The 72089-nt window shown below is 43.2% G+C and overlaps 4 protein-coding genes across 5 annotated transcripts in view; 2 read left to right on the plus strand and 2 right to left on the minus strand.

Annotated features, from left to right (window-relative positions):
- LOC135549473 (transmembrane protein 64-like) overlaps positions 1-3314 on the plus strand; it is a 44038-nt gene extending 40724 nt beyond the window's left edge. The window contains exon 3 of the mRNA XM_064979469.1: positions 1884-3314. Coding sequence (XP_064835541.1) covers positions 1884-2072 — 189 coding nt within the window. The 3' untranslated portion in view covers positions 2073-3314. The remainder of the gene's footprint in view (positions 1-1883) is intronic.
- Positions 3315-10489: 7175 nt separating this feature from the next.
- On the minus strand, positions 10490-16828 carry tdp2b (tyrosyl-DNA phosphodiesterase 2b). 2 transcript variants are annotated; one of them, XM_064979467.1, is made up of 7 exons: positions 16598-16828; positions 15914-16044; positions 15341-15553; positions 13814-13905; positions 12075-12193; positions 11799-11969; positions 10490-11381 (listed from the first exon to the last, which is right to left on the minus strand). In XM_064979467.1, the coding sequence occupies exons 1-7, from the start codon at positions 16730-16732 to the stop codon at positions 11100-11102; spliced, it is 1143 nt and encodes a 380-aa protein (XP_064835539.1). In that variant the 5' UTR covers positions 16733-16828; the 3' UTR covers positions 10490-11099. The 2 variants fall into 2 exon arrangements, with proteins under 2 accessions (XP_064835539.1, XP_064835540.1); XM_064979468.1 differs by lacking the exon at positions 16598-16828 and adding an exon at positions 16470-16589.
- An 8843-nt stretch (positions 16829-25671) lies between these two features.
- On the minus strand, positions 25672-34988 carry LOC135549475 (uncharacterized protein C6orf62 homolog). Its single transcript, XM_064979471.1, has 5 exons — positions 32890-34988; positions 32354-32530; positions 30897-31022; positions 30409-30543; positions 25672-26850 (listed from the first exon to the last, which is right to left on the minus strand). Exons 1-5 carry the CDS (start codon positions 33016-33018, stop codon positions 26725-26727), a joined length of 693 nt encoding a protein of 230 aa, XP_064835543.1. The 5' UTR covers positions 33019-34988; the 3' UTR covers positions 25672-26724.
- Positions 34989-38434: 3446 nt separating this feature from the next.
- On the plus strand, positions 38435-43385 carry LOC135549476 (oocyte zinc finger protein XlCOF6-like). The gene is made up of 2 exons (XM_064979473.1): positions 38435-38774; positions 39461-43385. Exons 1-2 carry the CDS (start codon positions 38597-38599, stop codon positions 41053-41055), a joined length of 1773 nt encoding a protein of 590 aa, XP_064835545.1. The 5' UTR covers positions 38435-38596; the 3' UTR covers positions 41056-43385.
- The last annotated feature ends 28704 nt before the right edge of the window (positions 43386-72089 follow it).

The following is a 72089-nucleotide window of genomic DNA, read 5'->3' on the forward strand; positions in this document are numbered from 1 at the left end:
ACTAGACCCATAGGCAGCTACTAGACCCATAGGCAGCTACTAGACCCATAGGCAGCTACTAGACCCATAGGCAGCTACTAGACCCATAGGCAGCTACTAGACCCATAGGCAGCTACTAGACCCATAGGCAGCAACTAGACCCATAGGCAGCAACTAGACCCATAGGCAGCTACTAGACCCATAGGCAGCTACTGTAACAGAAACGGAACATGTTGGATGGATGAAGAAATTAAACCTTTCATTGATCCTCATCAGTATAGGATCTTCTGACAGGTAGCTTGCCTCGTCCTCTCTGATCCTCATCAGTATAGGATCTTCTGACAGGTAGCTTGCCTCGTCCTCTCTGATCCTCATCAGTATAGGATCTTCTGACAGTTAGCTTGCCTCGTCCTCTCAGATCCTCATCAGTATAGGATCTTCTGACAGTTAGCTTGCCTCGTCCTCTCAGATCCTCATCAGTATAGGATCTTCTGACAGGTAGCTTGCCTCGTCCTCTCTGATCCTCATCAGTATAGGATCTTCTGACAGGTAGCTTGCCTCGTCCTCTCTGATCCTCATCAGTATAGGATCTTCTGACAGGTAGCTTGCCTCATCCTCTCAGATCCTCAGTAGGGATCTTCTGACAGTTAGCTTGCCTCGTCCTCTCTCAGATCCTCATCAGAATAGGATCTTCTGACAGGTAGCTTGCCTCGTCCTCTCTCAGATCCTCATCAGAATAGGATCTTCTGACGGGTAGCTTGCCTCGTCCTCTCTCAGATCCTCATCAGTATAGGATCTTCTGACGGGTAGCTTGCCTCGTCCTCTCTCAGATCCTCATCAGTATAGGATCTTCTGACGGGTAGCTTGCCTCGTCCTCTCTCAGATCCTCATCAGTATAGGATCTTCTGACGGGTAGCTTGCCTCGTCCTCTCTCAGATCCTCATCAGTATAGGATCTTCTGACAGTTAGCTTGCCTCGTCCTCTCTCAGATCCTCATCAGTATAGGATCTTCTGACATGTAGCTTGCCTCGTCCTCTCTCAGATCCTCATCAGTATAGGATCTTCTGACAGTTAGCTTGCCTCGTCCTCTCTCAGATCCTCATCAGTATAGGATCTTCTGACGGGTAGCTTGCCTCGTCCTCTCTCAGATCCTCATCAGTATAGGATCTTCTGACAGTTAGCTTGCCTCGTCCTCTCTCAGATCCTCATCAGTATAGGATCTTCTGACGGGTAGCTTGCCTCGTCCTCTCTCAGATCCTCATCAGTATAGGATCTTCTGACGGGTAGCTTGCCTCGTCCTCTCTCAGATCCTCATCAGTATAGGATCTTCTGACAGTTAGCTTGCCTCGTCCTCTCTCAGATCCTCATCAGTATAGGATCTTCTGACAGGTAGCTTGCCTCGTCCTCTCTCAGATCCTCATCAGTATAGGATCTTCTGACAGGTAGCTTGCCTCGTCCTCTCTCAGATCCTCATTAGTATAGGATCTTCTGACAGGTAGCTTGCCTCGTCCTCTCTCAGATCCTCATCAGTATAGGATCTTCTGACAGGTAGCTTGCCTCGTCCTCTCTCAGATCCTCATCAGTATAGGATCTTCTGACAGGTAGCTTGCCTCGCCCTCTCAGATCATCATCAGTATAGGATCTTCTGACAGGTAGCTTGCCTCGTCCTCTCTCAGATCCTCATCAGTATAGGATCTTCTGACAGGTAGCTTGCCTCGTCCTCTCTCAGATCCTCATCAGTATAGGATCTTCTGACAGTTAGCTTGCCTCGTCCTCTCAGATCATTGTATAGGCCTCATGTTCTCCAGTAATTACATGGTTCTCAATAGTTTTGTCCTCTGGTTCGCTCTCTCCCTCTCATCATCAGTGGTTCTAAAACACGGTTCTGTTTCCCTCTCTCTCAGATCATCATCAGTATAGGTCTGATGTTCTACGTGGTCCATCGGGCCCAGGTGGAGCTGAATGCGGCCATCGCTGCCTGTCAGATGGAGCTGAAGACATCACACATGAACGGCACTTCCACCAATCACAGCGGCTTCACGTACTGCAGCAAGAGGGCGTCGGCCGGGGGTGGGATCATCAACGTGGTCTGATATGTCTCAAAACCCTGATTGGACACGGGCGACTGGGATCGAACTGAACACTGATTGGCCAGTGTAGCATTTGTGATTTCTGATAGGAGTGCCTTCCACGGTGAGGAGTCTGGAGTGAGGAGGACCTGTCAAATAGGGATGCTGCTTGTGTGGATCGATGGGGCTTGTAGGTGCAGCTGAGTGGTGCCAGGTGTTTAGTAGTCAGGTACAGTGGTGTTCTCATCACGGACTTACGCTTCGAACACATCCGACAGCTTCATTGCATTTTGGTACACCAGAATTACATTAATTTCCAATGAAACGGCAATGTGCAGCATTGCGTTGCAGAGGCAAATGCAGTTCGTTCTGTGTGGTGCAGATGTTGGATTCATCGAACGTGCGTGTCAAACTGTGTGAGTAGACGGCTTGACAGAAATGGGTGCAGAAGGTGAATGTTAAACTGTTACACACACATCCAGATGATGCTGTCGGTGTGTTGGAAGAGTTAACCAGAGTTCTCTATACAACACAGCTCACCATTCAGATCTCCGAGACCAATGGCTCCTCTTCTACAGTGTGGGACCAGGGGCCAATGGCTTCTCTTCTACAGTGTGGGACCAGGGGCCAATGGCTTCTCTTCTACAGTGTGGGACCAGGGGCCAATGGCTTCTCTTCTACAGTGTGGGACCAGGGGCCAATGGCTTCTCTTCTACAGTGTGAGACCAGGGCCCAATGGCTTCTCTTCTACAGTGTGAGACCAGGGCCCAATGGCTTCTCTTCTACAGTGTGGGACCAGGGGCCATTGGCTTCTTCTACAGTGTGGGACCAGGGGCCAATGGCTTCTCTTCTACAGTGTGGGACCAGGGGCCAATGGCTTCTCTTCTACAGTGTGGGACCAGGGGCCAATGGCTTCTCTTCTACAGTGTGAGACCAGGGGCCAATGGCTTCTACAGTGTGAGACCAGGGGCCAATGGCTTCTTCTACAGTGTGGGACCAGGGGCCAATGGCTTCTCTTCTACAGTGTGGGACCAGGGGCCAATGGCTTCTCTTCTACAGTGTGGGACCAGGGGCCAATGGCTCCTCTTCTACAGTGTGGGACCAGGGGCCAATGGCTTCTCTTCTACAGTGTGAGACCAGGGCCCAATGGCTTCTCTTCTACAGTGTGGGACCAGGGGCCAATGGCTTCTCTTCTACAGTGTGGAACCAGGGGCCAATGCGTTGAACTCATTTATAAATGATGAAATAAATAAATGGTACAGCACACTGAGTTTTTTAAAATCATTTTTTCCTTGTTCTTCTCTTTCACTTATATATATATATCTCCCTTTATTTAACCAGGTAGGCCAGTTAACAAGTTCTCATTTACAACTGCGACATGGCCAAGATAAAGCAAAGCAGTGCATCAAACAACATGGAGATACACATGGACTAAACAAGCGTACAGTCAATAACACAATAGAAAAAAAGAGTGTATATACAGTGTGTGTAAATGGTGTGAGGAGGTAAGGCAATAAATAGGCGATAGGAGCGAAGTAATTACAATGTAGCAGATTAACACTGGAGTGATAGATGTGCAGACGATGATGTGCAAAAGTAGAGATACTGGTGTGCAAAAAAGTAAATTTGAAAACAATATGGGGATGAGGTAGGTAGATTGGATGGGCTATTTACAGATGGGCTATGTACAGCTGCAGCGATCGGTTAGCTGCTCAGACAGCAGATGTTTAAAGTCAGTGAGGGAAATGTAAGTCTCCAGCTATTTTATTTTTTTTGCCATTCGCTCCAGTCACTGGCAGCAGAGAACTGGAAGGAAAGGAGGCCAAATAGGTGTTGGCTTTGGGGATGACTAGTGAGATATACAGTGGGGCAAAAAAGTATTTAGTCAGCCACCAATTGTGCAAGTTCTCCCACTTAAAAAGATGAGAGAGGCCTGTAATTTTCATCATAGGTACACTTCAACTATGACAGACAAAATGAGATTTTTTTTGCAAATTATGGTGGAAAATTTGTATAGTAGAGTATCAGTGGAATATCAAATCAAATGTATTTATAAAGCCCTTCGTACATCAGCTGATATCTCAAAGTGCTGTACAGAAACCCAGCCTGAAACCCCAAACAGCGAGCAATGCAGGTGTAGAAGCACGGTGCTCATAGTATGAATGTGAAAACTAGGAGTTTGTTGTTGTTCTGTTTCCATGTTCCATCCATCTCTTAATATCACAGGTTTTGTTGGTTAATTTGTTTTTATTATCATTTGCATTTTATGTCGATTTTGCGAAATATTGTAGGGACTTTTTGGGATAAGTTTCAGTCTGTAGTTGAATTGTCTTTATCTTAAATTATAAGGTACAATTAGAGACTGTCAGTTCTGACTCGTGTTCATCAGGCACCTCCCTCCCACTAAATTGAACTTGTTCAATAAAAAACATTGGTTTTGAATAGGACCCAGGTCGGGGTTTGGCATGGGGATCCTGTCCTGACTGACCAATAGGAACAGTTCTGCTTTAACCTGGCTGACCAATAGGAACAGTTCTGCTTTAACCTGGCTGACCAATAGGAACAGTTCTGCTTTAGCCTGGCTGACCAATAGGAACAGTTCTGCTTTAACCTGGCTGACCAATAGCAACACTTCTGCTTTAACCTGGCTGACCAATAGGAACAGTTCTGCTTTAACCTGGCTGACCAATAGGAACAGTTCTGCTTTAACCTGGCTGACCAATAGGAACAGTTCTGCTTTAGCCTGGCTGACCAATAGGAACAGTTCTGCTTTAACCTGGCTGACCAATAGCAACACTTCTGCTTTAGCCTGGCTGACCAATAGGAACAGTTCTGCTTTAACCTGGCTGACCAATAGGAACAGTTCTGCTTTAGCCTGGCTGACCAATAGGAACAGTTCTGCTTTAACCTGGCTGACCAATAGGAACAGTTCTGCTTTAGCCTGGCTGACCAATAGGAACAGTTCTGCTTTAACCTGGCTGACCAATAGCAACACTTCTGCTTTGGCCTGGCTGTCCAATAGGAACAGTTCTGTTTTAACCTGGCTGTCCAATAGCAACACTCCTGCTCTGGCCTGGCTGTCCAATAGGAACAGTTCTGTTTTAACCTGGCTGTCCAATAGCAACACTTCTGCTTTGGCCTGGCTGTCCAATAGGAACAGTTCTGTTTTAACCTGGCAGTCCAATAGCAACACTCCTGCTCTGGCCTGGCTGTCCAATAGCAACACTCCTGCTCTGGCCTGGCAGTCCAATAGCAACACTCCTGCTCTGGCCTGGCAGTCCAATAGCAACACTCCTGCTCTGGCCTGGCTGACCAATAGCAACACTCCTGCTCTGGCCTGGCAGTCCAATAGCAACACTCCTGCTCTGGCCTGGCTGTCCAATAGCAACACTCCTGCTCTGGCCTGGCTGTCCAATAGCAACACTCCTGCTCTGGCCTGGCTGTCCAATAGCAACACTCCTGCTCTGGCCTGGCTGTCCAATAGCAACACTCCTGCTCTGGCCTGGCTGCCCAATAGCAACACTCCTGCTCTGGCCTGGCAGTCTGCCCCAGGATCATTTTAGCAGCTCTGCAGTTCTGACCGGAACAGATGGAAAGGAGAGACATTCTCAGCAGGGAATGTTGTTCTGTTCTGCCAAGGAGCCCTGAGTACATTATGGTCTGATTTAGCCATTCATTTTACTGTGGATATAGATACTTTTGTACCTGTTTCCTCCAGCATCTTCACAAGGTCCTTTGCTGCTGTTCTGGGATTGATTTGCACTTTTCTCACCAAAGTACGTTAATCTCTAGGAGACAGAACACGTCTCCTTCCTGAGCGGTATGAAGGCTGTGTGGTCCCATGGTGGTTATACTTGCATACTATTGTTTGTACAGATGAACATGGTACCTTCAGGTGTTTGGGAATTTCTCCCAAGGATGAACCAGACTTGTGGAGGTCCACAATTATTTTTCTGAGATCTTGGCTGATTTCTTTTGATTTTCCCATGATGTCAAGCAAAGAGGCACTGAGTTTGAAGGTAGGCCTTGAAATACATCCACAGGTACACCTCTAATTGACTCAAATGATGTCAATTAGCCTATCAGAAGCTTCTAAAGCCATGACATCATTTTCTGGCATTTTCAAAGCTGTTTAAAGGCAGTCAACTTAGTGTATGTAAACTTCTGACCCACTGGAATTGTGATACAGTGAATTATAAGTGAAATAATCTGTCTGTAAACAATTGTTGGAAAAATCCACTCCAATTTGCGTATCGCCCCAACAGATCTGCACTGCACTCCACACTGTCCTCTCCCACCTGGACAAAAGGAACACCTATGTGAGAATGCTATTCATTGACTACAGCTCAGTGTTCAACACCATAGTGCCCTCCAAGCTCATCAATAAGCTAAGGACCCTGGGACTAAACACCTCCCTCTGCAACTGGATCCTGGACTTCCTGACGGGCTACAAATAATCAAATGCCTATCCAGACTATATCCAGACTATTTGTATTGCCCCCTCATTTACACCACTGCTACGCTCTTATCTATGCAAAATCATTTTAAGTCTACCTACATGTACATATTACCTCAACTAACCGGTACCCCCGCACAGCACATTGACTCTGTACCGGTACCCCCCCCCCCTGTAAATAGTCTCGCTGCTCTTTATTTACTTGTTACTTCATTTTTCTTATCCATATTTTTTAAGCTGCATTTTGGGTTAAGGGCTCGTAAGTAAACATTTCACTGTAAGGTCTATTACACCAGTTGTATTCAGCACATGTGACTAATAAAATTTGCATACAGGGATATAACCATAGATACCACATCTACACACAGGGATGTAACCATAGATACCACATCTACACACAGGGATTACATTTACATTTAAGTCATTTAGCAGACGCTCTTATCCAGAGCGACTTACAAATTGGTGAATTCACCTTCTGACATCCAGTGGAACAGCCACTTTACAATAGTGCATCTAAATAATTTAAGGGGGGGGGGGTGAGAAGGATTACTTTATCCTATCCTAGGTATTCCTTGAAGAGGTGGGGTTTCAGGTGTCTCCGGAAGGTGGTGATTGACTCCGCTGTCCTGGCGTCGTGAGGGAGTTTGTTCCACCATTGGGGGGCCAGAGCAGCGAACAGTTTTGACTGGGCTGAGCGGGAACTGTACTTCCTCAGTGGTAGGGAGGCGAGCAGGCCAGAGGTGGATGAACGCAGTGCCCTTGTTTGGGTGTAGGGCCTGATCAGAGCCTGGAGGTACTGCGGTGCCGTTCCCCTCACAGCTCCGTAGGCAAGCACCATGGTCTTGTAGCGGATGCGAGCTTCAACTGGAAGCCAGTGGAGAGAGCGGAGGAGCGGGGTGACGTGAGAGAACTTGGGAAGGTTGAACACCAGACGGGCTGCGGCGTTCTGGATGAGTTGTAGGGGTTTAATGGCACAGGCAGGGAGCCCAGCCAACAGCGAGTTGCAGTAATCCAGACGGGAGATGACAAGTGCCTGGATTAGGACCTGCGCCGCTTCCTGTGTGAGGCAGGGTCGTACTCTGCGGATGTTGTAGAGCATGAACCTACAGGAACGGGCCACCGCCATGATGTTGGTTGAGAACGACAGGGTGTTGTCCAGGATCACGCCAAGGTTCTTAGCGCTCTGGGAGGAGGACACAATGGAGTTGTCAACCGTGATGGCGAGATCATGGAACCATAGATACCACATCTATACACAGGGATATAACCATAGATACCACATCTACACACACACACCAGGCACTCTCTTCCATCCACCTATTCCATCTTTTCTCATTATTCTTTTCTGGTTTAGGAAGCAGTTCAGGTTGTCTGTCTCAAAAAGCTGTTGAATACATCCTCAAGCTTTGTCAAGTTGGATGGGGAGTGTCGCTGCACAACTATTTTCAGGTCTGTCCAGAGTTGTTAGATCGGGTTCAAGTCCAGGCTCAGGCTCGGCCACTCAAGTACATTGAGACTTGTCCCGAAGCCAATCCTGTGTTGTCCTGGTTGTGTGCTTCGGGTCGTTGTCCTGTTGGATGGTGAACGTTTGTCCCAGTCTGAGGTCCTGGAGCAGGTTTCATCAAGGATCTCTCTGTACTTTGCTTTGTTCATTTTCCCCTCGATCCTGACTAGTCTCTCAGTCCCTGCCTCTGAAAAACATCCCCACAGCATGATGCTACCACCACCATGCTTCACCGTAGGGATGGTGCCAGGTTTCCTCCTGACGTGATACTTGGCATTCAGGCCAAATAGTTCAATATTGGTTTCATCAGACCAGAGAATGTTGTTTCTCAGAATGTCTTCACTATTTCTGATCCCAGATCTGTGTGTGTACCAGAATGAGTTCTTCACTGTTTCTGATCCCAGATCTGTGTGTATACTAGAATGAGTTCTTCACTGTTTCTGATCCCAGATCTGTGTGTGTATACCAGAGAGGTCTTCACTATTTCTGATCCCAGATCTGTGTGTGTATACCAGAGAGGTCTTCACTATTTCTGATCCCAGATCTGTGTGTATACCAGAATGAGGTCTTCACTATTTCTGATCCCAGATCTGTGTGTGTATACCAGAGAGGTCTTCACTATTTCTGATCCCAGATCTGTGTGTATACTAGAATGAGTTCTTCACTATTTCTGATCCCAGATCTGTGTGTGTATACCAGAGAGGTCTTCACTATTTCTGATCCCAGATCTGTGTGTGTATACCAGAGAGGTCTTCACTATTTCTGATCCCAGATCTGTGTGTATACTAGAATGAGTTCTTCACTATTTCTGATCCCAGATCTGTATGTGTACCAGAATGAGTTCTTCACTATTTCTGATCCCAGATCTGTGTGTATACTAGAATGAGTTCTTCACTATTTCTGATCCCAGATCTCTGTGTGTATACCAGAGAGGTCTTCACTGTTTCTGGAGAGAGAACAAGGCCTCCTCCATCCTGAATTTAGCAAAAATGTGATGACATGACTGTATTGATATTGATTGAACTGAACGATATTAACGGGCAGAATCATACATACCCTGTCTGGGGCAGTAACGTCATAGCCTGGATCCCAGATCTGTTTGTGCTATTGCCTACTTCATGCCGTCCTTCACGTCAAGACGAGGAGTGACAAGGTGGCACCAACAGACTGGTACTCAGGCTACATTGGAGTTGGCTAGACCGCACAAGCAGATCTGGGATCCAGGCTAACAACCTGCCTCCTGCTGTTTGAGACCTGTAGGGACACGTCATCAACAGACAGACCAACATATCTATCTACTGTCACCTCCCAGTACCTGTAGAAACACATCTACTGTCACCTCCCAGTACCTGTAGAAACACATCTACTGTCACCTCCCAGTACCTGTAGAAACACATCTACTGTCACCTCCCAGTACCTGTAGAAACACATCTACTGTCACCTCCCAGTACCTGTAGAAACATCAGCTCATGATGACCAGAGAAGATCCAACGTGAGTGTGTCCCTAGATAAATGTACTCTATAGTCCCTGTTCAAAGTTAGTGCACAATATAGGGAATATGGTGCTACTTGGGACGCAGCCTCTGGGTGCAGGAACATCCAGGAAAACAGCTGCCAGCTTGCCAAACATCTGAACTATACAATTAGAATAGCTGTGTCCATTCTACTAATTATATCTATGGTCTGAGAACTGGCAGCACATTGGAAAAGTTAAAAGGTTACATTTAAAAATATATATAATTGGAGAGGTCAGCAGGACACATAAAAAAGCAACCTCGTCCCCACCGCCATTGAAGAGTGGGACAACATGCCACAACCTGATCAACTCTATGTGAAGGAGAGATGTCACAACAGATACTGGCTGGTTTTCTGATCCACGCCCCTACCTTTTATTTAAAGGTATGTGTGACCAACAGATGCATATGTGAAAGCTATAGATTAAGGCCAAATGAATTGTTTTCAATTGACTAATTTCCTTGAGTTAACTAACTCAGTAAAATATTTGCATTAAATATAAAATTGAACAGTTTGCTCCGTCCAGTGACAAATTGTCATGTTACTGTAGCGTAGCAAAATGCTTACGAGGGTCATTTGTTTTGAATCTAAATAGCAATTCATCTCATTCTGTTTCCATGCTTGACATTTCAGTAAAGGACCAAAAATGAAATCTGATCTAATCTGAGAAATCGACCAGGGGGAGAGAGAGCATGCTGTGTAGGCTGAGGATTGTTGGCAAAGACACCAACTTGAAGAAAAAGCTTTTTAGCAGAGCCTCGTGACATGTCCTCTTTCTTCCTTTAAAAAAAAAAATTGGCCAATCAAATTCTGACAGAAGGCAGTGAGAGAGGGAACAGATGTCTCCTAAAACTAACCTTTGTCATGGAAATTGATTAGCATTTTGACTTGATAATTTGCGCAACGTCACCCCCTAGGTGTTTAAACGATGTCATTAGAAGCCTCTCTGATGAAGAAAAACAAGTCTTTTATTCCAGAATGTATTTATTTCAATGTCCAGGACTAAAAACAGACTTGAGGGAAATCATCATCACCATCACATGTAAGACTTCTGAACTTAAAACCAAACACATATTGAAATTTAAAAAATGACAGCCAAAGCCTATTAGCATTTTAACACTGGGATAAGATACCAAAATGACACCCCTATTCCCTATATAGTGCACTCCCTTTCACCAGTTTTATGGGCTCTGGTCTAAAGTAGTGCACTAAAATAGGGAGCCATTTAGGACATTCAACATTTCCATTCTGAGGGTGTGTTAGGCGTGAGGTGACCAAGGCCAGATTGAAGCCTTCCTGTCCTCAGCTCACTACAATAAAGGTGAGCCAGCCGTCTCTGATCCTACCGTCAGTGGTCATACAGAGACTGCTTGCTACCGATCCAATATCAGAGCAACTATAACCTTTTTAACTGTCCGTTAGGAAAGTTAAAACCTCTTCAGACTCTAGCCTCTGCTGGGACCACTACACGCAAACATGTTCCCCGTCTCAGTTAGGGTACAGCCCATATTGGTTCCTGGTTAAAAGCAGTGCACTACCGGGATCAATTTGGGACACGATCCTTAAGTCTCAGAAGCTAAAGGATAAAGCTGCAGTAGATTCCCCAGTGATCACTGGTGTAGCGACCACAGTCCAGCTTCTCTAAACCCACCAGGGCCATGTGGTCTGGGGTCATCCGGGACCCGGGGCCCTCCTTGGCCGGTCGGAGGTAGACGCGGTCAAAACGACACCTGCTGACATACGGAAGACTCTTGTTGCTGTTGGCCTTGGTGTCCCAGGTGTACCTGCAGTGCTCCTGCTTCCCCAGCTGCTCCCACACATCACACACCCCACCGGGCAGACCTCCAACCTTGGTCACCTGAGACAGAAATCAAGTTATCAAGGGTTGACAGATCTGAGATACTCTCAATGACCGGCTATGAAAAGCCAACTGACATTTACTCCTGAGGTGCTGACTTGCTGCCCCCTCTACAACTACTGTGATTATTTGAACATCTTGGCAATGTTCTGTTATAATCTCTACCCGGCACAGACAGAAGAGGACTGGCCAACCCTCAGAGCCTGGTTCCTCTCTAGGTTTCTTCCTAGGTTTGGGCCTTTCTAGGGAGTTTTTCCTAGCCACCGTGCTTCTACACCTGCATTGCTTGCTGTTTGGGGTTTTAGGCTGGGTTTCTGTACAGCACTTTGAGATATCAGCTGATATAAAAAGGGCTTTATAAATACATTTGACATTGATGAGAAAGAATGGTTTCAGGATAACACAGAGAGACCTAACCTCGGCGTCCCTCAGGTTAGTGTCCCCTCCAAATAGGACAGTCACGTTAGTGGGAGCCTCCCTCATCCTCTTCAGCACCACGTTCAGCTGTTTCATCCTCTCCTCTGCCTGTCCCTTACAGCTCTCAAAGTGGGACGTCATCACACACAGCTCCTGGTCCCCGAACGTCACCTGAGGCCGAATGGACACGCACAGCGACAGCGCTACGATAAGCTGTGTATTAACAAAGACAATGACCCGTTGAGACTCCTGGGTTTTAAATCAGTGTGGACCTACTTGAGCAACGAGCAGATTCCTCATCATCTGAGTGGTCGGGTAGCTGATGACGTCACTATTCAGGAGTTTGACTCTGGACTTCTTCAGCATCAAACCAGTGAAGTACCCCTCCTCGCCTCCTGACATTGAGGAAGGAAAATGTGTTTGTCATGGCATAATTTATATATATCTCACACAGAGATTATACAAAACATTAGCTACACCTTCCTAATATTGAGTTGAACCCCCCTTTTGCCCTCAGAACAGGGATGGACTCTACAAGGTGTCCAAAGCGTTCCACAGGGATGCTGGCTCATGTTCATTCCAATGTCCCACCATAATTTGCTAATTAAAATCATTACAAATCCTACAATGTGATTTTCTGGATTTTTTCTCTCTCATTTTGTCTGTCATAGTTGAAGTGTACCTATGATGAAAATTACAGGCCTCTCATCTTTTTAAGTGGGAGAACTTGCACAATTGGTGGCTGACTAAATACTTTTTTGCCCCACTGTATATGCCATTCAGCAGATACTTATTCAAAGCAACATTACATTCCTCAGCGGGAATTGAACCCATTACCTTGGCATAAAAAGACACTGGTTCTGTTTCAACATCCTAACTGGCCCGGCAAGCAGCCAAGTGGTTAGTGTTGGGCCAACAACTGAAAGGTTGCTGGATCGAATCCCCGAGCTGACAAGGTAAAAATCTGTCGTTCTGCCCCCGAGCGAGGCGGTTAGCCCACTGTTCCCCCGAGCGAGGCGGTTAGCCCACTGTTCCCCCGAGCGAGGCGGTTAGCCCACTGTTCCCCCGAGCGAGGCGGTTAGCCCACTGTTCCCCCGAGCGAGGCGGTTAGCCCACTGTTCCCCAGAGCGAGGCGGTTAGCCCACTGTTCCCCAGAGCGAGGCGGTTAGCCCACTGTTTCCCCGAGCGAGGCGGTTAGCCCACTGTTCCCCCGAGCGAGGCGGTTAGCCCACTGTTCCCCCGAGCGAGGCGGTTAGCCCACTGTTCCCCCGAGCGAGGCGGTTAGCCCACTGTTCCCCGAGCGAGGCGGTTAGCCCACTGTTCCCCCGAGCGAGGCGGTTAGCCCACTGTTCCCCCGAGCGAGGCGGTTAGCCCACTGTTCCCCCGAGCGAGGCGGTTAGCCCACTGTTCCCCCGAGCGAGGCGGTTAGCCCACTGTTCCCCCGAGCGAGGCGGTTAGCCCACTGTTCCCCCGAGCGAGGCGGTTAGCCCACTGTTCCCCCGAGCGAGGCGGTTAGCCCACTGTTCCCCCGAGCGAGGCGGTTAGCCCACTGTTCCCCCGAGCGAGGCGGTTAGCCCACTGTTCCCCCGAGCGAGGCGGTTAGCCCACTGTTCCCCCGAGCGAGGCGGTTAGCCCACTGTTCCCCCGAGCGAGGCGGTTAGCCCACTGTTCCCCCGAGCGAGGCGGTTAGCCCACTGTTCCCCCGAGCGAGGCGGTTAGCCCACTGTTCCCCCGAGCGAGGCGGTTAGCCCACTGTTCCCCCGAGCGAGGCGGTTAGCCCACTGTTCCCCCGAGCGAGGCGGTTAGCCCACTGTTCCCCGGGCGCCGAAGACGTGGATGTTGATTAAGGCAGCAACCCTCCCCTCTCTGATTCAGAGGAAGAAGACACATTTCAGTTGAACAACAACTACAAGGTATCCCCCCTTTCCAAAACTAATTGCGCATGCATCCTCAGTATCATGCTACTGAAGGGAATGTAGGTGTTGTGTTGATATGGTACAACTGTCACACCATACCCTCAATGATGGTGTAGCTGACGGCTCGCTTCCTGAGGTACTGAACATACGGTTCAATGAGTTCCTGCAGAAACACCACGTCGGGGGTGTACCTTAAAGGAGAGGAGAGAACGACGTTAAAGCATGTTCCCCCCATTACGTTTTGGATCTGCCTGAAGTGTAGGCCAACCCAGAGACATGTCCTTGAGTTTAGAGGAAGGATGTTAGCCATGCATTTCACATAGGTTGTGTGTCTTCTACATAGACCCAAAAGCCAGAGCCCCGGGCCGGCTGTTCCCTTAACCCCAGGCCGGCTGTTCCCTAAACGCCGGGCCGGCTGTTCCCTAAGCCCCGGGCCGGCTGTTCCCTAAGCCCCGGGCCGGCTGTTCCCTTAAACCCCGGGCCGGCTGTTCCCTTAAACCCCGGGCCGGCTGTTCCCTAAGCCCCGGGCCGGCTGTTCCCTTAAACCCCGGGCCGGCTGTTCCCTTAAACCCCGGGCCGGCTGTTCCCTTAAACCCCTGGCCGGCTGTTCCCTTAAACCCCGGGCCAGCTGTTCCCTTAAACCCCGGGCCAGCTGTTCCCTTAAACCCCGGGCCGGCTGTTCCCTTAAACCCCGGGCCAGCTGTTCCCTTAAACCCCGGGCCAGCTGTTCCCTAAACCCCTGGCCAGCTGTTCCCAGAGCCCCGGGCCAGCTGTTCCCTTAAACCCCAGGCCGGCTGTTCCCTTAAACCCCGGGCCAGCTGTTCCCTTAAACCCCGGGCCAGCTGTTCCCTAAACCCCTGGCCAGCTGTTCCCAGAGCCCCGGGCCGGCTGTTCCCTAAACCCCAGGCCAGCTGTCCCTAAACTAGGGGTCCCTGATATGAAAATGGTGCGGCAGGAGAATTTCCAAAATCCAGAAAGAAAAAAAAAGTATATAATCTTTGTATCTCAAAATCATTATAATATGGTTAACCTTAAAAATCATCATGAAAATTCAACCCTAACCCATATAGGGAATAGGGTTCTATAGGGCTCTGGTCTAAAGTAGTGCACAATATAGGGAATAGGGTTCTATAGGGCCCTGGTCTAAAGTAGTGCACTATTTAGGGAATAGGGTTCTATAGGGCCCAGGTCTAAAGTAGTGCACAATATAGGGAATAGGGTTCTATAGGGCTCTGATCTAAAGTAGTGCACAATATAGGGAATAGGGTTCTATAGGGCCCTGGTCTAAAGTAGTGCACTATTTAGGGAATAGGGTTCTATAGGGCCCAGGTCTAAAGTAGTGCACAATATAGGGAATAGGGTTCTATAGGGCCCTGGTCTAAAGTAGTGCACAATATAGGGAATAGGGTTCTATAGGGCTCTGGTCTAAAGTAGTGCACAATTTATGGAATAGGGTTCTATAGGAATCTGGTCTAAAGTAGTGCACTATGTAGGGGATAGAGTGCCATTTGGGATGCAGTTCAAGTAACCCAGAGTCCTTGGGTGAAGAGTGAGGATGTTAAGGAAACTATTTGACGTGGTCCCATATAATGGCTGACTAAAGACAGTGAACGAACAGCGACTCACAGGGCCAGATAGGAACAGAGGCCTCGAGCACGCTCTCCCAGGTTCACGGTGTCCAGACCATCTACATTCCAAGAGATCAGCGACAGTTTGCCGTCATCCTGCTCCTCAGCGCCCGAGGTTGTAACTTTAGCTTTGGGTTCCACTGACTTGGAGGAGTTGGTTGACTTGGCGCTGCTGCTGGAACAGGCAGGCTCTTCTGTGGTCAGGTCAATGCTGCAGGATTTGCAAGGACAGATTAGGGCAGTGTTTCCCAGTCCTGAGGGCCCAAAGGGGGTGCACATTTCGGGTTTTGCACGAGCACTAACACACTTGATTCAACTCATCATTAAGCCTTTGATTATTTGAATCAAAAGTGTTGAGGGTAATTGTTAAGGCAGTAACTAAAACCCCTTTGGGCCCCCAGGACTGGGAAACACTGGACTACAGAAAATATCTAGACCAGCATTGGAAATAACTTGCCTAGTAATATAAAGGTTAAAGAGGCTCACAGTTTATTTTACACTTACCAAAATGACTAAATAAACATTGATATTGTAGACAGGCCATCGCATGAATATATATCACAATACATACCAGTCTATTTTCCCCTGTGGTTTGTCCAATTTCTGTCTTTTAACTTTCGGGGGGCTGATGTCCTTTTTTGGCGAATCTTCCACTGTAAAAACTGCCTCCATGTCAGCCTCAAAAAATGAGTTCAGAGCTCTCTGAAAGGTAACACAACATACATGCAGTATAGATGAAGAAGGTTAATGTTTTTTTTCCCCTCTCCAGACCTTAAAACTAAAGTGATAGTTATTTAACGTAACGTAATTGTCCAACGCTTTGGATTCCATGGAAATAAGACGCCCTAACGTTGGGATGAGCCGCAACCGGAAGTGTTGTCGAATCCAATGTGCTGCTATAGCATTAGTTAGCCTAGCATGCTGATGAACAAACAGCAGTATTGAAATTCTCCATTTCTCAGTTGGTGGTCTAATTAAGAGTGCACGGTCATCTCCCAATTCTGGGTTGGTTACATTTTCCCCCGAGACATATCTCACGGCGTAGCCTCGATTCGACTACAGATGGAAAAACTTATTTTACATTATATATTATAAACTGTTTTAAGGCAATATAATTTCTGACCAACTTTTATGCTGAATTGGACTCTTCTGTCATTGCAGACTGAGAGAAAAAAGGGTCTGTGTTCCAAAGTTGTGTAGTCCTCCAATGTTAACTAATCAAATGGACTGATTGAAACAGGATAATTAGCTATACCTCCATTTCCCAGTCATTTTCAGCAAGGTAACATTGAGCCACGGCGCTATCGGATCCTGTTACGGACACAAACTCATCACACAGACCAGTCCTCGTTTCTTCTAAAGTCGACACGGACTTGGAGATATGACTCATGGTTTTATCAATTTTATGGCGACACGTAATCTTGTTTCAGAAGCGAAGCAAAAGCATTTTGACTTCTTATTTGAGGTTTAACAGCAGTTTGACAACCAATTAATGTTGCATTACCGCCACCTACCTGACTGGAGTACAAATTCCTTATTACTTTGCTTGATTTAAAAATAAATAAAACAAAATACCATCTAACCCTACACTCACTAAAAACCCACCACCCTACTCCACTGTTTACAACTATTTAGTGCTACCTCAGGCCAACAGCCCGAAAGGATGGGACTCACTTAACACACCCTGTAACTCTTCTGCCATCCAGTCTCACATCTCTGCAGCTGCCACCACATCCTCAATTGTCTGTGACTTCGTTTCATCCCTACAGTAGAGTTGATAACCATTGTTATAAATGCTAGGAAGCCCAATCTTACTGAAACATATATCACTTGTTGGTTTATCCCTCTGTACTGGTACAGATCTACTACACCCCTCCTCTCATGATCCCTCCCTCTGTTCTGGTACAGATCTACTACACCCCTCCTCTTAGGGTCCCTCCCTCTGTTCTGGTACAGATCTACTACACCCCTCCTCTCAGGGTCCCTCCCTCTGTTCTGGTACAGATCTACTAGTCACACCCCTCCTCTGAGGATCCCTCCCTCTGTTCTGGTACAGATCTACTACACCCCTCCTCTGAGGATCCCTCCCTCTGTTCTGGTACAGATCTACTACACCCCTCCTCTCATGATCCCTCCCTCTGTTCTGGTACAGATCTACTACACCCCTCTGAGGATCCCTCCCTCTGTTCTGGGTCAGATCTACTACACCCCTCCTCTCATGATCCCTCCCTCTGTTCTGGTACAGATCTACTAGCCACACCCCTCCTCTCAGGATCCCTCCCTCTGTTCTGGTACAGATCTACTACACCCCTCCTCTCAGGATCCCTCCCTCTGTTCTGGTACAGATCTACTACACCCCTCCTCTCATGATCCCTCCCTCTGTTCTGGTACAGATCTACTAGCCACACCCCTCCTCTGAGGATCCCTCCCTCTGTTCTGGTACAGATCTACTACACCCCTCCTCTCAGGGTCCCTCCCTCTGTTCTGGTACAGATCTACTACACCCCTCCTCTGAGGATCCCTCCCTCTGTTCTGGTACAGATCTACTAGTCACACCCCTCCTCTCATGATCCCTCCCTCTGTTCTGGTACAGATCTACTACACCCCTCCTCTGAGGATCCCTCCCTCTGTTCTGGTACAGATCTACTAGTCACACCCCTCCTCTCATGATCCCTCCCTCTGTTCTGGTACAGATCTACTACACCCCTCCTCTCATGATCCCTCCCTCTGTTCTGGTACAGATCTACTAGTCACACCCCTCCTCTCAGGGTCCCTCCCTCTGTTCTGGTACAGATCTACTACACCCCTCCTCTGAGGATCCCTCCCTCTGTTCTGGTACAGATCTACTACACCCCTCCTCTCAGGATCCCTCCCTCTGCTTTCTTCACTGCCTCAGTATATGACAACTTCTGCACTACTCTAACCCTGGAAACCTCAACCTGCCTCTCTCACACGGGACATTTCTGATCCCCAGGCCCCTTGGGACCCCCTACAGTTAACACATACACCTACTTTCCCCAATACTACACATTTGTCCGTCTCATGCCCTTCTGCACACTTCTCACACCTTGGAACGCTGATCAACAGTGAAGAGAGCATGGCAGGCACGCTAATCTGGCAGTTACATCTCAATTGTATTTCCTGGATTCCTGACCTCCCTCGTCTCCATGTCAAAGCTTACAGCAGCAGAATAGCTGAGGTTTCTCTGCATTTTGGAGAAATGGGCAAAGAGAGAGAGAGAGAGAGAGAGAGAGTACACAAGGACAGATTACCGTGCCTGCCATGCTCTTTTCACCGTTGATCAAGGGATAATGAATGCCTGGTTGCCAGGTCCCCAGTCAGACACCACCTGAGTTTTATAGTTAAATTACAGGAGCTAGCTGATACATGGGAGAATAGCCTGGTCTCAGATCTGTTTGTGCAGTTTGGTATGACAAGTAGCACGATGGCACAAAACAGACTCCTACCCAGGCTTGATAATACCTGTAGAATGAATGGAAGCCATTTATACAGAACGTTGTTGTAGCCCTTTAGCTCTAAAACTGTTGCTCCACACTGGGTGAAAGATGAAAGAGTAACCTGTCATCTAAAACAATGAATGGAAAAGCTCACTTGGCTGCATCTGAAAATGGCGGTCTCGGGCTCCGGTCAATATAGGAGGACAGGGTGATATTTGTGACACAGCCACTGAATGGAACTACTGTTTCCCGACAGGTACATGAACGCTGCCACGGTGGGTGGGGACGTGCTGATCACAGCCACAGTGTTGAAGCTGTGGACGGGACCGCTGGCATTCACTACTGTCGACCTCACTGGAAAAGCCTCTGGGAAAACTCATCGCAACATAAGACACTCAAAAGCACCTTGGTAGCTACTTGATGTCGGGTGGGTGCTTTCCCAAAACGCTGACCTTGGGTCAGTTTTGCATTTCCACACTAAAGGTTAGGATTGGGGGAGAGGAAGCTGAACCTTAGATCGCGTTGCTAGGGGGAAACTTCACCCCGGAGCCACTGTCAGCCAATCAGCAATTGTCACACTGCTACTGTGGCACTGTGTTAGTCAGCAAGTCTGTGGAGGGGTGAAGAAAGATGATTATTTTGTGTAATCTAATTGTGCAGTAAATATTTATCTACACACTTTGTATGAACAATAAAACACACCAGGAAATACTTTACGTTGATATTGTATTGGGATGTGTTCAGCAGTGTTGTTTTCTAGATTCATTTCAAAATAAAGAATCAACTCAGGGGAACACGTTGACCTGCCTTCAGGGGAACGCATTGACCTACCTTCAGGGGAACACATTGACCTGCCTTCAGGGGAACGCATTGACCTACCTTCAGGGGAACACATTGACCTGCCTCCTTCAGGGGAACACATTGACCTGCCTTCAGGGGAACACATTGACCTACCTTCAGGGGAACACATTGACCTGCCTCCTTCAGGGGAACACATTGACCTGCCTTCAGGGGAACACATTGACCTGCCTTCAGGGGAACACATTGTCCTGCCTTCAGGGGAACACATTGACCTGCCTCCTTCAGGGGAACACGTTGACCTGCCTTCAGGGGAACACATTGACCTGCCTCCTTCAGGGGAACACATTGACCTGCCTTCAGGGGAACACATTGACCTGCCTTCAGGGGAACACATTGACCTGCCTTCAGGGGAACACATTGACCTGCCTTCAGGGGAACACGTTGACCTGCCTTCAGGGGAACACATTGACCTGCCTTCAGGGGAACACATTGACCTACCTTCAGGGGAACACATTGACCTGCCTTCAGGGGAACACATTGACCTGCCTTCAGGGGAACACATTGACCTGCTTCCTTCAGGGGAACACGTTGACCTGCCTTCAGGGGAACACATTGACCTGCCTCCTTCAGGGGAACACATTGACCTGCCTTCAGGGGAACACATTGACCTACCTTCAGGGGAACACATTGACCTGCCTTCAGGGGAACACATTGACCTGCCTTCAGGGGAACACATTGACCTGCCTTCAGGGGAACGCATTGACCTACCTTCAGGGGAACACATTGACCTGCCTCCTTCAGGGGAACACATTGACCTACCTTCAGGGGAACACATTGACCTACCTTCAGGGGAACACATTGACCTACCTTCAGGGGAACACATTGACCTGCCTCCTTCAGGGGAACACATTGACCTGCCTTCAGGGGAACACATTGACCTGCCTTCAGGGGAACACATTGACCTGCCTTCAGGGGAACACATTGACCTGCCTTCAGGGGAACACATTGACCTGCCTTCAGGGGAACACATTGACCTGCCTTCAGGGGAACACATTGACCTACCTTCAGGGGAACACATTGACCTACCTTCAGGGGAACACATTGACCTGCCTTCAGGGGAACACATTGACCTGCCTTCAGGGGAACACATTGACCTGCCTTCAGGGGAACACATTGACCTACCTTCAGGGGAACACATTGACCTGCCTTCAGGGGAACACATTGACCTGCCTTCAGGGGAACACATTGACCTGCCTTCAGGGGAACACATTGACCTGCCTTCAGGGGAACACATTGCCATCAGGGGAACACATTGACCTGCCTTCAGGGGAACACATTGACCTGCCTTCAGGGGAACACATTGACCTGCCTTCAGGGGAACACATTGACCTGCCTTCAGGGGAACACATTGACCTGCCTTCAGGGGAACACATTGACCTGCCTTCAGGGGGACACATTGACCTGCCTTCAGGGGAACACATTGACCTGCCTTCAGGGGAACACATTGACCTGCCTTCAGGGGAACACATTGACCTACCTTCAGGGGAACACATTGACCTGCCTTCAGGGGAACACATTGACCTGCCTTCAGGGGAACACATTGACCTGCCTTCAGGGGAACACATTGACCTGCCTTCAGGGGAACACATTGACCTGCCTTCAGGGGAACACATTGACCTGCCTTCAGGGGAACACATTGAACTGCCTTCAGGGGAACACATTGACCTGCCTTCAGGGGAACACATTGCCTTCAGGGGAACACATTGACCTGCCTTCAGGGGAACACATTGACCTACCTTCAGGGGAACACATTGACCTACCTTCAGGGGAACACATTGACCTACCTTCAGGGGAACACATTGACCTGCCTTCAGGGGAACACGTTGACCTGCCTTCAGGGGAACACGTTGACCTGCCTTCAGGGGAACACGTTGACCTGCCTTCAGGGGAACACATTGACCTGCCTTCAGGGGAACACATTGACCTGCCTTCAGGGGAACACATTGACCTGCCTTCAGGGGAACACATTGACCTGCCTTCAGGGGAACACATTGACCTGCCTTCAGGGGAACACATTGACCTGCCTTCAGGGGAACACATTGACCTGCCTTCAGGGGAACACATTGACCTACCTTCAGGGGAACACATTGACCTGCCTTCAGGGGAACACATTGACCTGCCTTCAGGGGAACACATTGACCTGCCTTCAGGGGAACACATTGACCTGCCTTCAGGGGAACACATTGCCTTCAGGGGAACACATTGACCTGCCTTCAGGGGAACACATTGCCTTCAGGGGAACACATTGACCTGCCTTCAGGGGAACACATTGACCTGCCTTCAGGGGAACACATTGACCTACCTTCAGGGGAACACATTGACCTGCCTTCAGGGGAACACATTGACCTGCCTTCAGGGGAACACATTGACCTGCCTTCAGGGGAACACATTGACCTGCCTTCAGGGGAACACATTGACCTGCCTTCAGGGGAACACATTGACCTGCCTTCAGGGGAACACATTGACCTGCCTTCAGGGGAACACGTTGACCTGCCTTCAGGGGAACACATTGACCTGCCTTCAGGGGAACACATTGACCTGCCTTCAGGGGAACACATTGACCTGCCTTCAGGGGAACACGTTGACCTGCCTTCAGGGGAACACGTTGACCTGCCTTCAGGGGAACACATTGACCTGCCTTCAGGGGAACACATTGACCTGCCTTCAGGGGAACACATTGACCTGCCTTCAGGGGAACACATTGACCTGCCTTCAGGGGAACACATTGACCTGCCTTCAGGGGAACACATTGACCTGCCTTCAGGGGAACACGTTGACCTGCCTTCAGGGGAACACGTTGACCTGCCTTCAGGGGAACACATTGACCTGCCTTCAGGGGAACACATTGACCTGCCTTCAGGGGAACACATTGACCTGCCTTCAGGGGAACACGTTGACCTGCCTTCAGGGGAACACATTGACCTGCCTTCAGGGGGACACATTGACCTGCCTTCAGGGGAACACATTGACCTGCCTTCAGGGGAACACATTGACCTGCCTTCAGGGGAACACATTGACCTGCCTTCAGGGGAACACATTGACCTGCCTTCAGGGGAACACATTGACCTGCCTTCAGGGGAACACATTGACCTACCTTCAGGGGAACACATTGACCTACTTTCAGGGGAACACGTTGACCTGCCTTCAGGGGAACACGTTGACCTGCCTTCAGGGGAACACGTTGACCTGCCTTCAGGGGAACACGTTGACCTGCCTTCAGGGGAACACATTGACCAGCCTTCAGGGGAACACATTGACCTGCCTTCAGGGGAACACATTGACCTGCCTTCAGGGGAACACATTGACCTGCCTTCAGGGGAACACATTGACCTGCCTTCAGGGGAACACATTGACCTACCTTCAGGGGAACACATTGACCTGCCTTCAGGGGAACACATTGACCTGCCTTCAGGGGAACACATTGACCTGCCTTCAGGGGAACACATTGACCTGCCTTCAGGGGAACACGTTGACCTGCCTTCAGGGGAACACGTTGACCTGCCTTCAGGGGAACACGTTGACCTGCCTTCAGGGGAACACGTTGACCTGCCTTCAGGGGAACACATTGACCTGCCTTCAGGGGAACACATTGACCTGCCTTCAGGGGAACACGTTGACCTGCCTTCAGGGGAACACATTGACCTGCCTTCAGGGGAACACATTGACCTGCCTTCAGGGGAACACATTGACCTGCCTTCAGGGGAACACATTGACCTGCCTTCAGGGGAACACATTGACCTGCCTTCAGGGGAACACATTGACCTGCCTTCAGGGGAACACATTGACCTGCCTTCAGGGGAACACATTGACCTGCCTTCAGGGGAACACGTTGACCTGCCTTCAGGGGAACACGTTGACCTGCCTTCAGGGGAACACATTGACCTGCCTTCAGGGGAACACATTGACCTGCCTTCAGGGGAACACGTTGACCTGCCTTCAGGGGAACACGTTGACCTGCCTTCAGGGGAACACGTTGACCTGCCTTCAGGGGAACACATTGACCTGCCTTCAGGGGAACACGTTGACCTGCCTTCAGGGGAACACGTTGACCTGCCTTCAGGGGAACACGTTGACCTGCCTTCAGGGGAACACGTTGACCTGCCTTCAGGGGAACACATTGACCTGCCTTCAGGGGGACACATTGACCTGCCTTCAGGGGAACACATTGACCTGCCTTCAGGGGAACACATTGACCTGCCTTCAGGGGAACACATTGACCTGCCTTCAGGGGAACACATTGACCTGCCTTCAGGGGAACACATTGACCTGCCTTCAGGGGAACACATTGACCTACCTTCAGGGGAACACATTGACCTACCTTCAGGGGAACACATTGAATCAAAAGAAAAACCTAAATTAAAATGTACAGACTGTACTGTTTCCCCCAGCAAAGCAAGCCTGCAAAACATTATTATTATAATTATTATTTTATTTTTAAACACACCCATTTTATAAGCACCACATCAATTAGTACTCTTAGGATACTGTTGTTTGTCAAATGAAGGAACATAAATCCGGTGATCACATTCATGTCACTCAACAACCTGTTCCATTGTTAGGTACATTATCTTAACAAGCTTCAGCATCTAACCAACATCGACACCGTGTGTCTGTCCGCACCATGCGATTCACAACACTGGTCTCAAAACTCCCTCCCAACTGTTCTCATCTGTACTCCAGCTCTTACCAAAAATGATCTACCTGGAATATTTCACAGGAATGCAAATGACAGCCAAAATCAATTTAAAAAAAACAAACAAACACCCAGCTTCAAACATAGGAGGCTTACAAGGAAAGCTAAGAAGAAAATACCTACAACAAATGATTTTTAAATACTGTGCATATGTACCTTTAAAAAGGGGAGGTGTTTTAACTACACCTCACCTGTCATCATAGATGTTGTTCTAGAACCCCCTCTGGGCATCTTTTCCTCTTTAAAAACACATCATAGATGTTGTTCTAGAACCCCCTCTGGGCATCTTTTCCTCTTTAAAAACACATCATAGATGTTGTTCTAGAACCCCCTCTGGGCATCTTTTCCTCTTTAAAAACACATCATAGATGTTGTTCTAGAACCCCCTCTGGGCATCTTTTCCTCTTTAAAAACACATCATAGATGTTGTTCTAGAACCCCCTCTGGGCATCTTTTCCTCTTTAAAAACACATCATAGATGTTGTTCTAGAACCCCCTCTGGGCATCTTTTCCTCTTTAAAAACACATCATAGATGTTGTTCTAGAACCCCCCCTGGGCATCTTTTCCTCTTTAAAAACACATCATAGATGTTGTTCTAGAACCCCCCTGGGCATCTTTTCCTCTTTAAAAACACATCATAGATGTTGTTCTAGAACCCCCCCTGGGCATCTTTTCCTCTTTAAAAACACATCATAGATGTTGTTCTAGAACCCCCCTGGGCATCTTTTCCTCTTTAAAAACACATCATAGATGTTGTTCTAGAACCCCCTCTGGGCATCTTTTCCTCTTTAAACACACATCATAGATGTTGTTCTAGAACCCCCTCTGGGCATCTTTTCCTCTTTAAAAACACATCATAGATGTTGTTCTAGAACCCCCTCTGGGCATCTTTTCCTCTTTAAAAACACATCATAGATGTCGTTCTAGAACCCCCCCCTGGGCATCTTTTCCTCTTTAAAAACACATCATAGATGTTGTTCTAGAACCCCCCCTGGGCATCTTTTCCTCTTTAAAAACACATCATAGATGTCGTTCTAGAACCCCCTCTGGGCATCTTTTCCTCTTTAAAAACACATCATAGATGTTGTTCTAGAACCCCCTCTGGGCATCTTTTCCTCTTTAAAAACACATCATAGATGTTGTTCTAGAACCCCCCTGGGCATCTTTTCCTCTTTAAAAACACATCATAGATGTTGTTCTAGAACCCCCTGGGCATCTTTTCCTCTTTAAAAACACATCATAGATGTTGTTCTAGAACCCCCCTGGGCATCTTTTCCTCTTTAAAAACACATCATAGATGTTGTTCTAGAACCCCCCTGGGCATCTTTTCCTCTTTAAAAACACATCATAGATGTTGTTCTAGAACCCCCTCTGGGCATCTTTTCCTCTTTAAAAACACATCATAGATGTTGTTCTAGAACCCCCTCTGGGCATCTTTTCCTCTTTAAACACACATCATAGATGTTGTTCTAGAACCCCCTCTGGGCATCTTTTCCTCTTTAAAAACACATCATAGATGTTGTTCTAGAACCCCCTCTGGGCATCTTTTCCTCTTTAAAAACACATCATAGATGTCGTTCTAGAACCCCCCCCTGGGCATCTTTTCCTCTTTAAAAACACATCATAGATGTTGTTCTAGAACCCCCCCTGGGCATCTTTTCCTCTTTAAAAACACATCATAGATGTCGTTCTAGAACCCCCTCTGGGCATCTTTTCCTCTTTAAAAACACATCATAGATGTCGTTCTAGAACCCCCCCTGGGCATCTTTTCCTCTTTAAAAACACATCATAGATGTCGTTCTAGAACCCCCTCTGGGCATCTTTTCCTCTTTAAAAACACATCATAGATGTCGTTCTAGAACCCCCCCCGGGCATCTTTTCCTCTTTAAAAACATCTTTCAAATGACAGAAGCTTTTACAATCTTTGACATGGGTTACAATGTGTCCAGCAGAGACTGAACCTCATGAAAGCCTGTGTGGCTTTTGTTCCTGCTTGGTAGCAACATAAAGAGTTCCTTCAGTGACTGGACTGGTCTGTTGACAGTGCAGCTCCATGGGGGGAATAACCAACCACTCAAAATCAATGTTTGTGTAGGTTCAAAATAAACAAGATGGAGGACAAAAGGGAAAACCAAGCCGAAACTGGTCGGAGGAGGAAGCTTGGTAAGGAAAAACAAACGTGCTTCAGGAGGACGTAAATTAATGTATGAACAAGTGTTTAACAACAAAAAGGGAGATCCAAGCACCTGTTCAATTCTATTCAAAAGGAAGGATGTGTGGTGGATGAGAGAGAGAGATCAACTTGCTTCAGTGACTTGTGGGTTAATCTTCCTTGTGTTGTGGGTGGAAGCCATGGAGGCCGGCTGGGCCTAGTCGGGCATGTACGGGAGGAGATGGTCTTCCATGTCGCCAACGCCCCAGCACGTTAGCTGGTCCTGGGGCAGGTACAGGCAAAGGCTGCACAACTTAAAAACTGTGGCCTTGGTTTTAGGAGTCTGACAGGGGAGAGAAGGGATGACAAGAGAAAACATGGTTGACAACGGGGGAGAAGAGGGGGACAAGAGAAAACATGGTTGACAACATGGAAGAGACCACAGAAATAAAATCTATTAACAATTAGTAATTCCACTTATACATTATATTTCTGTGGGTAAGACATCATCGCCCCATGACAGAATGATTCTCTACCGCCATCGTTAGAGCTCTCAGCTTTACCAAAGCCATTGTGTGACTAGTGCAGTGGTGACAGGTTAGCATTGAGGGGAGTCTGCCACAAAGAGAAGGAATGTTAGCCTGGAGCCACACGTCTCCTGGAGCCACACGTCTCCTGGAGCCACACGTCTCCTGGAGCCACACGTCGCCGGGAGCAACACGTCTCCTGGAGCTACACGTCGCCGGGAGTAACACGTCTCCTGGAGCTACACGTCTCCTGGAGCCACACGTCGCCAGGAGCTACACGTCGCCGGGAGCAACTGTCTAACCCTGTAGAAATAAAATAGGTACTCCGCCGTGGTTTAGCAACATTGTCTGAATGAACCTAATTGAATCAATGGCTCCCAACGGAGTACTACAACTCAATAGGCTATTAGCTTCCCCAAAGCCATTGTGTGGCTGCACTTGGTTGAGTGGCATTATGTTTGAATTAAGGGGGGAGTCTGAAGTCAGACACAAACACAAATGAGTGGTCAGTCTGCTTCTCTACGTCCCAAAAAGATGGCACCCTATTCCCTACATAGCATCCCCTTTTCCTCCAAACATAACGATGGTCATTATGATCAAACAATCATTTTTTTGTGTCATCAGACCAGAGGACATTTCTCCAAAAAGTACTATCTTTGTCCCCATGTGCAATTGCAAACCGTAGTCTGGCTTTTTTATGGCAGTTTTGGAGCAGTGGCTTCTTCCTTGCTGAGCTGCCTTTCAGGTTATGTCGATATAGGACTCATTTTACTGTGGATATAGATACTTTTGTACCCGTTTCCTCCAACATCTTCACAAGGTCCTTTGCTGTTGTTCTGGGATTGATTTGCACTTTTCGCACCAAAGTACGTTCATCTCTAGAAGCGTCTCCTTCCTGAGCGGTATGACGGCTGCGTTGTCCCATGGTGTTTATACTTGGGTACTATTGTTTGTACAGATGAACGTGGTACCTTCAGGTGTTTGGAAATTGGTCACAACATCCACAAGTACACCTCCAATTGACTCAAATGATGTCAATTAGCCTATCAGAAGCTTCTAAAGCCATGACATCATTTTCTGGCATTTTCAAAGCTGTTTAAAGGCAGTCAACTTAGTGTATGTAAACTTCTGACCCACTGGAATTGTGATACAGTGAATTATAAGTGAAATAATCTGTCTGTAAACAATTGTTGGAGAAAATGACTAAGTGGATGTAAACGTACAAATTCAACTGTATGTAAATAAGTTATCTTTGCTTTTACTCAAGAATGACAATTGGGTACTTTTTCCACCACTGTGTGTGAGTGATCAGATGATGGAGTGAGGGTTTGTGTGAATGATCAGCTGATGGAGTGAGGGTTTGTGTGAGTGATCAGCTGATGGAGTGAGGGTTTGTGTGAGTGATCAGATGATGGAGTGAGGGTTTGTGTGAGTGATCAGCCGATGGAGTGAGGGTTTGTGTGAGTGATCAGATGATGGAGTGAGGGTTTGTGTGAGTGATCAGCTGATGGAGTGAGGGTTTATGTGAGTGATCAGATGATGGAGTGAGGGTTTGTGTGAGTGATCAGAGGATGGAGTGAGGGTTTGTGTGAGTGATCAGAGGATGGAGTGAGGGTTTGTGTGAGTGATCAGAGGATGGAGTGAGGGTTTGTGTGAGTGATCAGCTGATGGAGTGAGGGTTTGTGTGAGTGATCAGCCGATGGAGTGAGGGTTTGTGTGAGTGATCAGCTGATGGAGTGAGGGTTTGTGTGAGTGATCAGAGGATGGAGTGAGGGTTTGTGTGAGTGATCAGCTGATGGAGTGAGGGTTTATGTGAGTGATCAGATGATGGAGTGAGGGTTTGTGTGAGTGATCAGAGGATGGAGTGAGGGTTTGTGTGAGTGATCAGAGGATGGAGTGAGGGTTTGTGAGAGTGATCAGAGGATGGAGTGAGGGTTTGTGTGAGTGATCAGCTGATGGAGTGAGGGTTTGTGTGAGTGTGCATAGAGAGAATAAAGAGTCTAAGAAACAGGGGTAACTCAGATAGTCCATGTAGCTTTAACCAGTAGTTTTACTGGTTAGGGATGGAAGCTGTTCAAACTTGATGCAGGTTAATAAAATATATTATAAACATATCTTGTGTAATTTCCATTTTTGTATGTTGTTGAATCAAACAGCTGGCCATCACGGTCTAGCCGTTGTTGGTGAGGGAAAGTGTCTGACAGAGAGATTCACAGTCAAAGTGTGTCTCTATATACTAGTGTCATGAATATATTTAATTGCAAAGCTTTTTTTTGCGGAAGCAGAGAGAGAACAGTCTATGGCTTTGGTGGTCAAACTTTTTCAACCTCCTGAGGGGGAAGAAGCAATATCCCGCGTTCTTTACAACTGCGTGTGTTTCGACTATTTTAAGGGAGAGGTTGTTCTGGCACCACACTGCCAGGTCACGGACCTCCTCCCTGTCAGCTGGCACATTGTGGCAGGTGATCAGGCCGACCATCGTCATGTCGTCAGGAATCTCGATGGTGTTGTAATCGTGCATGGCCACGCAATTGTGGGTGAACAGAGTACAGGAGGGGACTAAGGGGCCCCCAGTTGAGGGTCAGGGTGGCATATGTGTTGTTACCTATCCTTACCAACTGGGGGCGGCCCATCAGGAAGTCCAGGATCCAGTTGCAGAGGGAGGTGTTTAGTCCCAGGGTCCTTAGCTTAGTGATGAGCTATGAGGGCAGTCTGGTGTTGAACGCTGATCTGTAGTCAATGAACAGCATTCTCACACAGGGGGTCCTTTTGTCCAGGTGGGAGAGGACAGTGTGAAGTGCAGTAGAGATTGCATCATCTATGGATCTGTTGGGGCGGTATGTAAATTGGGAGTGGATCTAGGGTGTCTGGGATGGTGGACGAATTGTGTGCCATAACCAGCCTCTCAAAGCACTTCCCGATGACAGAAGTGAGTGCTACAGGAAGTTAGTCATTGGCCTGAAGCGTTAGAAGTTCTTGCGGGATGATAGTGGGCATCGTAAAACACATTCAGATCGTTCACGTCCCGAAAGTAGGATTTCGCAACGTAATACATCGGATAATTATCACCGAGGTCTTGACAGAGCCTCTTTCTGGCATCGACTTCACGTTGTGGTGGTCTGCAAAGTTGTTTCCCCCCGAGGTCGCAAAGAGCCAAATTAACACACTGAATTAAATGTAAAAGGCTTTGAACATAAAACCGCTTGGTGCATTCTCACGCAAAGGGTTAAAACTCTCAACCACTTTGGACGGCGACATGGAGGGTTGGACCATCGGTTATTCTTATAGGAGTATCTACACAATTAACATTTAGCCTATTGGTTGAACGATACACCCTATTGACCACAGCCCCGTGGGTGGAAAGCAGGACTGACCTGTAAGTGCTGTCGGTCCAGAAAGAGGAAGACCGACTGAGTTGGGTTGTTCATAACCATTCCAGCCTTGTCCCTCCGGCCGACAGCATGCAACAACTGCTTCTCGTAGTCTCCATGATGAAACTCAAACTTGGCCTGTGGATAAATAAAAACAGAAAATACATGTGGGATACAACACTTCGTAAAAATGTACTTTTTGCGACGTAAAAAAAACAGCTCAATTTCAATAGGCCCTACTACGTGCACCATGACCGGCCATCAACGTGACAGTACAGAATATTAGTTGAATATATTACATGTGATTTCAGGGGTATATTCACGAGGAACACACAAAAAATCTAATAAACCAAAACAGGGAGGGACTACCTGATTGTATCCAATAAACACTCTCTCTCTCTCTCTCTCTCTCAAACCTTTTTCCTACTGTGTGATCTAATGAATAGGACCCAGGTGTGTAGCCATTTGGTGAAGGAAGCTACATGTTTTACCTGAACAGGCCTGAAGGGTTCTTCCTCGGCCCCCTTCCATCTGGAGAACAAGAGACAGACTATCTTCTCTATGTCGTTGCGCGGCCACAGGATGAAGTCCATCTCCTGGGTGCATCCTATGACATCCTGCATCAACAACAACAACAACAACCGAGAAATGACACATTATGTCTGTGAGCGTCAATAAACAACACATTATGTCTGTGAGCGTCAATAAACACCACATTATGTCTGTGAGCGTCAATAAACACCACATTATGTCTGTGAGCGTCAATAAACAACACATTATGTCTGTGAGCGTCAATAAACACCACATTATGTCTGTGAGTGTCAATAAACACCACATTATGTCTGTGAGCGTCAATAAACACCACATTATGTCTGTGAGCGTCAATAAACAACACATTATGTCTGTGAGCGTCAATAAACAACACATTATGTCTGTGAGCGTCAATAAACACCACATTATGTCTGTGAGTGTCAATAAACACCACATTATGTCTGTGAGCGTCAATAAACACCACATTATGTCTGTGAGCGTCAATAAACAACACATTATGTCTGTGAGCGTCAATAAACAACACATTATGTCTGTGAGCGTCAATGAACAACACATTATGTCTGTGAGCGTCAATAAACAACACATTATGTCTGTGAGCGTCAATAAACAACACATTATGTCTGTGAGCGTCAATAAACAACACATTATGTCTGTGAGCGTCAATAAACAACACATTATGTCTGTGAGCGTCAATAAACAACACATTATGTCTGTGAGCGTCAATAAACAACACATTATGTCTGTGAGCGTCAATAAACAACACATTATGTCTGTGAGCGTCAATAAACAACACATTATGTCTGTGAGCGTCAATAAACAACACATTATGTCTGTGAGCGTCAATAAACAACACATCATGTCTGTGAGCGTCAATAAACAACACATCATGTCTGTGAGCGTCAATAAACAACACATTATGTCTGTGAGCGTCGATAAAGAACACATTATGTCTGTGAGCGTCAATAAACAACACATTATGTCTGTGAGCGTCAATAAACAACACATTATGTCTGTGAGCATCAATAAACAACACATTATGTCTGTGAGCGTCAATAAACACCACATTATGTCTGTGAGCGTCGATAAACACCACATTATGTCTGTGAGCGTCAATAAACAACACATTATGTCTGTGAGCGTCAATAAACAACACATTATGTCAGTGTTTACCCAGGACAATGAAAAACACATTATGTCTGTGAGCGTCAATAAACAACACATTATGTCAGTGTTTACCCAAAGGACAATGTGGGCCCGCTGGCGAAAGGCTCCAGTGTGAGTCAGACTAGTAGAAATTAGGAACCTTCATTGTTGACATTTCCTTAACAACAATAAGGAGGAATGTGGGTGTGGTTTTTAGGTTATCCCAATGGAAGGAATGCAGTTCTTGACTTACCCTGCGCATTGATTGGTAGCGTGGGGCGTGCAACTGCACGACATCTTTCTGCAGAAGTTCCATGGAGCTCTGGAGGGAGTAGCTGGAAGCCTGCACACCTTTCAGGATATTGTCTTCATAGTTGTTGGTCATCACTGGTACCACTTCAGCTACCTCGAACAGCGCACACTTCTTCTTCTGAAGGAGCAGAGAGACAGGGAATGGATGAGAATAACAGTGCAGACTGCTGCCATTGGAAGGAGCAGAGAAACAGGGAAGAGACATTAAGATCAACGGGCAGACAAGTCGATCACACCAGAGAAGTTACTAGCTAAAGAATGGTTGTCCCAAATGGCACCCTATATAGTGCACCACTTTTGGGTAGGGCCCTATGGCACCCTATTCCCTATATAGTGCACTACTTTTGGGCAGGGCCCTATGGCACCATATTCCCTATATAGTGCACTACTTTTGGGCAGGGCCCTATGGCACCCTATTCCCTATATAATGCACTACTTTTGGGCAGGTCCCATAGGGTACTTCTCTATAATACTCACTTTGTCTTTGAAAACAAAGGCTATGTAGATCTTGAAGTCAAACTGGTCAGCCAAAGATTCCCTTTTCTTCTGAATCTGAGCACGGAGTCGATTCCTAGTTTGGTTTCTTCTCCAGATTGGGTCTCCCATTATTAGATTTTGATGCTAGTGGTCTTCTCTTTTACAGAATATTTTTGCCTATACTTTCGAGTTGTCTATTTAGCTTTTGAGATGTAGCTACTACCCCATTCAGAACCGAGAAATCAAATGATTCTGAATTCGCTCTTTTGAAATGCCCACCAACTGAAGGAGGAATTCATGAAATATCAAACTATGTAAGTTGTATGTGGGTGGGAGGGGTTCTTAATATTTCGCTACATTTGTTTCATGAGTTATTCAAGAAGCCATGTGATTAAAAGCATGACATTCAAATACAAGCCAAATTAAACTTTAATTCAACACGTCATTGGCCTACTGATAACATGAACAAATCGTATTTTGGTACACCTTTCTCCTTTCTGTTACTGACAACAAACTACTAACAGAAAGAATAGCTATTTCAACAACAAAAAACATACCGACACTACTTCTCACTACTGAAATACAAGGCTACTACTCAAAACTAGCAGACACAATTCATACTGTCGTCTTGTCAAACTCAAAGCTTTGTCCATGACTGACGTGGTTTGTGTTCAGACCGCGTTATGAGCGTAATACTGGCAGACTGGGGGGGTACAGACAACCATCATGGAAAGTAATACCAGATGTTGACACCAGGTTTGAGTTTACAACATTGACGTTTAACAAAATAACCTGACATCTCCAGGGGCCTTGGCCTCGTTTACTGCTATTGAACTGGGCCGGGGCCTCGTTTACTGTTATTGAACTGGCCTGGGGCCTCGTTTACTGCTATTGAACTGGCCCGGGGCCTCGTTTACTGCTATTGAACTGGCCTGGGGCCTCGTTTAATGCTATTGAACTGGCCCGGGGCCTCGTTTACTGCCATTGAACTGGCCCGGGGCCTCGTTTACTGCCATTGAACTGGGCCGGGGCCTCGTTTACTTCCATTGAACTGGCCTGGGGCCTTGTTTACTGCCATTGAACTGGCCTGGGGCCTCGTTTACTGCCATTGAACTGGCCCGGGGCCTTGTTTACTGCCATTGAACTGGCCTGGGGCCTTGTTTACTGCCATTGAACTGCGCCGGGGCCTCGTTTACTTCCATTGAACTGGCCTGGGGCCTTGTTTACTGCCATTGAACTGGCCTGGGGCCTCGTTTACTTCCATTGAACTGGCCTGGGGCCTTGTTTACTGCCATTGAACTGGCCTGGGGCCTTGTTTACTGCCATTGAACTGGCCCGGGGCCTTGTTTACTGCCATTGAACTGGCCTGGGGCCTTGTTTACTGCCATTGAACTGGCCTGGGGCCTCGTTTACCTCCATTGAACTGGCCTGGGGCCTCGTTTACTTCCATTGTCGATACTCATCGTGACGGCAATATTTTTTTTTAGCTGACGAGCTAACATGAGCTATCTAGTCTGCATACACTAACTAGTTAGTGGGTTAACTAGTTAGCTACATCATATATGTTTGTTACTTGGAGTAATTGAGGCCTGTATGTGGTGCGGTTAGCCAGCCAGCTGAGTGACATCTAACCGTTTTACATTTCCGACTGGTTTGCTATTTAATATCGGAACAGATTTAACTGTTGTATCCTGTCATTTTACATTATCATCATGATGTTAAGGATTCCCGTCGAGAGAACCAACTTGATTTTATTTAACCGACACCAATAAACGCAAGTCATAAATATCTTTCACACGCTTATTTTTTGGGGAGGTGTTAGCTATTTATCTGCGTTTTCTCTTCAGTCGTCACAACCACCAAAACTAACCCTTTGCATGCCATGTCAAGATAAATGGACAAACCAACTTAAATCCTCCGTTCTGTCAAAGGACACGCGACGTGGGTTGTCTCCTGGTGGACCCATATTGAACGATGTTTTTTGTTGTTGTAAAAAAAACGGCTTTTGTTCAGTTTCTTGTTAGTCTTCGGCCCGGTGTGGTTGAATGATCTACCCAAAATGTCTGAACTGCGTCAGACAGCCACACAGAGATATTTCCGGAGACGGAGAGAGAGGCCCAACACGGCGGAGAATATATCTCCCTCCAGCAGGTGGCGTCTTTTCGTTGTTTCAAGCAAGGACTTTTTATAATGGAGGTTTAATAATGAGAGAATGTCGAATTTGGTCGACAATTATTTTTATTTTTTTAAGATTAATGGCATATTTGACTACGTGAGTTTTATTTGATCAATTATACATTTTCTAATGCTTAAAAGTTGTTTACAAGCATAGAAAAAAAATAATGAATATAAATGGGTTTAGAAGCTCAAACTCAGACTGGTATACTCACAATGGTCATTAGTAAGACCTGGAGAAATGATGAGTACTGGGGAAGGACCATTGGTAAGGTCTGGAGTATTAAAAAGTACAAATAGCTTTAAAAAGCAGGCAAAGTTATTTCATTTGAACAAGGTTGTCTAACAGAAACCACTCCACTGCCTCTTGTGCCCCCTACTGCTGGTCAGGGGCGTTGTTTTTGAAGGATTGGTATGATGTGCAATTAATACATTGTTTTAATGTGAAATTAATATCGTTGGTTTTTAAGATTAGGGAGACGTGCATTGAATAGTGCCGCTTTTTAGGATGCCAATATAAATGAATCTGTTTATGGTTGTGTGTAATTTTGTCTTGTCTTTTAATCATTATATGTGTTATTGTTTTTACTATCGAGGGCCACTTTGGAAATAAGCGTTTTAATTCATACTTTCAAGTAATATCCTCTGGGTCCACATTGTGTATTTTGTTGTATATGACTGTTGCCTAAAATAAATGTATATTCAATAGATGAGAACTGTTGCGAGGGAGTTGTGAAACAGTGTTGTTGTTTTGTTTTTTTCACCTTTTTGTTTTCTTTTGTTCTACTGTATTATTGACTGTATGTTTGTTTATTCCATGTGTAACTCTGTGTTGTTGTTTGTGTCGCACTGCTATGCTTTATCTTGGTCAGGTCGCAGTTGTAAATGAGAACTTGTTCTCAACCAGCCTACCTGGTTAAATAAAGGTGAAATAAAATAAACAACTAAAAATAAGCAAAGAGAAACGACAGTCCATCATTACTTTAAGACATGAAGGTCAGTCAATCTGTAACATTTCAAGGACTTTGAAAGTTTCTTCAAGTGCAAAAAACAAGGAAATTTCTAAGTGACCCTTAACTTTAACTTTTGTTTAACTTTTAAAAGGTAGTATGTATGTGGATATATATATATATATATATATATATATATATATATATATATATATATCCGTTGTGTCAGATGAGTTGCACATCTAATGTTGAACCTTAATCAAGGTGTTAGAGTATACCATATATTCCTTCATAGATTCTATGTCCTAACGGTTGTTCTACATCTGCCACCAAAAAGACACTATAAATAAAGCCACAATGGTGTAATGATGTTCTTCTGCTTCGTCACCTTCTGACAGACACATCCTTTAAAGGACACCGTCGTAATGGTGAATCGTGTTCAAGTGATATTTAAGACTAGCAAAACCTGTAAAGCATCTACCACACAGTTTACATCGATAGGGTTTCTCTCCGGTGTGAATCCGCTGGTGAACTTTCAGGTTGCCTTGGGTGCTGAAGCCCCGTCCACACACAGTGCACGTGAAAGGTCTCTCCCCTGTGTGAACCAGCTTATGTCTGGCCAGATGGTAAGTGTCTTTAAAGCATTTGCCACACTCTATACAACCATATGGCTTCTCCTCCGTGTGAGTTGACTGGTGCTGTTCAAGGTCTTCCCTCTGGTCGAAGCCTTTCCCACAGTCCTTACACTGGTAGGATTTCTCCCCTGTGTGGAACAGCGTGTGTTTGGTCAGGTATTGCTTGGTAGGGAAGCCTTTGTCACATTCTTTGCATTGGAACAGTTTCTCTCCAGTGTGAATCCTCAAATACACCTTCATATATCCCTTAGATCGGAAGCATTTACCACATTCTCTGCATTTGAACGGTCTCTCGCCTGTGTGAGTGTGTAACGGATGTGAAACGGCTAGCTTAGTTAGCGGTGCGCGCTAAATAGCGTTTCAATCGGTGACGTCACCTTGCAGAGGGGCCGCAGCACCGACGATCATACCACGCTCAAAGTCTGGCACCGACGATCATACCACGCTCAAAGCCTGGCACCGACGATCATACCACGCTCAAAGTCTGGCACCGACGATCATACCCCGCTCAAAGCCTGGCACCGACGATCATACCACGCTCAAAATCTGGCACCGACGATCATACCCCGCTCAAAGCCTGGCACCGACGATCCTACCACGCTCAAAGCCTGGCACCGACGATCATACCCCGCTCAAAGCCTGGCACCGACGATCATACCACGCTCAATGTCTGGCACTGACGATCATACCCCGCTCAAAGCCTGGCACCGACGATCATACCACGCTCAAAGTCTGGCACCGACGATCATACCCCGCTCAAAGCCTGGCACCGACGATCATACCACGCTCAAAATCTGGCACCGACGATCATACCCCGCTCAAAGCCTGGCACCGACGATCCTACCACGCTCAAAGCCTGGCACCGACGATCATACCACGCTCAAAGCCTGGCACCGACGATCCTACCACGCTCAAAGCCTGGCACTGACGATCCTACCACGCTCAAAGCCTGGCACTGACGATCCTACCACGCTCAAAGCCTGGCACCGACGATACTACCACGCTCAAAGTCTGGCACCGACGATCCTACCACGCTCAAAGCCTGGCACTGACGATCATACCACGCTCAAAGCCTGGCACCAACGATCCTACCATGCTCAAAGCCTGGCACCAACGATCCTACCATGCTCAAAGCCTGGCACCAACGATCCTACCACGCTCAATGTTGCTTTAGGTCACTTGTTTTCCCCATTCTAAAGTTCAATGGAAAAGTAGCTGGATGCCTGCCTGCCTGCTTTATATAGCAAACCATGGCAACATGACTCACTGTCTGTAGGAGCAAGCCATTTTCGTGAATGGGGTGGTGTACCTAATAAACTGGACGTGGTGAGTTTTATCGTCATGTTATAGTCACCAGTCAACTCCATTATGCTCAAAGGTTACTTCAATGGCCACAGGACTAATGGATTGTAAATGAGCTTTTCACTGTAAGGTTGTAACCTGTAACCTTGTTGTATTTGGCAATTGTGACAAATAAAGTTTGATTTGATTTGAACTTCAACCGGTGAATGCTAGCTATTCTACCAGCCTGTCTGAATGAGTGTTAGCACACTAATAGCACAACCTGTACATGAAAATGTATATTTTTAAGGGGTAGGAATTAAATTGATAGCGATATCAGCAAAGTATGTTGTGTCTGACATTTTAAACAACATTCCCAGCGAAAGAGAAGACAGTCATGGTATTTAATTTAATAAGAGTATGAGCAAGACTTTAACCCAGTTGAGGGACGTGGCCACTGTGAAACGTCATTACGTAAGAGACTACCCAAACGAGTAGCGGAAGTAGAAGATGCTGGTCGTCCATCTTGGAAATGCGGTCTACAGTTATTTTATATACATCAATGGGCACAACAAGGGAATAAAATCACAGCATATTGAGCAGAAGAACAATTTAAAGCTACCGAATTTCATAACGTTTTAATTCAAAAATAAATAGAATCTCAAAATGTCTAAACTGGAGTTGTTCAACGCGTATCTCAGTGAACGGCTGACTGCGGCGGCGAGGGAGATAACATCGGCAGTAGAGAGAACGATAACAGACGAAATCTCCCGTTACAAGGAGGACAACGAACGGTTACGACTGCTGCTGGATTTCAAACCACATTTACACTTACATACAAAAGGTATGTTGCCCTAGCTAGCTATATCAATCTGATAAGGAATGAGATAATGATGGCCTGCCTCTCTCCCTTAGTATTATCGACAACCGATTCACATCCACTCTCCAGTCGCAACTTGGCTAATTTACTATCTATCGAACGTTAGCTAGCTATGCTAACTATTCTAACTATGCTAGCCATGCTAACTATTCTAGCTATGCTAACCATGCTAACTGTTCTACCTAACCTAGCCTAGCCTAGCCATGCTAACTATTCTAGCTATCCTAGCCATGCTAACTATTCTAGCTATGCTAGCCATGCTAACTATTCTAGTTATGCTAGCCATACTAACATAACTATTCTAGTTATGCTAGCCATGCTAACTATTCTAGTTATGCTAGCCATGCTAACTATTCTAGTTATGCTAGCCATGCTAACTATTCTAGTTATGCTAGCCATGCTAACTATTCTAGTTATGCTAGCCATGCTAACTATTCTAGCTATGCTAGCCATGCTAACACAACTTGATGAATGTAGTGGTGAATGTATCCCACCGTAAAGTAGCTAGCTAGTTTGCTAAACATGTAGCAAGCTATGTGAACAGCAACTGCTCGTGTTTATGAGAACTATGGGTATAATTTTAGATTACAAACGTCTAACTATATATTTAATGATAAATACAAAAATTATCTTCTTTGTTCTAAATTTAGACCCCCAACAGCTCACCTTCACAGTCTCCAAAGAGGAGGTTCCCCCTGAGCAGCAGCACTGTGAACAAGTGTGTCCCCGTACGGGGCAGCAGGTCCCAGAGCACACCCAGATTAAAGATGAACAGGAGGAAGAGCTGCTTCAAGAGTCTGATACCAAAGACTTCATTACTGTCTGTGTGGTGAGTGACTGTGAGGGCGTGAACACACCTCATACATCCCACACTGTGGGGAGTAGAGACGGAGGTTCGCCATTCAATAACACAACTGGAGGGATCCAGACAGAGCCCGATGATGAAGACTATATAGACTACATAGTATCAGAACCATCCAGTCCTGCAGCTCAGAGTGAAAACAGTGGGAGGGACACCGATGGGGAGAGCATGGAGCTACCGCCGGGGTCAAAGCCACGGAAATCACAAAGGAAACGGTCAAAGAAAGGAACAAGCGTTGTTGAAGAAGCTTCTCCTTATTGCTGCAAGCTGTGTGGGAGGACTTTTGTTCGTATGGGTTTTTTAGTTAACCATGTGCAAAGAACACACACAAAGCATGCTAAACAATACCATTGTGGTGTGTGTGAAGGAGTCTTGGACTCGAAAGAAAATCTGACAGTCCACGTGCAAACCCACACTAAAGAGAGAACTACTCCTCACTCTCAAACCCACACTGAATCAAAACCTTGGCACAATGCTCACCCTCAAACCCTCACTGACCCAAAACCTTGGCCCGGTGCTCACCCTCAAACCCTCACTGACCCAAAACCTTGGCCCGGTGCTCACCCTCAAACCCTCACTGACCCAAAACCTAGGCCCAGTGCTCACCCTCAAACCCTCACTGAACCAAAACCTAGGCCCAGTGCTCACCCTCAAACCCTCACTGAACCAAAACCTAGGCCCGGTGCTCACCCTCAAACCTTCACTGAACTCAAACCTAGGCCTACTGCTCACCGGCAAACCTTCACTAAAGGGATGCCTACTCCTCAACTTCAACCTGCAGCCAAACCTACTTGTCATGTTTGTGGCAAGTGTTTCCCTTACAATCATAATCTGAAACTACACATGCGCACTCACACAGGCGAGAGACCGTTCAAATGCAGAGAATGTGGTAAATGCTTCCGATCAAAGGGATATATGAAGGTGCACTTGAGGATTCACACTGGAGAGAAACTGTTCCAATGCAAAGAATGTGACAAAGGCTTCCCTACCAAGCAATACCTGACCAAACACACGCTGTTCCACACAGGGGAGAAATCCTACCAGTGTAAGGACTGTGGGAAAGGCTTCGACCAGAGGGAAGACCTTGAACAGCACCAGTCAACTCACACGGAGGAGAAGCCATATGGTTGCATAGAGTGTGGCAAATGCTTTAAAGACACTTACCATCTGGCCAGACATAAGCTGGTTCACACAGGGGAGAGACCTTTCACGTGCACTGTGTGTGGACGGGGCTTCAGCACCCAAGGCAACCTGAAAGTTCACCAGCGGATTCACATCGGAGAGAAACCCTATCGATGTAAACTGTGTGGTAGATGCTTTACAGGTTTTGCTAGTCTTAAATATCACTTGAACACGATTCACCATTACGACGGTGTCCTTTAAAGGATGTGTCTGTCAGAAGGTGACGAAGCAGAAGAACATCATTACACCATTGTGGCTTTATTTATAGTGTCTTTTTGGTGGCAGATGTAGAACAACCGTTAGGACATAGAATCTATGAAGGAATATATGGTATACTCTAACACCTTGATTAAGGTTCAACATTAGATGTGCAACTCATCTGACACAACGGATATATATATATATATATATATATATATACCCACATACATACTACCTTTTAAAAGTTTGGGGTCACTTAGAAATTCTTCAGTTTCTTGGCAATTTCTCGCATGGAATAGCCTTCATTTCTCAGAACAAGAATAGAGTGACGAGTTTCTGAAGAAAGGTCTTTGTTTCTGGCCATTTTGAGCCTGAAATCGAACCCACAAATGCTGATGCTCCAGATACTCAACTAGTCTAAAGAAGGCCAGTTTTATTGCTTTTTTAATCACAACAACAGTTTCATAACAACTAACATAACTGCAACATGGTTTTCTAATGTTCAATTAGCCTTTTAAAATTATAAACTTGGATTAGCTAACACAACATGCCATTGGAACACAGGAGTGATGGTTGCTGATAATGGTCCTCTGTACGTCTATGTAGATATTCCATTAAAAATCAGCCGTTTCCAGCTACAACAGTCATTTAAAACATTAACAATGTCTACACTGTATTTCTGATCAATTTGATGTTATTTTAATGGACAAAACTTTTGATTTTGTTTCAAAAACAATTAAATTTCTAAGTGACCCCAAACTTTTGAAAGGCAGTATACATTCATACATTATGAACCGTACGAGAAATCTGGACACCTACTCATTCCAGGGTTTACACCTACTCATTCCAGGGTTTACACCTACTCATTCCAGGGTTTACACCTACTCATTCCAGGGTTTACACCTACTCATTCCAGGGTTTACACCTACTCATTCCAGGGTTTACACCTACTCATTCCAGGGTTTACACCTACTCATTCCAGGGTTTACACCTACTCATTCCAGGGTTTACACCTACTCATTCCAGGGTTTACACCTACTCATTCCAGGGTTTACACCTACTCATTCCAGGGTTTACACCTACTCATTCCAGGGTTTACACCTACTCATTCCAGGGTTTACACCTACTCATTCCAGGGGTTACACCTACTCATTCCAGGGGTTACACCTACTCATTCCAGGGGTTACACCTACTCATTCCAGGGGTTACACCTACTCATTCCAGGGTTTACACCTACTCATTCCAGGGTTTACACCTACTCATTCCAGGTTTTTTCTTTATTTGAACTATTTTCTACATTGTAGAATAATAGTGAAGACATCAACACTATGAAATAACACAGATGGAATCAGGTAGTAAACAAAAAAGTGTTAAACAAATCAAAATATATTTTATATTTGAGATTCTTCAAAGTAGCCACCCTTTGCCTTGATGAGAATTTTGCACACTCTTGGCATTCTCTCAACCAGCTTCACCTGGAATGCTTTTCCAAAAGTCTTGAAGGAGTTCCCACATATGCTGAGCACTTGTTGGCTGCTTTTCCTTCACTGCGGTCCCACTCATCCCAAACCATCTCAATTGGGTTGAGGTCAGGTGATTGTGGAGGCCAGGTCATCTGATGCAGCACTCCATCACTCCTTCTTGGTCAAATAGCCCTTACACAGCCTGGAGGTGTGTTGGGTCATTGTCCTGTTGAAAAACAAATGATAGTCCCACTAAGCACAAGCCAGGTGGGATGGCATATCGCTGCAGAATGCTGTGGTAGCCATGCTGGTTAAGTGTGCCTTGAATGCTGGTTGAGAGAATCCCAAGAGTGTGCAAGGCTGTCATCAAGGCAAAATGTGGCTACTTTGAAGAATCTCATATAATATATTTGGATTTGTTTAACACTTTTTTTGTCTACTCCATGTGTTATTTCATAGTTCTGATGTCTTCTACTACTATTCTACAATTACAAAAATAGTAAAAAATAAAGACAAACCCCTTCAATGAGTAGGTGTGTCTAAACGTTTGACTGGTACTGTATTTGTAAATGTTTTTAATGGGTGTATCAGCTTGAAAATGTTTCCACAGCTGTTGTGACGGTCACATCCAGGAGGGGTTTGGAAAGTCATTGGTCCAAAGCTAATATGATTTGCTGGAATTTTAACACTGTGAAAACATGTTTAACTTTGTAATGTTTACGTGACCACAAACTAGACTAATATATGTATTTATCTATTTCTCTTTTTGTTGCTTGTTAATTTGCAATGTCATGTTCCAGAATGGTCTTTTTGTTCAATGTGCCAAACATGGTGTAATTTTCCTCAGTAAAAAGATGGAAAGCCCTATTACAAACATGGTGTCATTTTCTTCAGTAACAAGATGGAAAGCCCTATTACAAACCTGGTGTCATTTTCCTCAGTAACAAGATGGAAAGCCCAATTACAAACCTGGTGTCATTTTCCTCAGTAACAAGATGGAAAGCCCTATTACAAACCTGGTGTCATTTTACTCAGTAATAAGATGGAAAGCCCAATTACAAACCTGGTGTCATTTTCTTTCAAATATATATTGTGCTGAGACAATCCAAGGATAGTGGATGTCCCCCTAGTGAATTTGATCGGTATTACATTTACAAAAGAAAACTCTATACTGTGTCTGTCCTTGTTTAATCCAGAAGATGGCGCCAAAGTCACTGAGCAGGTGGGTTGGAGTGCAATCAGTTGAGATTTCTGTATTTTGTCGTCCAGAGGTATTCAAAATGGACTATTGATGAAACTGGCAGGCAGAGGTGTTATTTTCACCAAAGGGCACCACAACTGTTAAGTTTACATTGCTCATGTTCAGATACAAACCTTTTTTTAGAACACATCTGTTCCGCAGGAAATGGCCCTCTGTAAACGTTAGTATAGTTCCTGTTTAATAATATTACATGTTGTATTTACCATAGAACCTGCCGGACTGAATGTTCCCCGGAGAGAACTAATAAAGTTGTTCTGTACTATATTAGAGCCTACTGTAATATACTGGAACACTTTAATTGACATGAACATCACTGAAGCCGTGCAAAACACTGGTTACTAAAATAACACATCAAAACCAAAGACAAATAGACACATGGAAATATCAACATTCAATAGCAGACTCACTGGTGAACATTGAACATAATTCGTCAAAGGTTTGGCTTCCCAGTGTAAACTGTGTGTCCCCCCTCTTCCACAAAGGCATGGAACAAGCTAGGAAAACACGGTTGAGGCTTTCTCTCTGCTATCGCTCTTTCTAACCCTTAACTCTCTGTTCTCCCTTCTCTCTCTCACTCTCTCTACTCTGTCTTTCTCTGCTACCTCTGTGTCTCTCTCTCTCTCTAAACTGTCTTTCTCTGCTACCTCTGTGTTTCTCTCTCTACTCTGTCTTTCTCTGCTACCTCTCTCTCTCTCTCTCTCTACTCTGTCTTTCTCTGCTACTTCTGTGTCTCTCTCTCTCTACTCTGTCTTTCTCTGCTACCTCTGTGTCTCTCTCTCTCTCTACTCTGTCTTTCTCTGCTACCTCTGTGTCTCTCTCTCTACTCTGTCTTTCTCTGCTACCTCTGTGTCTCTCTCTCTCTCTACTCTGTCTTTCTCTGCTACCTCTGTCTCTCTCTCTCTCTCTACTCTGTCTTTCTCTGCTACCTCTCTCTCTCTCTACTCTGTCTTTGCTACCTCTGTCTCTCTCGCTCTACTCTGTCTTTCTCTGCTACCTCTTTCTCTCTCTCTCTCTCTACTCTGTCTTTCTCTGCTACTTCTGTGTCTCTCTCTCTCTCTACTCTGTCTTTCTCTGCTACCTCTGTGTGTCTCTCTCTCTCTCTACTCTGTCTTTCTCTGCTACCTCTGTCTCTCTCTCTACTCTGTCTTTCTCTGCTACCTCTGTCTCTCTCTCTCTCTCTACTCTGTCTTTCTCTGCTACCTCTCTTTCTCTCTCTCTACTCTGTCTTTCTCTGCTACCTCTGTCTCTCTCTCTCTACTCTGTCTTTTTCTGCTACCTCTGTGTGTCTCTCTCTCTCCTCTGTCTTTCTCTGCTACCTCTGTGTGCTCTCTCTCGTTCTCTTCACTCTCAATTCAATTGAAGGGCTTTATTGGTATGGGACACATGTGAAATGGATAATTAACCAATAAATAAAACAGTAAACTTTCACACAAGTCCCAAGATAATAGAGACAGTTGTACTTACGATGTTCTTCACTGGTTGTCCTTTTCTCGTGGCAACAGGTCACATCTTGCTGCTGTGATGGCACACTGTGTATTTTACCCAGGAGATATGGGAGTTTATCAAAATTGGGTTTGTTTTCTAATTCTTTGTGGATCTGTGTAATCTGAGGGAAATATTTGTCTCTAATATGGTCATACGTTGGACAGGAGGTTAGGAGCTCAGTTTCCAACTCATTTTGTGGGCAGTGAGCACATAGCCTGTCTTCTCTTGAGAGCCATGTCTGCCTACAGCGGCCTTTCTCAAAAGCAAGGCTATGCTCACTAAGTCTGTACATAGTCAAAGCTTTCCTTAAGTTTGGGTCAGTCACAGTGGTCAGGTATTCTGCCGCTGTGTACTCTCTGTGTAGAGCCAAATAGCATTCTAGTTTGCTCTGTTTTTTGTTTCTTTCCAATGTGTCAAGTAATTATCTTTTTGTTTTCTCATGATTTGGTTGGGTCTAATTGTGCTGCTGTCCTGGGGCTCTGTAGGGTGTGTTTGTGTTTGTGAACAGAGCCCCAGGACCAGCTTGCTTAGGGAACTCTTCTCCAGGTTCATCTCTCTGTAGGTGATGGCTTTGTTATGGAAGGTTTGGGAATCACTTCCATTTAGGTGGTTATAGAATTTAACGGCTCAACAACATGATGATGGTTCCACTGTGTATTACTGTCAGTTATATACAACAACATGATGACTGTTCCACTGTGTATTACTGTCAGTTATATACAACATGATGATGGTTCCACTGTGTATTACTGTCAGTTATATACAACAACATGATGATGGTTCCACTGTGTACTACTGTCAGTTATATACAACAACATGATGATGGTTCCACTGTGTATTACTGTCAGTTATATACAACATGATGATGGTTCCACTGTGTATTACTGTCAGTTATATACAACAACATGATGATGGTTCCACTGTGTATTACTGTCAGGTATATACAACAACATGATGATGGTTCCACTGTGTATTACTGTCAGTTATATACAACATAATGATGGTTCCACTGTGTATTACTGTCAGTTATATACAACAACATGATGATGGTTCCACTGTGTATTACTGTCAGTTATATACAACAACATGATGATGGTTCCACTGTGTATTACTGTCAGTTATATACAACATGATGATGGTTCCACTGTGTATTACTGTCAGTTATATACAACATAATGATGGTTCCACTGTGTATTACTGTCAGTTATATACAACAACATGATGATGGTTCCACTATGTATTACTGTCAGTTACATACAACAACATGACGATGGTTCAACTGTGTATTACTGTCATTTATATACAACAACATGATGATGGTTCCACTGTGTATTACTGTCAGTTATATACAACATGATGATGGTTCCACTGTGTATTACTGTCAGTTATATACAACACCATGATGATGGTTCCACTGTGTATTACTGTCAGTTATATACAACAACATGATGATGGTTCCACTGTGTATTACTCTGTTATATACAACATGATGATGGTTCCACTGTGTATTACTGTCAGTTATATACAACATGATGATGGTTCCACTGTGTATTACTGTCAGTTATATACAACATGATGATGGTTCCACTGTGTATTACTGTCAGTTATATACAACAACATGATGATGCTTCCACTGTGTATTACAGTCAGTTATATACAACATGATGATGGTTCCACTGTGTATTACTGTCAGTTATATACAGCAACATGATGATGGTTCCACTATGTATTACTGTCAGTTATATATAACAACATGATGATGGTTCCACTGTGTATTACTGTCAGTTATATATAACAACATGATGATGGTTCCATTATGTATTACTGTCAGTTATATACAACAACATGATGATGCTTCCACTGTGTATTGCTGTCAGTTATATACAACAACATGATGGTGGGTCCACTGTGTATTACTGTCAGTTATATACAACAACTTGATGATGGTTCCACTGTATATTCCTGTCAGTTATATACAACATGATGATGGTTCCACTGTGTATTACTGTCAGTTATATACAACAGCATGATGATGGTTCCACTGTGTATTACTGGCAGTTATATACAACATGATGATGGTTCCACTGTGTATTACTGTCAGTTATATACAACGGCATGATGATTGTTCCACTGTGTATTACTGTCTGTTATATACAACATGATGATGGTTCCACTGTGTATTACTGTCAGTTATATACAACAACATGATGACTGTTCCACTGTGTATTACTGTCAGTTATATACAACATGATGATGGTTCCACTGTGTATTACTGTCAGTTATATACAACAACATGATGATGGTTCCACTGTGTACTACTGTCAGTTATATACAACAACATGATGATGGTTCCACTGTGTATTACTGTCAGTTATATACAACATGATGATGGTTCCACTGTGTATTACTGTCAGTTATATACAACAACATGATGATGGTTCCACTGTGTATTACTGTCAGTTATATACAACAACATGATGATGGTTCCAGTGTGTATTACTGTCAGTTATATACAACATGATGATGGTTCCACTGTGTATTACTGTCAGTTATATACAACATAATGATGGTTCCACTGTGTATTACTGTCAGTTATATACAACAACTTGATGATGGTTCCACTATGTATTACTGTCAGTTACATACAACAACATGACGATGGTTCAACTGTGTATTACTGTCATTTATATACAACAACATGATGATGGTTCCACTGTGTATTACTGTCAGTTATATACAACATGATGATGGTTCCACTGTGTATTACTGTCAGTTATATACAACACCATGATGATGGTTCCACTGTGTATTACTGTCAGTTATATACAACAACATGATGATGGTTCCACTGTGTATTACTCTGTTATATACAACATGATGATGGTTCCACTGTGTATTAGTGTCAGTTATATACAACATGATGATGGTTCCACTGTGTATTACTGTCAGTTATATACAACATGATGATGGGTCCACTGTGTATTACTGTCAGTTATATACAACATGATGATGGTTCCACTGTGTATTACTGTCAGTTATATACAACAACATGATGATGCTTCCACTGTGTATTACAGTTAGTTATATACAACATGATGATGGGTCCACTGTGTATTACTGTCAGTTATATACAACATGATGATGGTTCCACTGTGTATTACTGTCAGTTATATACAACAACATGATGATGCTTCCACTGTGTATTACAGTCAGTTATATACAACATGATGATGGTTCCACTGTGTATTACTGTCAGTTATATACAGCAACATGATGATGGTTCCACTATGTATTACTGTCAGTTATATACAACATGATGATGGTTCCAAGAGGTATTACTGTCAGTTATATACAACATGATGATGGTTCCACTGTGTATTACTGTCAGTTATATACAGCAACATGATGGTGGTTCCACTGTGTATTACTGTCAGCTATATACAACATGATGATGGTTCCACTGTGTATTACTGTCAGTTATATACAACAACATGATGATGGTTCCACTATGTATTACTGTCAGTTATATACAACATGATGATGGTTCCTCTGTGTATTACTGTCAGTTATATACAACATGATGATGGTTCCACTGTGTATTTCTCTCAGTTATATACAATATGATGATGCTGGTTCCACTGTGTATTACTGTCAGTTATATACAACATGATGATGGTTCCACTCTGTATTACTGTCATTTATATATAACAACATGATGATGGTTCCACTGTGTATTACTGTCAGTTATATACAACAACATGATGATGGTTCCATTATGTATTACTGTCAGTTATATACAACAACATGATGATGGTTCCACTGTGTATTACTGTCGTTTATATATAACAACATGATGATGTTTCCACTGTGTATTGCTGTCAGTTATATACAACAACATGATGGTGGTTCCACTGTGTATTACTGTCAGTTATATACAACAACTTGATGATGGTTCCACTGTATATTCCTGTCAGTTATATACAACATGATGATGGTTCCACTGTGTATTACTGTCAGTTATATACAACAGCATGATGATGGTTCCACTGTGTATTACTGGCAGTTATATACAACATCATGATGATGGTTCCACTGTGTATTACTGTCAGTTATATACAACGGCATGATGATTGTTCCACTGTGTATTACTGTCAGTTATATACAACATGATGATGGTTCCACTGTGTATTACTGTCAGTTATATACAACATGATGATGGTTCCACTGTGTATTACTGTCAGTTATATACAACAACATGATGATGGTTCCACTGTGTATTACTGTCAGTTATATACAACAACATGATGACTGTTCCACTGTGTATTACTGTCAGTTATATACAACATGATGATGGTTCCACTGTGTATTACTGTCAGTTATATACAACAACATGATGATGGTTCCACTGTGTACTACTGTCAGTTATATACAACAACATGATGATGGTTCCACTGTGTATTACTGTCAGTTATATACAACATGATGATGGTTCCACTGTGTATTACTGTCAGTTATATACAACAACATGATGATGGTTCCACTGTGTATTACTGTCAGTTATATACAACAACATGATGATGGTTCCAGTGTGTATTACTGTCAGTTATATACAACATGATGATGGTTCCACTGTGTATTACTGTCAGTTATATACAACATAATGATGGTTCCACTGTGTATTACTGTCAGTTATATACAACAACTTGATGATGGTTCCACTATGTATTACTGTCAGTTACATACAACAACATGACGATGGTTCAACTGTGTATTACTGTCATTTATATACAACAACATGATGATGGTTCCACTGTGTATTACTGTCAGTTATATACAACATGATGATGGTTCCACTGTGTATTACTGTCAGTTATATACAACACCATGATGATGGTTCCACTGTGTATTACTGTCAGTTATATACAACAACATGATGATGGTTCCACTGTGTATTACTCTGTTATATACAACATGATGATGGTTCCACTGTGTATTAGTGTCAGTTATATACAACATGATGATGGTTCCACTGTGTATTACTGTCAGTTATATACAACATGATGATGGGTCCACTGTGTATTACTGTCAGTTATATACAACATGATGATGGTTCCACTGTGTATTACTGTCAGTTATATACAACAACATGATGATGCTTCCACTGTGTATTACAGTTAGTTATATACAACATGATGATGGGTCCACTGTGTATTACTGTCAGTTATATACAACATGATGATGGTTCCACTGTGTATTACTGTCAGTTATATACAACAACATGATGATGCTTCCACTGTGTATTACAGTCAGTTATATACAACATGATGATGGTTCCACTGTGTATTACTGTCAGTTATATACAGCAACATGATGATGGTTCCACTATGTATTACTGTCAGTTATATACAACATGATGATGGTTCCAAGAGGTATTACTGTCAGTTATATACAACATGATGATGGTTCCACTGTGTATTACTGTCAGTTATATACAGCAACATGATGGTGGTTCCACTGTGTATTACTGTCAGCTATATACAACATGATGATGGTTCCACTGTGTATTACTGTCAGTTATATACAACAACATGATGATGGTTCCACTATGTATTACTGTCAGTTATATACAACATGATGATGGTTCCTCTGTGTATTACTGTCAGTTATATACAACATGATGATGGTTCCACTGTGTATTTCTCTCAGTTATATACAATATGATGATGCTGGTTCCACTGTGTATTACTGTCAGTTATATACAACATGATGATGGTTCCACTCTGTATTACTGTCATTTATATATAACAACATGATGATGGTTCCACTGTGTATTACTGTCAGTTATATACAACAACATGATGATGGTTCCATTATGTATTACTGTCAGTTATATACAACAACATGATGATGGTTCCACTGTGTATTACTGTCGTTTATATATAACAACATGATGATGTTTCCACTGTGTATTGCTGTCAGTTATATACAACAACATGATGGTGGTTCCACTGTGTATTACTGTCAGTTATATACAACAACTTGATGATGGTTCCACTGTATATTCCTGTCAGTTATATACAACATGATGATGGTTCCACTGTGTATTACTGTCAGTTATATACAACAGCATGATGATGGTTCCACTGTGTATTACTGGCAGTTATATACAACATCATGATGATGGTTCCACTGTGTATTACTGTCAGTTATATACAACGGCATGATGATTGTTCCACTGTGTATTACTGTCAGTTATATACAACATGATGATGGTTCCACTGTGTATTACTGTCAGTTATATACAACACCATGATGATGGTTCCACTGTGTATTACTGTCAGTTATATACAACAACATGATGATGGTTCCACTGTGTATTACTCTGTTATATACAACATGATGATGGTTCCACTGTGTATTAGTGTCAGTTATATACAACATGATGATGGTTCCACTGTGTATTACTGTCAGTTATATACAACATGATGATGGGTCCACTGTGTATTACTGTCAGTTATATACAACATGATGATGGTTCCACTGTGTATTACTGTCAGTTATATACAACAACATGATGATGCTTCCACTGTGTATTACAGTTAGTTATATACAACATGATGATGGGTCCACTGTGTATTACTGTCAGTTATATACAACATGATGATGGTTCCACTGTGTATTACTGTCAGTTATATACAACAACATGATGATGCTTCCACTGTGTATTACAGTCAGTTATATACAACATGATGATGGTTCCACTGTGTATTACTGTCAGTTATATACAGCAACATGATGATGGTTCCACTATGTATTACTGTCAGTTATATACAACATGATGATGGTTCCAAGAGGTATTACTGTCAGTTATATACAACATGATGATGGTTCCACTGTGTATTACTGTCAGTTATATACAGCAACATGATGGTGGTTCCACTGTGTATTACTGTCAGCTATATACAACATGATGATGGTTCCACTGTGTATTACTGTCAGTTATATACAACAACATGATGATGGTTCCACTATGTATTACTGTCAGTTATATACAACATGATGATGGTTCCTCTGTGTATTACTGTCAGTTATATACAACATGATGATGGTTCCACTGTGTATTTCTCTCAGTTATATACAATATGATGATGCTGGTTCCACTGTGTATTACTGTCAGTTATATACAACATGATGATGGTTCCACTCTGTATTACTGTCATTTATATATAACAACATGATGATGGTTCCACTGTGTATTACTGTCAGTTATATACAACAACATGATGATGGTTCCATTATGTATTACTGTCAGTTATATACAACAACATGATGATGGTTCCACTGTGTATTACTGTCGTTTATATATAACAACATGATGATGTTTCCACTGTGTATTGCTGTCAGTTATATACAACAACATGATGGTGGTTCCACTGTGTATTACTGTCAGTTATATACAACAACTTGATGATGGTTCCACTGTATATTCCTGTCAGTTATATACAACATGATGATGGTTCCACTGTGTATTACTGTCAGTTATATACAACAGCATGATGATGGTTCCACTGTGTATTACTGGCAGTTATATACAACATCATGATGATGGTTCCACTGTGTATTACTGTCAGTTATATACAACGGCATGATGATTGTTCCACTGTGTATTACTGTCAGTTATATACAACATGATGATGGTTCCACTGTGTATTACTGTCAGTTATATACAACGGCATGATGATTGTTCCACTGTGTATTACTGTCTGTTATATACAACATGATGATGGTTCCACTGTGTATTACTGTCAGTTATATACAACAACATGATGACTGTTCCACTGTGTATTACTGTCAGTTATATACAACATGATGATGGTTCCACTGTGTATTACTGTCAGTTATATACAACAACATGATGATGGTTCCACTGTGTACTACTGTCAGTTATATACAACAACATGATGATGGTTCCACTGTGTATTACTGTCAGTTATATACAACATGATGATGGTTCCACTGTGTATTACTGTCGGTTATATACAACAACATGATGATGGTTCCACTGTGTATTACTGTCAGTTATATACAACAACATGATGATGGTTCCACTGTGTATTACTGTCAGTTATATACAACATGATGATGGTTCCACTGTGTATTACTGTCAGTTATATACAACATAATGATGGTTCCACTGTGTATTACTGTCAGTTATATACAACAACATGATGATGGTTCCACTATGTATTACTGTCAGTTACATACAACAACATGACGATGGTTCAACTGTGTATTACTGTCATTTATATACAACAACATGATGATGGTTCCACTGTGTATTACTGTCAGTTATATACAACATGATGATGGTTCCACTGTGTATTACTGTCAGTTATATACAACACCATGATGATGGTTCCACTGTGTATTACTGTCAGTTATATACAACAACATGATGATGGTTCCACTGTGTATTACTCTGTTATATACAACATGATGATGGTTCCACTGTGTATTACTGTCAGTTATATACAACATGATGATGGTTCCACTGTGTATTACTGTCAGTTATATACAACATGATGATGGGTCCACTGTCTATTACTGTCAGTTATATACAACATGATGATGGTTCCACTGTGTATTACTGTCAGTTATATACAACAACATGATGATGCTTCCACTGTGTATTACAGTCAGTTATATACAACATGATGATGGTTCCACTGTGTATTACTGTCAGTTATATACAGCAACATGATGATGGTTCCACTATGTATTGCTGTCAGTTATATACAACATGATGATGGTTCCAAGAGGTATTACTGTCAGTTATATACAACATGATGATGGTTCCACTGTGTATTACTGTCAGTTATATACAGCAACATGATGGTGGTTCCACTGTGTATTACTGTCAGCTATATACAACATGATGATGGTTCCACTGTGTATTACTGTCAGTTATATACAACAACATGATGATGGTTCCACTATGTATTACTGTCAGTTATATACAACATGATGATGGTTCCTCTGTGTATTACTGTCAGTTATATACAACATGATGATGGTTCCACTGTGTATTACTCTCAGTTATATACATTATGATGATGCTGGTTCCACTGTGTATTACTGTCAGTTATATACAACATGATGATGGTTCCACTGTGTATTACTCTCAGTTATATACAATATGATGATGCTGGTTCCACTGTGTATTACTGTCAGTTATATACAACATGATGATGGTTCCACTCTGTATTACTGTCATTTATATATAACAACATGATGATTGTTCCACTGTGTATTACTGTCAGTTATATACAACAACATGATGATGGTTCCATTATGTATTACTGTCAGTTATATACAACAACATGATGATGGTTCCACTGTGTATTACTGTCGTTTATATATAACAACATGATGATGGTTCCACTATGTATTACTGACAGTTATATACAACAACATGATGATGGTTCCACTCTGTATTATTGTCAGTTATATACAACAACATGATTATGGTTCCACTGTTTATTACTGTCGTTTATATATAACAACATGATGATGGTTCCACTATGTATTACTGTCAGTTATATACAACAACATGATGATGGTTCCACTCTGTATTATTGTCAGTTATATAGAACAACATGATGATGGTTCCACTATGTATTACTGTCAGTTATATACAACAACATGATGATGGTTCCACTGTGTATTACTGGCAGTTATATACAGCATCATGATGATGGTTCCACTGTGTATCACTGCCAGTTATATACAACATGATGATGGTTCCACTGTGTATTACTGTCAGTTATATACAACATGATGATGGTTCCACTGTGTTACTGTCAGTTATATACAACATGATGATGGTTCCACTGTGTATTACTCTCAGTTATATACAACACGATGATGGTTCCACTGTGTATGACTGTCAGTTATATACAACATGATGATGGTTCCACTCTGTATTACTGTCATTTATATATAACAACATGATGATGGTTCCACTGTGTATTACTGTCAGTTATATACAACAACATGATGATGGTTCCACTGTGTATTACTGTCAGTTATATACAACATGATGATGGTTACACTATGTATTACTGTCAGTTATATACAACATGATGGTGGTTCCACTGTGTATTACTGTCAGTTATATACAACAACATGATGATGGTTCCACTGTGTATGACTGTCAGTTATATACAACATGATGATGGTTCCACTCTGTATTACTGTCATTTATATATAACAACATGATGATGGTTCCACTATGTATTACTGTCAGTTATATACAACATGATGATGGTTCCTCTGTGTATTACTGTCAGTTATATACAACATGATGATGGTTCCACTCTGTATTACTGTCATTTATATATAACAACATGATGATGGTTCCACTATGTATTACTGTCAGTTATATACAACATGATGATGGTTCCACTGTGTATTACTCTCAGTTATATACAATATGATGATGCTGGTTCCACTGTGTATTACTGTCAGTTATATACAACATGATGATGGTTCCACTCTGTATTACTGTCATTTATATATAACAACATGATAATGGTTCCACTGTGTATTACTGTCAGTTATATACAACAACATGATGATGGTTCCACTATGTATTACTGTCAGTTATATACAACAACATGATGATGGTTCCACTGTGTATTACTGTCGTTTATATATAACAACATGATGATGGTTCCACTATGTATTACTGTCAGTTATATACAACAACATGATGATGGTTCCACTCTGTATTATTGTCAGTTATATACAACAACATGATTATGGTTCCACTGTTTATTACTGTCGTTTATATATAACAACATGATGATGGTTCCACTATGTATTACTGTCAGTTATATACAACAACATGATGATGGTTCCACTCTGTATTATTGTCAGTTATATAGAACAACATGATGATGGTTCCACTATGTATTACTGTCAGTTATATACAACAACATGATGATGGTTCCACTGTGTATTACTGGCAGTTATATACAGCATCATGATGATTGTTCCACTGTGTATCACTGCCAGTTATATACAACACCATGATGATGGTTCCACTGTGTATTACTGTCAGTTATATACAACATGATGATGGTTCCACTGTGTTACTGTCAGTTATATACAACATGATGATGGTTCCACTGTGTATTACTCTCAGTTATATACAACACGATGATGGTTCCACTGTGTATGACTGTCAGTTATATACAACATGATGATGGTTCCACTCTGTATTACTGTCATTTATATATAACAACATGATGATGGTTCCACTGTGTATTACTGTCAGTTATATACAACAACATGATGATGGTTCCACTGTGTATTACTGTCAGTTATATACAACATGATGATGGTTCCACAATGTATTACTGTCAGTTATATACAACATGATGGTGGTTCCACTGTGTATTACTGTCAGTTATATACAACAACATGATGATGGTTCCACTGTGTATGACTGTCAGTTATATACAACATGATGATGGTTCCACTCTGTATTACTGTCATTTATATATAACAACATGATGATGGTTCCACTGTGTATTACTGTCAGTTATATACAACATGATGATGGTTCCACTGTGTATGACTGTCAGTTTTATACAACATGATGATGGTTCCACTATGTTTTATTGTCATTTATATATAACAACATGATGATGGTTCCACTGTGTATTACTGTCAGTTATATACAACAACATGATGATGGTTCCACTATGTATTACTGTCAGTTATATACAACAACATGATGACGGTTCCACTGTGTATTACTAACGTTTATATATAACAACATGATGATGGTTCCACTATGTATTACTGTCAGTTATATACAACAACATGATGATGGTTCCACTCTGTATTATTGTCAGTTATATACAACAACATGATTATGGTTCCACTGTTTATTACTGTCGTTTATATATAACAACATGATGATGGTTCCACTATGTATTACTGTCAGTTATATACAACAACATGATGATGGTTCCACTCTGTATTATTGTCAGTTATATAGAACAACATGATGATGGTTCCACTATGTATTACTGTCAGTTATATACAACAACATGATGATGGTTCCACTGTGTATTACTGGCAGTTATATACAGCATCATGATGATGGTTCCACTGTGTATCACTGCCAGTTATATACAACATGATGATGGTTCCACTGTGTATTACTGTCAGTTATATACAACATGATGATGGTTCCACTGTGTTACTGTCAGTTATATACAACATGATGATGGTTCCACTGTGTATTACTCTCAGTTATATACAACACGATGATGGTTCCACTGTGTATTACTGTCAGTTATATACAACATGATGATGGTTCCACTGTGTATTACTGTCAGTTATATACAACAACATGATGATGGTTCCACTGTGTATTACTGTCAGTTATATACAACAACATGATGATGCTTCCACTGTGTATTACAGTCTGTTATATACAACATGATGATGGTTCCACTGTGTATTACTGTCAGTTATATACAGCAACATGATGATGGTTCCACTATGTATTACTGTCAGTTATATACAACATGATGATGGTTCCACTATGTATTACTGTCAGTTATATACAACATGATGATGGTTCCACTGTGTATTACTGTCAGTTATATACAGCAACATGATGGTGGTTCCACTGTGTATTACTGTCAGCTATATACAACATGATGATGGTTCCACTGTGTATTACTGTCAGTTATATACAACAACATGATGATGGTTCCACTATGTATTACTGTCAGTTATATACAACATGATGATGGTTCCTCTGTGTATTACTGTCAGTTATATACAACAACATGATGATGGTTCCACTGTGTATTACTCTCAGTTATATACAATATGATGATGCTGGTTCCACTGTGTATTACTGTCAGTTATATACAACATGATGATGGTTCCACTGTGTATTACTGTCAGTTATATACAACATGATGATGGTTCCACTGTGTATTACTGTCAGTTATATACAACATGATGATGGTTCCACTATGTATTACTCTCAGTTATATACAACACGATGATGGTTCCACTGTGTATTACTGTCAGTTATATACAACATGATGATGGTTCCACTGTGTATTACTGTCAGTTATATACAACATGATGATGGTTCCACTGTGTATTACTGTCAGTTATATATAACAACATGATGATGGTTCCACTGTGTATTACTGTCAGTTATATACAACATGATGATGGTTCCACTGTGTATGACTGTCAGTGTTATACAACATGATGATGGTTCCACTATGTTTTACTGTCATTTATATATAACAACATGATGATGGTTCCACTGTGTATTACTGTCAGTTATATACAACAACATGATGATGGTTCCACTATGTGTTACTGTCAGTTATATACAACAACATGATGATGGTTCCACTGTGTATTACTGTCGTTTATATATAACAACATGATGATGGTTCCACTATGTATTACTGTCAGTTATATGCAACAACATGATGATGGTTCCACTCTGTATTATTGTCAGTTATATACAACAACATGATTATGGTTCCACTGTTTATTACTGTCGTTTATATATAACAACATGATGATGGTTCCACTATGTATTACTGTAAGTTATATACAACAACATGATGATGGTTCCACTCTGTATTATTGTCAGTTATATAGAACAACATGATGATGGTTCCACTATGTATTACTGTCAGTTATATAGAACAACATGATGATGGTTCCACTGTGTATTACTGTCAGTTATATACAACATGATGATGGTTCCACTGTGTATTACTGTCAGTTATATACAACAACATGATGATGGTTCCACTGTGTATTACTGTCAGTTATATACAACATGATGATGGTTCCACTCTGTATTATTGTCAGTTATATACAACAACATGATGATGGTTCCACTGTGTATTACTGTCAGTTATATACAACAACATGATGATGGTTCCACTGTGTATTACTGTCAGTTATATACAACATGATGATGGTTCCACTGTGTGTTACTGTCAGTTATATACAACAACTTGATGATGGTTCCACTGTGTATTCCTGTCAGTTATATACAACATGATGATGGTTCCACTGTGTATTACTGTCAGTTATATACAACATGATGATGGTTCCACTCTGTATTATTGTCAGTTATATACAACAACATGATGATGGTTCCACTGTGTATTACTGTCAGTTATATACAACAACATGATGATGGTTCCACTGTGTATTACTGGCAGTTATATACAACATCATGATGATGGTTCCACTGTGTATCACTGCCAGTTATATACAACATGATGATGGTTCCACTGTGTATTACTGTCAGTTATATACAACATGATGATGGTTCCACTGTGTTACTGTCAGTTATATACAACATGATGATGGTTCCACTGTGTATTACTCTCAGTTATATACAACACGATGATGGTTCCACTGTGTATTACTGTCAGTTATATACAACATGATGATGGTTCCACTGTGTATTACTGTCAGTTATATACAACATGATGATGGTTCCACTGTGTATTACTGTCAGTTATATACAACATGATGATGGTTCCACTGTGTATTACTGTCAGTTATATACAACATGATGATGGTTCCACTGTGTATTACTGTCAGTTATATACAACATGATAATGGTTCCACTCTGTATTATTGTCAGTTATATACAACAACATGATGATGGTTCCACTGTGTATTACTGTCAGTTATATACAACAACATGATGATGGTTCCACTGTGTATTACTGGCAGTTATATACAACATCATGATGATGGTTCCACTGTGTATCACTGCCAGTTATATACAACATGATGATGGTTCCACTGTGTATTACTGTCAGTTATATACAACACGATGATGGTTCCACTGTGTATTACTGTCAGTTATATACAACATGATGATGGTTCCACTGTGTATTACTGTCAGTTATATACAACATGATGATGGTTCCACTGTGTATTACTGTCAGTTATATACAACATTATGATGGTTCCACTGTGTATTACTGTCAGTTATATACAACATGATGATGGTTCCACTGTGTATTGCTGTCAGTTATATACAACAACATGATGGTGGTTCCACTGTGTATTACTGTCAGTTATATACAACAACTTGATGATGGTTCCACTGTATATTCCTGTCAGTTATATACAACATGATGATGGTTCCACTGTGTATTACTGTCAGTTATATACAACAGCATGATGATGGTTCCACTGTGTATTACTGGCAGTTATATACAACATCATGATGATGGTTCCACTGTGTATTACTGTCAGTTATATACAACGGCATGATGATTGTTCCACTGTGTATTACTGTCAGTTATATACAACATGATGATGGTTCCACTGTGTATTGCTGTCAGTTATATACAACAACATGATTTTGGTTCCACTGTGTATTGCTGTCAGTTATATACAACATGATGATGGTTCCACTGTGTATTGCTGTCAGTTATATACAACAACATGATGATTGTTCCACTGTGTATTACTGTCAGTTATATACAACATGATGATGGTTCCACTGTGTATTGCTGTCAGTTATATACAACAACATGATTTTGGTTCCACTGTGTATTGCTGTCAGTTATATACAACATGATGATGGTTCCACTGTGTATTGCTGTCAGTTATATACAACAACATGATGATGGTTCCACTGTGTATTACTGTCAGTTATATACAACATGATGATGGTTCCACTGTGTATTACTGTCAGTTATATACAACGGCATGATGATTGTTCCACTGTGTATTACTGTCAGTTATATACAACATGATGATGGTTCCACTGTGTATTACTGTCAGTTATATACAACATGATGATGGTTCCACTGTGTATTACTGTCAGTTATATACAACAACATGATGATGGTTCCACTGTGTATTACTGTCAGTTATAAACAACAACATGATGATGGTTCCACTGTGTATTACTGGCAGTTATATACAACATCATGATGATGGTTCCACTGTGTATTACTGTCAGTTATATACAAAACATGATGATGCTTCCACTGTGTATTACTGTCAGTTATATACAACAACATGATGATGGTTCCACTGTGTATTACTGTCAGTTATATACAACATGATGATGGTTCCACTGTGTATTATTGTCAGTTATATACAACAACATGATGATGGTTCCACTGTGTATTACTGTCAGTTATATACAACATGATGATGGTTCCACTGTGTATTATTGTCAGTTATATACAACAACATGATGATGGTTCCACTGTGTTTTACTGTCAGATATATACAACATGATGATGGTTCCACTGTGTATTACTGTCAGTTATATACAACATGATGATGGTTCCACTGTGTATTACTGTCAGTTATATACAACAACATGATGATGGTTCCACTGTGTATTACTGTCAGTTATATACAACATGATGATGGTTCCACTGTGTATTACTGTCAGTTATATACAACAACATGATGATGGTTCCACTATGTATTACTGTCAGTTATATACAACATGATGATGGTTCCACTGTGTATTACTGTCAGTTATATACAACAACATGATGATGGTTCCACTATGTATTACTGTCAGTTATATACAACATGATGATGGTTCCACTGTGTATTACTGTCAGTTATATAAAACATGATGATGGTTCCACTGTGTATTACTGTCAGTTATATACAACAACATGATGATGGTTCCACTGTGTATTACTGTCAGTTATATACAACATGATGATGGTTCCACTGTGTATTACTTTCAGTTATATACAACAACATGATGATGGTTCCACTATGTATTACTGTCAGTTATATACAACATGATGATGGTTCCACTGTGTATTACTGTCAGTTATATACAACAACATGATGATGGTTCCACTATGTATTACTGTCAGTTATATACAACATGATGATGGTTCCACTGTGTATTACTGTCAGTTATATACAACATGATGATGGTTCCACTGTGTATTATTGTCAGTTATATACAACAACATGATGATTGTTCCACTGTGTCAGTTATATACAATGTAAATTATTCAGGGCATTAATGGTCATGGGATGTCCCTCTGGATATGGTCATCATATATTGTACATGTCTGTCAGTAATATTAGCTGGTTCTCCCTCATCCAGAATAAATTCTAGGTTTATTTTATTATTTTATGCATAGAAGTATTTTGAGATATTTTCTTTAAACGATGTAATCTTATTTGGGAGTATTTCTCACAGTAGAGGAGGCAGTGCATCTCTTCCTCCCCTGTTGTTCAGTGACCACATAGACGCTGCTCTATGGGCAGCCATGTCTTTTTGTGTCTCCTTTTTTCCATAGCCAATTGTTGGTCGCTGGGCCTGTATTTCGTCAGGATCTGTCTCTGGTTTGTATCTCTGACAGAGTAGAAATGTTCTGCCAATTTTGTGTTCTCTTTTGAGGCCAAATAGCATTTTAGTTTATTCAGTGTTTTTGTTTCATTTCCTTAATTTGTCAAAAAGGAGGTTTTATTTTCTGTGACAATCTGATTGATGTCCCTGTGTGTTTGGATAATAGTGTTGTTTAGTGTTTATAACAGCTGATATAGGGGACTCTTTTCAGGGTTCAGCTCTTGGTTTTCAAGTGATTTGAATTGTATGGCTGTTTTAGGGCTTCATTTCAAATGGTGACAACATTTTAGTGTCCTTTTCTTTATATGTACAATTAAAGGGAATATTTCTGAGTTCCGCACTACAATGCATTATTTAATACTTTCTTCTGGGTATTTAGGATATACCTGCAGAACTCTGTATGTGTGGGTATTTCTCTCAGTGCTTATAATCGAAATTACAGGTTGGACATCAAACCTCACCTCCATGTAGTGCATTTGGTAAAATGACTATAGAATATTTTGAACCAGATTTGGATTGGAATATTTATTTTTGAGAATTGTCATTTTATGGAGTAAAAAATGTTTTGCAGGATTTTTTTTCTAGTTCATTAACTGCCAGATCAAATCCACCAGAGGCACTGGTTGTTAGTCCCAGGACAACCATGGTATTTCCTGTCCCAGGTAGTTGGTTCAACCATGGTATTTCCTGTCCCAGGTAGTTGGTTCAACCATGGTGTTTCCTGTCCCAGGTAGTTGGTTCAACCATGGTGTTTCCTGTCCCAGGTAGTTGGTTCAACCATGGTGTTTCCTGTCCCAGGTAGTTGGTTCAACCATGGTATTTCCTGTCCCAGGTAGTTGGTTCAACCATGGTATTTCCTGTCCCAGGTAGTTGGTTCAACCATGGTGTTTCCTATCCCAGGTTGTTGGTTCAACCATGGTATTTCCTGTCCCAGGTAGTTGGTTCAAACATGGTATTTCCTGTCCCAGGTAGTTGGTTCAACCATGGTATTTCCTGTCCCAGGTAGTTGGTTCAACCATGGTATTTCCTGTCCCAGGTAGTTGGACATGTTCAACCATGGTATTTCCTGTCCCAGGTAGTTGGACATGATCAACCATGGTGTTTCCTGTTCCAGGTAGTTGGACATGATCAACCATGGTATTTCCTGTCCCAGGTAGTTGGTTCAACCATGGTTTTTCCTGTCCTAGGTAGTTGGACATGTTCAACCATGGTATTTCTTGTTCCAGTTAGTTGGTTCAACCACGGAATTTCCTGTCCCAGATAGTTGGTTCAACCATGGTATTTCCTGTCCCAGGTAGTTGGTTCAACCATGGTATTTCCTGTTCCAGGTAGTTGGACATGTTCAACCATGGTATTCCCTGTCCCAGGTAGTTGGACATGATCAACCATGGTGTTTCCTGTTCCAGGTAGTTGGACATGATCAACCATGGTATTTCCTGCCCCAGGTAGTTGGTTCAACCATGGTTTTTCCTGTCCCAGGTAGTTGGACATGTTCAACCATGGTATTTCCTGTTCCAGGTAGTTGGTTCAACCATGGTATTTCCTGTTCCAGGTAGTTGGACACGTTTAACCATGGTGTTTCCTGTTCCAGGTGGTTGGTTCAACCATGGTATTTCCTGTCCCAGGTAGTTGGACATGTTCAACCATGGTATTTCCTGTTCCAGGTAGTTGGTTCAACCATGGTATTTCCTGTTCCAGGTAGTTGGACACGTTTAACCATGGTGTTTCCTGTTCCAGGTGGTTGGTTCAACCATGGTATTTCCTGTTCCAGGTAGTTGGACATGTTCAACCATGGTATTTCCTGTCCAAGGTAGTTGGACATGATCAAGTATGGTGTTTCCTGTTCCAGGTAGTTGGACATGATCAACCATGGTATTTCCTGTCCCAGGTAGTTGGACATGTTCAACCATGGTATTTCCTGTCCCAGGTAGTTGGACATGTTCAAGCGTGGTATTTCCTGTCCCAGGTAGTTGGTTCAACCATGGTATTTCCTGTCCCAGGTAGTTGGTTCAACCATGGTATTTCCTGTCCCAGGTAGTTGGTTCAACCATGGTATTTCCTGTCCCAGGTAGTTCGTTCAACCATGGTATTTCCTGTCCCAGGTAGTTGGTTCAACCACGGTGTTTCCTGTCCCAGGTAGTTGGACATGTTCAACCATGGTATTTCCTGTCCCTGTATTTTCTGTTGGGTAATCTGATCTGTTGGGGACTGTAGGTCATCTGATCTGTTGCTGACAGTAGGTCATCTGATCTGTTGGGGACAGTAGGACATCTGATCTGTTGGTGACAGTAGGTCATCTGATCTGTTGGGGACAGTAGGTCATCTGATCTGTTGGGGACAGTAGGTCATCTGATCTGTTGGGGACAGTAGGTCATCTGATCTGTTGGGGACAGTAGGTCATCTGGATAGACCTTGATCTGTTGAGGTCAGTAGGTCATCTGATCTGTTGGTGACATTGGCATTCTGATCTGTTAGTGACAGTCGGTCATCTGATCTGTTGGGGACAGTAGGTCATCTGATCTGTTGGGGACAGTAGGTCATCTGGATAGACCTTGATCTGTTGGGGTCAGTAGGTCATCTGATCTGTTGGTGACATTGGCATTCTGATCTGTTAGTGACAGTCGGTCATCTGATCTGTTGGGGACAGTAGGTCATCTGAGCTGTTGGTGACAGTAGGTCATCTGATCTGTTGGGGACAGTAGGTCATCTGGATAGACCTTGATCTGTTGGGGACAGTAGGTCATCTGATCTGTTGGTGACAGTAGGCAATCTGATCTGGTAGTGACAGTCGGTCATCTGATCTGTTGGGGACAGTAGGTCATCTGATCTGTTGGGGACAGTAGGTCATCTGATCTGTTGGTGACAGTAGGTCATCTGGATAGACCTTGATCTGTTGGGGACAGTAGGTCATCTGATCTGTTGGTGACAGTAGGCAATCTGATCTGGTAGTGACAGTCGGTCATCTGATCTGTTGGGGACAGTAGGTCATCTGATCTGTTGGTGACAGTAGATCATCTGATCTGTTGGGGACAGTAGGTCATCTGATCTGTTGGGGACAGTAGGTCATCTGATCTGTTGGTGACAGTAGGTCATCTGGATAGACCTTGATCTGTTGGGGACAGTAGGTCATCTGATCTGTTGGTGACATTGGCAATCTGATCTGTTAGTGACAGTCGGTCATCTGATCTGTTGGGGACAGTAGGTCATCTGATCTGTTGGGGACAGTAGCTCATCTGATCTGTTGGGGACAGTAGGTCATCTGATCTGTTGGGGACAGTAGGTCATCTGATCTGTTGGGGACAGTAGGTCGTCTGACCTGTTGGGGACAGTAGGTCATCTGATCTGTTGGGGACAGTAGGTCGTCTGATCTGTTGGTTGCAGTAGGTCATCTGGGTAGACCTTGATCTGTTGATGACAGTAGGTCATCTGATCTGTTGGGGACAGTAGGTCATCTGATCTGTTGGGGACAGTAGGTCGTCTGACCTGTTGGGGACAGTAGGTCATCTGACCTGTTGGTGACAGTAGGACGTCTGATCTGTTGGTGACAGTAGGACGTCTGATCTGTTGGGGACAGTAGGTCATCTGATCTGTTGGGGACAGTAGGTCATCTGATCTGTTGGGGACAGTAGGTCATCTGATCTGTTGGGGACAGTAGGTCGTCTGACCTGTTGGGGACAGTAGGTCATCTGATCTGTTGGTGGCAGTAGGTCATCTGATCTGTTGGGGACAGTAGGTCATCTGATCTGTTGGGGACAGTAGGTCATCTGATCTGTTGGGGACAGTAGGTCATCTGATCTGTTGGGGACAGTAGGTCATCTGATCTGTTGGTTGCAGTAGGTCATCTGGGTAGACCTTGATCTGTTGATGACAGTAGGTCATCTGATCTGTTGGTGACAGTAGGTCATCTGATCTGACCTCATCTTTGAGGGTGAGTCCAGTGGCTGCAGTTTATTTTGTTGTTCAGTTTAATACTACATGTGTTGTTCAAGCAAATAGATTTTATGATGTCGTATACTTTACCCCCAGCGACGCTGTGGAGGGTTTTATAGCATCATGCCATGTGGAATCAAAACCTTTGTTCTAATCAACAAAACATGCACATACCTTCCCTCTGCTTTTCTGATGAACATGTTTATTAGATTGTGTAATCTGTGGTCTGTTGTTCTGTGTTTGGGCAGAAAGCCATTTTGTTTTTTTGCTGAGGGCGTTATGTTGTGTTAGGAGGTCTGTATTCGGCCAATGAGAATACAGCAGATCATTTCCCCCATGTTACTGGTGACACATTCAGTTATTAGGGTCTAATTTGTCAGATTTTTATATATGAGGGTTATGAGCCCCTGGTTCCAAATATCAGGGAAACAGCCCCTTTCCAAAACCAGGTTGGGCAGTTTTAATATGGCATCCTGCAGCTCAGGAGTACCGTGTTTATGCATTTAATTCCAGGAAATACAATACACCTGGCGAATGTGTCAGAGTGCATTGCACCCCCCCCCCACAGGATACACTAGTGCGCAACGGGACAAGAACATCCCTGCCGGCCAAACCCTCCCCTAACCCAGACGATGCTGGGCCAATTGTGCCCTGCCTCATGGGTCTCCCGGTAGCGGCCGGCTGCGACAGAGCCTCGACTCGAACCAGGATCTCTAGTGGCAGAGCTCGCCGTAAACCACTGCGCCACTTGGGAGGCCAGTTTGAGTAGTTTTAATATGCATTTCGTTCCAGATGCTGTCCAGGCCACATACCTTTTTAGGTTTAGTATTTTCTTTGAAAGTTCAGCCTGTGTAATTTGGTAGTCAAATTGGTTCTGGTTGTTTTTAATAATGTGTTCTAGGGAGATGAGTTTTTCTTGCATATTTTGTAGGTTTCAAGTAAGGTCCTCTGGTGGTATTGTTCTATAGGGACTTTCAAAGTGATTTTTCCAAATGTTGCCATTTTGAATTTGCTTGTTCCTTTCCTCTGTTTTCCATCTTGAACATTCAATATCTCCTACAATTGGTTTCCATCAATGGAGTCTTCAATCGCTTTCACAGTGTTCTCAAAATGCTTCTGTTTCTTCTAATGTGTCACAATATTGTTGCTGAGTATTTCTATTTTGTGATTGGTGAGATTACATTCAGCATCAAACAATTTCTCTTTGAGGTTTCCAATTAGAACGGGTTATTTTTCATAAATTTGCATAAATGTGCTTTTGTTTTTTCCTTTATGGTATCTCATTTATCTCATTTTATTTTTTATATTTTTTATTTATTCGTTATTTTACCAGGTTAGTTGACTGAGAACACGTTCTCATTTCCAGCAACGACCTGGGGAATAGTTACAGGGGAGAGGAGGGGGATGAATGAGACAATTGTAAACTGGGGATTATTAGGTGACCGTGATGGTTTGAGGGCCAGTCAATGACTAATGTAGCTGGAAACGGCAGATTTTTAATGGAATATCTACATAGGCGTATTGAGGCCCAATATCTGCAACCATCACTCCTGTGTTCCAATGGCACATTGTGTTAGCTAATCCAAGTTTATCATTTTAAAAGGCTAATTGATCATTAGAAAACCTGTTTGCAATTATGTTAGCACAGCTGAACACTGGCCTTCTTTAGACTAGTTGAGTATCTGGAGTATCAGCATTTGTGGGTTCGATTACAGGCTAAAAAGGTCCAGAAACAAAGACCTTTCTTCTGAAACTCGTCAGTCTATTCTTGTTCTGAGAAATTAAGGATATTCCATGCGAGAAATTGCAAAGAAACTAAAGATCTCGTATAACGCTGTGGACTACTCCCTTCACAGTTCAGCGCAAACTGGCGCTAACCAGAATAGAAAGAGGAGTGGGAGGCCCCAGTGCACAAGAGGACAAGTACATTAGAGTGTCAAGTTTGAGAAACAGACTCCTCACAAGTCCTCAATTGGCAGCTTCATTAAATAGTACCCGCAAAACACCAGTCTCAATGTCAACAGTGAGGAATCGACTCCGGGATGCTGGCCTTCTAGGGAGTGGGGTGAACACTGTCTGTTCACCCCGTTTCCATCCAATTCCCCAAGATTGGTAAAGTGTCCTTTACTGGTTCTAACACCAGACCTATCAGCTTGCTGCCAGCTCTTAGCAAACTTTTGGATTGTTTTGGGACCAATGACAATTCTATTTCTCTGTAAACAAATTATCAACAAACTTTCAGCATGCTTATTTTTTATTTTACTAGGCATGTCAGTTAATTTAAGAACAAATTCTTATTTTCAATTATTTATTTTCCACGACAGGTTAAGGACAGTGGGTTCACTACCTTATTCAGGTGGCAGAACGACAGATTTTTTTAAACCTTTCAGGTTACTAGTCCAACGCTCTAACCACTAGGCTACCTGCGCCTCTGTACGCCTATGTAGAGAAGGGCACTGCACTGACACAAGTGATTGATGATTGGTTGAAGAAATTGATAATAAGAAGATTGTGTGAGCTGTACTGTTAGATTTCACTGCAGCCTTTAATATTATTGACCATAACCTGTTGTTGAGAAAACGTATGTGTCATGGCTTTTCAACCTCTGCCAAATCATGGATTCAGAGCTATCTATCTAATAGAACTGAGGGTTTTCTTTAATGGAAGCTTCTCTAATGTCAAACATGTAAAGTGTGGTGTACCGCAAGGCAGCTCTCTAGGCCCTCTAGTCTTTTCTATTTTTATCAATGACCTGCCACTGGCATTAAACAAAGCATGTGTGTCCACGTATGATGATGATTCAACCATATACGCATCAGCAACAACAGCTAATGAAGTCACTGAAACCCTTAACAAAGAGTTGCAGTGTGTTTTGGAAGGGGTGGCCAGTAAATACTTGGTCCTGAACATCTCTAAAACTAAGAGCATTGTATTTGGTACAAATAATTTTCTAACTTCTCGACCTCCGCTGAATCTGGAATGAATGGTGTGGCTGTTGAAGAAGTTGAGGAGACTAAATTACTTGGTGATTGTAAACTGTCATGGTCAAAACATATATATATATATATATATATATATATATATATATATTCAACGGTTGTAAAGATGGGGAGAGATATATCTGTAATAAAGAGATGCTTTAGGCTCTAGTTGTCTAATCTTGATTATTGTCCAGTTGTGTGGTCCAGTTCTGAAGGAAAGACCTAGTTAAGCTGCAGCTGGCCCAGAACAGAGCGGCACGTTCTGCTCTTCATTGTAATCAGAGGGCTGATATAAATACTATGTATGCCAGTCTCTCTTGACTAAGAGTTGAGGAAAGACTGATTGTGTCACTTCTTGTTTTTATAAGAAAAATGTGCTGGAATTTCCAAATTGTTTGCATAGTCAAATTATACACAGCACTGACACACATACTTACCCTACTAGATATACCACCAGGGGTCTTTTCACAGTCCCCGGGTCCAGAACAAATGAGTGCATGGAACTCCCATCTCATAAAGCGTAAGTGAACAGCAAACCTGGTTTCAGAAAACAAATAAAGCAACACCTCACGGCACAACGCCTCTCCCCCATTTGACCTACTGGTTGTATGTACTGACATGTGACCTACTGGTTGTATGTACTGACATGTGACCTACTGGTTGTGTGTATGTACTGACATGTGACCTACTGGTTGTGTGTATGTACTGACATGTATACGGAACTGATAGATACACACACAACACTACATAGTAATGTTTTAAATGGATGTAAATTTTCAAGTATTTTGTCTGTAATGTCTTTTTCATTGTGTGTCGGATCCCAGTTAGACTAGCTGTCACCATTGGTGTCGGATACCAGTTAGACTAGCTGTCACCATTGGTGTCAGATCCCAGTTAGACTAGCTGTCACCATTGGTGTCGGATCCCAGTTAGACTAGCTGTCACCATTGGTGTCGGATCCCAGTTAGACTAGCTGTCACCATTGGTGTCGGATACCAGTTAGACTAGCTGTCACCATTGGTGTCAGATCCCAGTTAGACTAGCTGTCACCATTGGTGTCGGATCCCAGTTAGACTAGCTGTCACCATTGGTGTCGGATCCCAGTTAGACTAGCTGTCACCATTGGTGTCGGATCCCAGTTTGACTAGCTGTCACCATTGGTGTCGGATCCCAGTTAGACTAGATGTCACCATTGGTGTCGGATCCCAGTTAGACTAGCTGTCACCATTGGTGTCGGATCCCAGTTAGACTAGCTGTCACCATTGGTGTCGGATCCCAGTTAGACTAGCTGTCACCATTGGTGTCGGATCCCAGTTAGACTAGCTGTCACCATTGGTGTCGGAACCCAGTTAGACTAGCTGTCACCATTGGTGTCGGATCCCAGTTAGACTAGCTGTCACCATTGGTGTCGGATCCCAGTTAGACTAGCTGTCACCATTGGTGTCGGATCCCAGTTAGACTAGCTGTCACCATTGGTGTCGGATCCCAGTTAGACTAGCTGTCACCATTGGTGTCGGATCCCAGTTAGACTAGCTGTCACCATTGGTGTCGGATCCCAGTTAGACTAGCTGTCACCATTGGTGTCAGATCCCAGTTAGACTAGCTGTCACCATTGGTGTCAGATCCCAGTTAGACTAGCTGTCACCATTGGTGTCGGATCCCAGTTAGACTAGCTGTCACCATTGGTGTCAGATTCCAGTTAGACTAGCTGTCACCATTGGTGTCAGATCCCAATTAGACTAGCTGTCACCATTGGTGTCGGATCCCAGTTAGACTAGCTGTCACCATTGGTGTCAGATCCCAGTTAGACTAGCTGTCACCATTGGTGTCGGATCCCAGTTAGACTAGCTGTCACCATTGGTGTCAGATCCCAGTTAGACTAGCTGTCACCATTGGTGTCGGATCCCAGTTAGACTAGCTGTCACCATTGGTGTCGGATCCCAGTTAGACTAGCTGTCACCATTGGTGTCGGATCCCAGTCTCTTGTTCTTTTTTCTCCTCGCTATTGTTCTCTCGTCACTCTCCCTTTTCTCCAAGTGCTCATTCTTCTTCTGAAGTCTCACAGACGTTTTAAGCAGTGATTCTCTGCCATCCACGTATACACAGACATCGTTGGAGGGGAGCTGGCATTGCTTTCCCCCGAGCACTGTGGTGCGATACCATTCCATTCTCATTAGAGTGTGATTGAAACCCTCTGTGTCAGATGAGTGAGCCATCTTTAACACTTCCAGTTAAACACATGATGAGATATAGACCTATTCTCCCACCGGCTGGATAATACAGACCGTCTCAATAGTCTGGCGTAGCTCCCTCTCCCTGTTTCCTTTCCTTGTTTCCTCACCTAGTTTCTTCTCCTTGTTTCCCTTTTCCTTTCATCTCAATTGTCTGAAGTAGTGTCCTCTGATTCATTTCCTTGTTTCCTTTCCTTTATAGGAGAAGCACACAAGAGTTGCTTGTGCATCCGGTGTCCTTACCTTGTTTCC

This window comes from Oncorhynchus masou, chromosome 12 (assembly GCF_036934945.1).
Source record: "Oncorhynchus masou masou isolate Uvic2021 chromosome 12, UVic_Omas_1.1, whole genome shotgun sequence".
Classification (NCBI taxonomy): domain Eukaryota; kingdom Metazoa; phylum Chordata; class Actinopteri; order Salmoniformes; family Salmonidae; genus Oncorhynchus; species Oncorhynchus masou.

Coding starts and splice junctions, on each gene's coding strand:
- tdp2b (XM_064979467.1), bottom strand. CDS start 16,732: ATGAGTCATATCTCCAAGTCCGTGTCGACTTTAGAAGAAACGAGGACT. Junction 16,045..16,597: donor AAAATGACTGGGAAATGGAG/GTATAGCTAATT, acceptor GTTACCTTTCAG/AGAGCTCTGAACTCATTTTT. Junction 11,382..11,798: donor CTAACCTGAGGGACGCCGAG/GTTAGGTCTCTC, acceptor TTTCTGTCTCAG/GTGACCAAGGTTGGAGGTCT.
- LOC135549475 (XM_064979471.1), bottom strand. CDS start 33,018: ATGGGAGACCCAATCTGGAGAAGAAACCAAACTAGGAATCGACTCCGT. Junction 31,023..32,353: donor GCTACCAATCAATGCGCAGG/GTAAGTCAAGAA, acceptor TTGTTGATGCAG/GATGTCATAGGATGCACCCA. Junction 30,544..30,896: donor AACCCTTCAGGCCTGTTCAG/GTAAAACATGTA, acceptor ATTTATCCACAG/GCCAAGTTTGAGTTTCATCA.
- LOC135549476 (XM_064979473.1), top strand. CDS start 38,597: ATGTCTAAACTGGAGTTGTTCAACGCGTATCTCAGTGAACGGCTGACT. Junction 38,775..39,460: donor TTTACACTTACATACAAAAG/GTATGTTGCCCT, acceptor TTCTAAATTTAG/ACCCCCAACAGCTCACCTTC.